Source organism: Ruditapes philippinarum, unplaced genomic scaffold (assembly GCF_026571515.1).
Source record: "Ruditapes philippinarum isolate M1 unplaced genomic scaffold, ASM2657151v2 ctg4583_1_1_1_1, whole genome shotgun sequence".
Classification (NCBI taxonomy): domain Eukaryota; kingdom Metazoa; phylum Mollusca; class Bivalvia; order Venerida; family Veneridae; genus Ruditapes; species Ruditapes philippinarum.
In genome coordinates this window covers 1-72,089 of record NW_026857247.1, presented here as the reverse complement: position 1 = coordinate 72,089, position 72,089 = coordinate 1, and the positions used below count along the sequence as shown (strand labels likewise).

Here is a 72,089-nt window from a genome sequence, read left to right as displayed (position 1 = left end):
ACATCTGCGCAGTCTGATCAGGATCCATCCTGTTCGCTATCAGTTTCTTTACTTGTTATAGGGTCTGTAAGCAAACAGCATGGATCCTGATCAGACTGCATGGATGCGCAGGCTGGTCTGGATCCATGCTGGTCGCAGATGCACTTTGTTGGTTTTGTCGTGACACGGCTCGTATGGCTAAGCTTTTACCATTTCTAACACTGGTATAATCATTTTTCTTACCATCAATTTTCAGTGCAGTCAGTTTTCTTTAACAATTATATTTGTTACAACCAGTTTTTGGTTAGAACCAAACTTGAGTACAAAAATTTTAACTAACCTAATCGCTTCTGATACCTAAAAAGTCAATGTAACAACTATTTAATATTTACATAGCACTTTACATGTATTTCAAGGACTTTCTATACACAATAAATATACACTCTAAATGAACACAATTCAACTGACCGTCTATTTTCTTTCTACAAACAGCTGTTATATTCATTTTTGATATTTAGCACCTTTTTTTTATCTTTAACTCCTCTGAAAATTCAAACCGTGTCCTTATAAAAATAAAGAATTCTTAAGTTTCATTTCAGGATTTGTACTTGACAGTATCACCAAATGTAAACAATATGTCACTCCAGAAAACTTTTGCCTTTTCTATAAATTTTTGCACTATAATTACCGCTAATGTTTTAAATATTGATAAATATAACTGACCCCAACAAGCATGTTTACTGGCACCACAATATTGATGTTTTTGTATTTTTCAAATAATTACATCCTAGTCCTACCCACTCATATGACAAAAATGTTCTAAAAATAGATATTCCAAATAATGTCAAAAGGAGGCAAAAGAAGCTTCAGATGTACTGCCATATTATCATAAATTAGTCAAATTTCAAATCAACTAGGTGCTCTATAACTATAATCAGTTAAGTTTCATTTTACATATATCTAAATGTCTATACTTTTTACAAATAAAATTATCAGCATGTAGCAGTATATAATAAGGCTTTAAGTTTGTATAATAATATTATCACATGTGCCTTTTATTAAGCTGCATGCCTCCAGATGTGCCAAAATATTTTAAGAAAATCAAACTTGTGAGAGAAAAATGTACTAAAATTCTGAGAAAAGTAAAAAGATTCGAGATTCAAGTAATAATTCACATGTTGTGTTTGATTATTATTAATGACTGATTTTGCAGCATTTATCATCATATTTCTGATGACAAACTCAGTAAATGATTAGATCTACTATTGCATATTTTGACCTCTTTCTGGTACTTTACGTGGATTGTAAGTGCCGTTTGCAATCTGTAAATTACTTTGAAAATTCTCTGTTTTCACAACATTATACTTTTTTAATACATTTTTCAAAATGTTCACGAAAATTAACATAAATCTGGGGCATGCTGCTTTATAGTTACCATGGCAACACAAATGACAGCAAAATTAAAAATCACAATTACTAAGAGTTATCAATTTTTTTCCAAAATGAAAAAAAGAACAGACAAAAACTTTATACATGTAGTTACCATGGCAATGCAAACAATAGCAAAATGAAAATCACAATAACTAAAAGTACTCAATTTTCATACATGAAAAAAAAAGTTGAAAAAAAATTCAATCAGTGAAAAAAAGTCAAAAGGTTTTAAAAGATAAGACAAATGGCCATCATACACTACATGTCTTAACTAGCAAAACTTTGTAAAAAAAAAGAAGAAAAATTTTAAGCAAAATTTATTAAAAAACCTCAGTGCTCAAATCAATGCTATTGTCATTCTCAAAAAGATAAATTAACAGTCTTTAACCCTTTCGCTGCCAGAGGGTTATTGTTTTATTTTTAACCTATTTGCCAGAGGGTTTTCTAAGGAATTACTATTATTAATTAATATAATTATTATTATTTGTTATAAGTATTATAATAATTATATATGTTTCCAAATCTGTTAGTATAATAATTATTATTGTCGATGGTATAATTTTCTTTATATTTATTATTATTTTTATTATTATTATCATTAATTTATTATTATTACTATAATTATTATTGAAACGGCTAAAGCCGTCCATATGGCAAATATGCCGAAAATAACAGGGACAGCTTAAGCCGTCCCTATGGCAGTGAAAGGGTTAATCTATGGTGAAATAAAGATTTGAGATTCTATCTTATTGAATTTGTATTTATAATACTAGTTTAGTTTTAATTTAGGAACGATTTTAGTCAGGTCTTCAATTTAGTTTGATTTTCGAATGGATAATTTGGTATAATTATGAGAAAATGGAATGTGTTAATAGGAATGTGTGGAAGCATTGAAGTATAAGTTCAAAATTTAGCAAAAAAATATGTATATATATATACATGTGCATAAATGACCCAAGATTACAGGAATTTGAAAAAAAATGAGCAAATAAATATACACATATGCAATTGTTTAATTCCTGACATAGTTTTCTAAATAAGAAAGAGAAGTTTGCATATTTGCACATATAAAATCAAGAAGTGATGTCTATTTTTTTTCAATTTTTTTTTTTAAAACATCCAATGACTTGGGAAAGCATCATATTTGAAAAAATTTCAATTTGTCTTTTCATACTATAAAATAATACATATTAGGCCACAATCTGAAAAAATATTATTAAAGCTGCATGCCTCCAGATGAGCTAAAATACTTCAAGAAAATAAAACTTGAAAAAAATGCACAAAGATTTTAAGAATAGTATAACAATTCTAGAAATAATTTAAATTTTAGGTGCAATAAATGACTGATTTAACAGTATTCATCACTAACACAGTAAGGGCTATTTTTGTATATTTTGACCTCTTTTTGGTAATAAACCTAGACTGTAAGTGTTGTCTGCAATGTTTAAATTTGACTTAAAAAATATTTTACTTTTAAATACATTTCAAAATTTTCATGAAAATTAGTATGAATCTGAAGGTGTGCTGCTTTAATACTTAAACAGAAACATTGCAGAGAGAGGTTATTTTAAATAGGAAAAACAAAATTAAAAACCAAAATAGAAACACAAAAGAAAATTGGGATTATCTGATTGGAGTAACTTTATTTTTGGTTCTATTCTCACTCATCCTGTGACATTTCAAAAATAATTTCCAAGTAACGTAACTTCATCTTCGTGTATGAATCATACAAAAAAACACTCCTTTTGATAATTACATGTACATGTAATAGTAAATTGTTTACGAAATCAGTGAAGATTTATATCACAATTTTGTTGTTGTTTGTTGGTGAAGATGATGAATTTCTGTTTGTTGCTAATGAACTCTCGCCACGAATGTTTTCAACGATCGGTCCAATAGCTTCCCATACCTTGCATAACTGAAAAAAACAGGAAAGAAAACATTTCCAGTTAATATAGATGAATATATTTGAGCCGCGTCACGACATAACCAACATAGTGGGTTTGCGACCAGCATGGATCCAGACCAGCCTGCCCATCCGCACATTCTGATCAGGATCCATGCTGTTTGCTTACCAACTCTGTTAGAAGTGGAGAAACTGACAGCGAACAGCATGGATCCTGATCAGACTGTGAGGATGCGCAGGCTGGTCTGGAACCATGCTGGTCGCAAACGCACTATGTTGGTTTTGTTGTGACGCGGCTCAATTTTCTTTCAGAAATTATCCTTTCTTTTTATAGAGAAGCATTTGAAAGGACACTTTAGTCACATGAAGGCCTGTTGAATATCATTTTCTGGCTATTGTTAGCTGGTGGAGAGAAAGACTAAATCTCTTGTGCAGATATAAGAAGAATCTTCTACCTCCTTCATATTAACTGTTTACATAATACAATTTTACCCTGAATGTAATTTAAAGTAACATTATGCTCAATTTTTTTGTTATCAAGTTGAATATTATTTGTTATATATTTCAAATAATTGACTTGACCAATAATTGATCATGAAAAACGCTTATGATACAATATTAAAACAACTAATTTTTTATGTGGTCACTGACCATTTGCTATTGGATAAGCATAAAGTCATAAGAAAAAAGTATATGTGTATTTATGTATAAGTTACATAAATACACCATTAACCTACTCTCTCCTGAATTTTTGCAATTTGTGTTTCGAATTTTGATCTTTAAACTGTCAATTTTTCATTTATGGACGGATTGAAATTTAAAGGTTAAATTCTTAATTTGTTGGGTTTTTAGTCATATCAATACAGTAATGGTCATATGACGATTTATACTATAGTTAAAGGGACTCCACTGAGGTTTGTTGACACGACGTAACTAGAAATATTCATTTCTGAGATTTTTATAGTTTCATGTAGTTCAATACCCATCAACTTGTAAGCAAAATTTCAGATCATTTGTTCACTCATTTTTTTCAAGAATATTGTGCAAAACAACCAAAAATGATATCTTAAATTTAAATTGGGCTTATAGAATCTCATTAAACATGGATTTTTAGTTTAATTCTGAGTTATCCTTTATCATCTTTTTCAGCTTTTTGTGCCCCAGCTAATGTATGTTCAAATTTTAAATATTTAGGCTTTTGGACCAAAGTGAACCAAACATTACAAAGCCTAATGACAGTGCATAGTCTAATTATATAACAGTACAGTGTTTAAATAGATAACAGTACATAGTCTAGTTATATAAAAATACAGTGTCCAGTTATCTAACAATACAGTGTCTAATTACATAAAAGTAATATGCAGGCTGGCCAGACTCTATATTGATGCTATAGGCAGCTTGCGTTCTGGGAGTTGAATATTTTTGTACTCACCTCTCCATGTGACACAGATTGAACTTCTGTCATTGAGGCAAGAATATCGTAGAGAATGTCTAAGTTTGCATGTATTAACTGCGTTTCCATTTGAAGACAGTGTAAGCTGTAGTAATTCCTATTTTCCATGTTTGCTATTTGACCTTCTTGTTCCAAAATTTTCTGCTCCAACTGTTCTACCTGGCCAACCTGTATATAAATAATCATATTTTTTTTATCAGAATATATATACAAATGTATGTTGACTTTATTGTAATAGACTGAGCAGTTCATGAAGAAAAAAAACCAGCAATTTTGTCAAATTTACATAAAAAATCAGGGTATAAAGATGTATCTAAAGAATTTTTTTTATAAAATCTATAAACAGTAAAATAATGTTGCTTACATAAACTTATGGTCAGTCCTTAAAAAGTTGTAACAAAGAATGTCTCTATTATTTATCACACATGAATATTGTACGTAAATAGAATAAAATATTCAGTAACAAAATATGAGCCGCGTCCAGCATGGGTTGCGACCAGCATGGACCTAGACCAGCTTGCGCCTCCACGCAGTCTGATCAGGATTCATGCTGTTAACTATCAGTTTCTCTACTTGTAATAGGGTTTGTAAGCGAACCGCATGGATCCTGATCAGACTGCGCGGATGCGCAGGCTGGTCTGGATCCATGCTGGTCGCAAACCCATTATGTTGGTTTTGTCATGGCGCGGCTCATATCATGCTGCTATTCTCAAGTAGAGTTTTAACCATTCAGCACTCATTTCCTGCACATGCGATTAGCTTTTAAGAAAATATACAATTATACAGTATAATTCTTTCATATAGGTAATTTTCAACGATTCTTTTTCAAAATTCAAACAGTAACTATGTAACCTACTGGCAACAGACATATAAATAAACTTTACAAATATTGGTAACGTAAGTTTATAGTAATATTGAAATAACACAGTGTTTAGACACAGACAATCTTACACTAAGTAAGAGAAAGGGACATGAGCCACGCCATGACAAAACCAACATAATGGGTTTGTGACCAGCATGGATCCAGACCAGCCTGCGCATCAGTCTGTTCGCTTACAAGCCCTGTAACAAGAAGAGAAACTGATAGCGAACAGCACGGATCCTGATCAGACTGCGCGGATGCGCAGGCTGGTCTGGATCTATGCTGGTTGCAAACCCATTATGTTGGTTTTGTCATGGCGCGGCTCACATGTTGTACTTGTGAAATATTTCTTTTCATACCACTTTAATGAAAATAAATCTCGTAGTTATAGAAACAAGATTGCATTTGAGAAAAATGCTATGCCACCGCATGGTTCAAATTTTATAGCTGTACATCAAAGGACAACAAAGTAAGTCACATCATCAAAATCTAGGTCAAAGTTCAATTTTACAACTAAAACTGTGCACAAGGTCAAAATGTCATTGCTGTACATCAAAGGACAAGAAAGTAGGTCTCTGTCCCCTTGGGCAAGGCATAATTTTGACCCAAGGGTTTAATAACAATCTTGATACAGGTCCACCAAACAACATTTCAAGTCAAATATCTAAGCTATAGCTTTCTCCCATTCAGAAAATATTTGTTTTATTTTCTGTTTTTACTACGTGTACATAATGAGAATCACTGCCCCCGGGCAGGGCCAATTTTTGACATTTGAAAACTTTGGTAAAGGACCTATAGATGATATTATATATTAAACATCAAAGATTATATATTAAACATCAAAGCTCTTTGCCTTGAACCTTCAGAGAAAAATTTTTTTTTTCACTATATGTACATAATGAAAATCAATGACCCCCGGGGCGGAACCAATTTTGACCCCAGGGCTATAATTTGAACAATCTTGCTAGAGGTTCACTACACAATGTTTCATGCACAATATCTTAACTTTATCCTTTGTAAATTTAGAGAAGATGATTTTTTAAGTTTTAACTATATACATATAGGATAAACCTATGGCTCCCAGGGGCAGGGCTTATTTTGACACAAGAGGTAAAATTTGAACAACTTTGGTAGAGTACCTTTAGATGATATTATTTAACAAATATTAAAGCTCTAAGCCTTGTACCTTCAGACAATAAGATTTTTTTATTTTTTACTATATGTATATATTGAAATCAATGACCCCTGGGGCGGGCTGATTTTGACCCCAGGGCTATAATTTGAACAATCTGGGTAGAGGTCTACCAGACAATGCCTTATGCAAAATATCTAAGCTCTTAGCCTTTTGGGTCTTTACAAGAAGGTGTTCTAAGTTTTTACGATATGTACATATAGCGAAAATCAATGACCCCGGGGCGGGGCCGATTTTGACCCAAGGGCTATAATTTGAACAATCTTGGTAAGGGTCTACCAGATGGTGCCTTATGCAAAATATCTAAGCTCTAGGCCTTTTTGGGTTTTACAAGAAGGTATTTTAAGTTTTTACTATATGTACATAGAGAAAATCAATGACCCCCGGGGCGGGGCCAATTTTGACCCCAGGGCTATAATTTGAACAATCTTGTCAGAGGTCTACCAGACAATGCCTTATGCAAAATATCTAAGCTCTAGGCCTTTTGGGTCTTTACAAGAAGATTTTTTAAATTCATTCTTATTATTCCTTTTGGTTGCCATGGCAACCAGATTTCTGCATGGAATGAAATTCTTTGAACAACTTTGGAAGCCCTTCACCCAAGGAACAATCCTGCAAGTTTGGTTGAAATTGGACAAGTGGTTTTTCACAAGAAGATTTTTTAAGTTCACTATATAATCTATATAACACACACACACATAAACAAACAAACAAACACACACACACACAGGTGAATCGCTATATGCCACCGCATCGCAGATGCTGCGGTGGCATAAAAAACTCAAGTATCCTCTATGTATTTTGTACAGCTTAGCTCATCAATAATGTACAAAGGTTGCCATGAATACTGACAACTATACAAATATGACGTTAATAACTGGAAGAAAAAATGTGATAATATATAATTCACTACTCGTTAGCAAACGCTACAGTTTGGAAGCATTCTTCTTCCCCTTCATTTACATAATTTGAACTGACCTCCAAACTTTTTTCTCAAAACAGAAATAGCCATTTCATTTGCAATATGTCAAGTAAAATTCCAAAACCCTTTTACATAAACCATTATGAAACAAAAATTTAATCTTAGCTGTGGCCAACCATATTAGGAAAAGACATAACAAAGGGGAGCAGTACCTAGTGATTCATGAACTATTTAGGCATCAGGGGTAATGACCTTATTGGGGTCATGGTCATGTTTCCACACATGACACAAGTACTGGTTAGACAAATCTCATCACCATTAAAGCTAACTGGGTTGGGTTTTAGAGGTCATATGGCCATCCTCTAGGTTAACTGGTATAGGAAATACCTCAGGTGCTCCCCTGTGCATTATTTCTGGCACAAACAGGCCATGAGTAGAACCACTAATGCTATGTTAGCTAGCTGAACAGCTTCCTCACATGAAAGAATCCAAAGTTGCTGACATAATTTTTATCTACAGCAATTTTTATACTTATAATTATAGTACAGTTGACTCTCAATAAGTCAAAATTGCTTTTCTCAAAATTCCGCGTTAGTCGAAGAATTTATAAAGTCCCGTCAAATTTCCTTCTTTATCTTTGTATTTTAACTCCGCTTACGTCAAATTTTGACTAACAGAGACTCCTGTTTAGTCGAAAAGAAAATTTGGTCCAGTCAAATAAAGTCAAACATATTTTCATCTCAATTAGTCGAAGTGTGAAAACAGACGACCGACATCAAGGTGAGATGTTGTCACTCGTGATTTACACGTTTCATAGTAATTTTTAATTGGTCATCATGTATTATTAACACGTCGTATAAGAGGATTTAATCCATTTCAGCACTTAATTGGTTTTAACAGTTAGATAACTAAATTAAAATTTAATTACATTTCTTTAAGAAAGGTGACTCGTGCCAGTATGACGGGTGTTAGTCAAATAACAGCCTAGGTATTGATGTGTGTTATCAACGTAAATAACATTTGTATAATTAATGTTCCGTTATTTTGCATACATTAATTTGTACTTTCGTTTTCGTTCGATGATCAATTAAACCAAATATAATTGTGTGTTTATGTTTCACTATTTATATACATGTATTAAATTTTGAATGATATATTTTTGTTCATCTATAATTTGTAGTTGTAAGTGATTTACCGTCATTTCAACGGTTAAATATTGCAGCATTGCCGCTAACAACAATAACAAAACTACTATTTTGCACATTTAATCAGGCACATGTATATACATGTACGACTGTCAACGTAATGGCGGCAGTTCCACGTTACTCGAATTCCGTTTCTCTCGAAGTAAAATGCCCAGTCCCTTGGATTTCGAGTAACCGAGAGTCAACTGTACTTTGCTAAGGGGTTGATTCATACCTCTGAACTTTGAACAGTGGCAGACATTCTTTTCTTTTTATATTGCCCCATTTTCTGTACAGCCCTTTGATGGTCCTGCAAGACCCCTTTTTCATGTCTATCACAGAGGTCCTGAAAAAACAAACAACAAATTATAAGATATGCTTTTGATATTTTCCTCATGTGGTGCTGAAAATGATTCATAATATAACTAGGTTAACAATAAAAAAAATGCCAGTAGCCAAGATTTCAGTATTTCTGACTAAAGATTTTCAAGTAAAAGCTTAAAGCTACTACACGCTACGTTTTTTGAAATGACGGGACTTTTATTTTAGAGAGATTTGTGTACCACTCAATGGGTCTGACCAGTTTAGGTGCACTGATCTTTCTCTCTCAGAATTTAATGAATAATTTGTTCTATTGTGCAAAATGACCCAAAAATGAAGTGTTTAAACCCTTTAACTTAAATCAGGCTAAAAAATTGCAAAAAAAGATAAGTCGATTTTCAAATATTTCTCAGTATTTTTCATTTTACCTTTTACATATTTTCAAGTGTCCAAATTGATACATATATTTTAAAGCAGAACACCTCCAGATTCAGGTTTATTTTCATGAAAATTTTGGAAATGTATTTAAAAGTAATATATTATGAGATGAACAAATAAAGCAATTTACATATTGCAATCGGCACTTACAATCCAAAAAAGTTACCAAAATATGGTCAAAATATGCAAAAACAGCCCTTACTGTGTTAGTAGCGCAGTAGAAATATGGTGATATGGTGATAAAATACAGCAAACCGCATAGAACATTTAAAATGTCACTTGGATCTTGAATGTTTTTACCTTTCATAAAATTTTAGTACATTTTTCTCAATATTTATTTTCTTGAAATATTTTGGCTCATCTGGAGGCATGCAGCTTTAAATTTCAATTTTTTTTAAAATTTCTTAGACTTTTGGTATTCCCTGGAGCTTCTTTAAGTGAAAAAGTTGTGCTGAATAATACAATATAAGCCCATACAAACAAATAACTAAACCAGCCACACTGTCTTCTATCTTGTAATCAACAGTCACAAATATATGAGCCGCGTCACGACAAAACCAACGTAATGCGTTTGCGACCAGCATGGATCCAGACCAACCTTGGGCATACGCGCAGTCTGATCAGGATCCATGCTGTTCGCTTACCAACTCTTTTACAAGTAGAGAAACTGATAGCGAACAGCAAGGATCCTGATCAGACTGCGCAGATGCCCAAGGTTGGTCTGGATCCATGCTGGTCGAAAACGCATTACGTTGGTTTTGTCGTGACGCGGCTCATATATACTTATAATATACATGATTCATAAAACTAATTTAAAATACGTGCATTTTTAAACACATCCTTTCAAAACAACAGGAAACTACGTCAATCAGTCTTACACATACATATTTACATAATAACACAAATATACAACTCTATAAAACACCACAAAGCCAAAGGTCTATGTATTTACCATTACAGGAATATTAGATACGAGGGAGACTGCCAACAATTAACAGAATGTAGCACAATCAATAATATTCTGAATCATATATTAGCAAAAGTCACATTCACCAATATCTCAACATTTCAAACAAGAGCTGTCGGAAGACAACATCGCTCGACTTTTCAAAAAAGTTGTCACAAGAGTGTTTTATTGAGTATAATAATGCTTACATTTATGAATACATTAAATTGTCCCAAAAAGGTACAAGATATTTTATCGAGTAAATCACTGCTTGATTATTATTGATGCAGAAAATAGTCACCAAAAAAGGCGCAAACCCTTCAGTAGTTATGGAGATAACCAGCTTAAAAGGGGCATAAATAAGCAAAAAAGCAATTCAGAGTTTTGAGACTTCTACAAATCATGTTAGATAATCACAGAGAACAAGTGTGTGAAGTTTCAGTAGTTACAGAGAAACCAGCTTACACGTAAAAACTTAACCACAGGGGCGCACACACCGACAAATGGGTGACTGCATTAGCTCGAGTATTCTACGAATAGTCGAGCTAAAAAGGCTTTTGATTTATTTAATATAAATTACTGGTATTTTACATTTAAAGTGTTACCAGATTTTTAAACAGAATATATCTTCCTTTAATGGTTTTTTTTTATAATAAATAAAAAACAGGTGACAACAAAATTGAATTTTACTCTGTTTTCTTCAGAAATATTCATGTAATTGCTTAGCATACATTTCACTTTTTTTTGACATAAACACTTTTAGAACATTTTAAAATTGTTTTTCACTTGAGATTTCATCAAACAGATTTTCAATTAACGGCACAATATTTACTGTTAGTTGGTATGAAAGTATCAACTTCAAAACAATATCTTTTAAGTACTTTATTTGTTATAGCCTTGGTAATGCTCATATGTTGATATGTATTGAAATACACACTGCAGGTGGGGCCTGATAAATACTGATTTTCACTCCACCAATATATGAGCCGCGTCACGACAAAACCAACAGTGTGTTTGTGACCAGCATGGATCCAGACCAGCCTGCGCATCCACGCAGTCTGATCAGGATCCATGCTGTTGGCTATCAGTTTCTCTACTTGTAATAGAGTTGTTAAGTGAACAGCATGGATCCTGATCAGACTGCGCGAATGCGCAGGCTGGTCTGGATCTATGCTGGTCGCAAACGCATTAAGTTGGTTTTGTCGTGACGCAGCTCATATTATGATGACAGAGATGATACTCTCGGTGGATGTTATAAAATAATCACCAGTTACTGTAACTTAAATGGAAAACATCCGCTAATGTTGTTAGATTATCACAAATGGCCACCATGCCGACAGATTCTGTGAGTCATGCTTATTTCTTGGTTTACTTTATGCCTTTCTAGATGCTGAGGAAAATTTAAAAGCATACACCTATATTTCTAGAAATATGTCTCAAAAAGAAACCCCAGGACAAGACTATTCTGCCCCAAGTGGCATGATTTATTGAAGTTTCGAAGAGACAGTCTGTGCAGTAACATCAATAGAAGATACAAATGAATGTAGATTTTAAACTTATATTACTTAAAAAGTTTGATAAAATCATATTTTCAAGCTTCTGGCATTGATAATATTGTTAGATTCAATAAGTTCTATTCATCACAAATCTAAATTAAGAACATTTTACAGTTAAAATAGTCATTATCTCTAAAAGAGTCTATAGTGTATTGCTAAAATTAGCTCACTTTAACCCTATGTTTGTATATAACGCAATTGTTGTCACTTTAAATTGTTATTTCACTAGTGTTATCTTGTTTTTTATTAAATGGCATTATTACACTCCTGCACTGTTGTTTATGTGATTAAACTATACAAATTGTTAGCTTCATCATTTCAGTGCTTTGATAGTGAACTTCCTTTTACAACAAAAGGGACTAAGGGGCGTCTGTGGCCGAGTGGTTAAGGTCGTTGACTTCAAACAACTTGCCCCTCACCGCTGTGGGTTGAATTTCTCGTCTACAGATGGTTCCCTAAATGTACATATATAAATGAATAAGGAAAAGTATATATTATAATACTCACCTTATATGAAATTATTAAATCTAGGAGTAATGACAACTTTTCTACAACTGTTTCGTCCTCTTCAGCAGCCTAAAATTAAAACATTAAAAAAAATATACAGAAATTTAAAGGGACTCGAGGTCAAAAAGCCTAAAAATATAACATTTGAAAGTCTTGCCTTGATCAAGTGAAACACTTAAAATGGAAAAGACTGCAAAGGATAATAGGGAAACAATCTCAGAAAATAAATGAAAAATTGATTTTTTTGTAAGATTACTGCCCAATTTGTGTGAAAGGGTGCATAATAAGAACATTCCTATAAATGTGCTTTTGGAGGGCATTTCTTTTCCAACATGACATTTTCAGTAACCAACAAGAAAGATGGAATGAAATAGAATTTAACAATAACATTACTCATCATTTCAAATATCATCTAGTTAGTTACATTAACAAACTACAGATAAAGGTGAGCATACCCCAACCTGAGCAACTTAAATTTACTTATTGAAAATAAGTAGTCTGAAGCAAAATTTGAACTCAACCTATATTTAATGTTGTTTCATCATGTCTGTGTACCAATAATTATTATAATTAATTGCCCATCTGCCAGAAACCATTTTTCTATTTTTGTAACAGGGACAATGACATTGACCTAAGAATCATTCCTTACATATGATATTGTCCATTTGTATTACAGTGACCTTCACACCAGTAAGTCTGAAAGCAATCGGGTCTTCATATAAGCTTGCCATATACCAAGTTTGATTACAATATCTCATTCCTATCTCTTTTCATTGTCTGGAAACTATTTATCTTTTTTTAATAACAGTGAACTTGACCCAAGTGAGTCCAGAGCAATCCCAATCAGGGATTTCACATGAGGGGGTCTGTACTCTCAGTGCCTGTAAGGGCAAATGGACCCTCATTAAGCAAAGAACACACATTTCCACATAAGGTTGCTCATAAAATATATTGAGTTAGATTACAATAACTCATTGTTTGCTTTTTGGCAACCATTATTAGGAGACTATTAAGTTAGAACATTTGAGCCGCGCCATGACAAAACCAACATAATGGGTTTGCGACCAGCATGGATCCAGACCAGCCTGCGCATCTGCTTACCAACTCTATTACAAGTAGAGAAACGGATAGCGAACAGCATGGATCCTGATCAGACTGCGCGGATGCTCAGGCTGGTCTGGAAACATGCTGGTCGCAAACCTATTATGTTGGTTTTGTCATGGTGCGGCTCATTTTTTTAAAACTCAGATATCTTATGTCGAGCCATATTACTTAATTCATTATTAAGAATATGGACATGTCTTTGAATGTTATATAAATGTCAAATAAGCTAAACATGACAATAATATTATGAAACCAACCTGATAATGGAAACTATATAATAAAATAGACATGTATCTGAACAAAAAAATCCCTTCTGGAACCTATTTGAAAATCAATATTTAATGGTACATATGTACTTGATAACTAACTTGAGACACCAAATATTCCACCAAAACCTGCTAGACAGGAAAGTTTCACTATGTAATATTATTACTGTGAATTCACTTTATTTTGTGGAAATGAAATTTTGGTGATTTGTTATAATTGTGGGTTCTTAAATTTGCGGATTGTTTATTTTCGCAAAGATTAAAATGCAAATTATTCTAACTGCAGACAAAATGAAATTTCTTTGGCTCTAAAAGTTGAGGATTGACCACCCCAAAAATGCCTAAAAATTTAGTGCCCAGCGAATAATGATGATTTTGCAGTATGTAAATGATACTGAATAATGAATTTAAAAGGTAGTCTTCTATTTTTGCACTACAGGCAAAAAATTAATATGAACAATGTCTGCCATCAGTACAAAAGCTCTGTTGGAAGTATAACAAGGCACGTTATACAATGGATAGAGGATTATTTAACTAATGACTGTGGACATTACATTTGATCAAAGTGACAGCAGAAGATAATACAGTTGGTCAGAAATGGCAACAAACATTATGCATGGTCATCTTTGCAAAAGACGTAAAGCTAGGTTCCAACAGTGCTTTTTCAAACTTAATTGGGAAGAAGCCAAAACCTCATGATTTTTGGGGAAATTAACCATTAAAATAGCTAATTTGGAAAGTAAAAAATCTGATGTAGGTTCAGAATTTTGGTAATTATGCATGATTCAAAAGAAACTTTTCAATTGGGAAGTGACCTTTTGAAGGCTTCTGTAATATATCATGAAAAATCACTGTCCATGATCTGAATACATGTATGTACAGTAGCATTAGTTTAAGAAGAGAATTTTTCAGCTTTAAAGCTACATGCCTCCAGATGAGTCAAAATATTTCAATAAATTCAAATTTGAGAAAAATGATCAAAGATGTAAGGAAAAGTAAAAAGTTTCAAGATTAAAGTAATAGTTTACATATTATGTAAGATTAATGACTGATTTTTCAGTATTTACAACTATATTTCTACTGCGTTACTAATGCAAGAAAAAGGCTATTTATGCATATTTTGACCACTTTTTTGGTAATTAACATGGTTTGTAAGTCCCATTGTTAATGTGTAAACTGCTTCCTTTTGGTTACTTCACAATATTACACATTCAAATACATTTTCAAAATTTTCATGAAAATAAGCATGAATCTGGAGGCGTGCTGCTTTACAAAAAGTAAAACTTACCTCTTTTGAGGCCTTATCTCCTAAGGCAGCATACTCCACAGACAGGTGTTTAAATCCCTTTTTTAGGTGAGACCAGGTTTGATTAGAGCCTGTTGCCCAGGATGACACTGGGGTGGCGTCATTACTCATTGCACTGTAAAAATAAAATGGTCATAAAATTTGAAATTAATATCAAACTAAATAAAGGTCCTGAAATATTTAATTGTACTAGTAGTACCAAAAAGTATAATATTATATTGACCAACAAGTGCTCGACTTTCTCAGTGCTTGATAGTAAAACAAGAGCCTGGACAAGTACTTGATGGAAAAAACAAGAGCCTGGACAATGTTGAAAATTAATAAGAGCAAAAAGGCCCATAATTCTGTCAAAATCCATGTAAAAGATCCAGGCCTTGTTCAATGACCGCTTATTATACCCTCAACTAAGTGTGTGCAGTTACAACCCATTCCCTATAGTACTTTGGAGACACGAACTTGCATGCAAAACCTAACCTAAGTGTGTGTGTGTGTGACACTGACAATGACGCCTGGGTGAGTACAATAGTTCTCCCTATTCACCAAACAGTCCAGTTCAAAATATGTATCAAAGTCATTCTTTGTTTTAGGTCTTTCACATAAATTTTCCAAAAATGTTATGCAACACACTCATCATCTTCTTCTGAAATCTGTAATTATTTGCAATATTATACGACCACCCGCATGAGAAAATAACTAATAACATGATTTACTATTTTTATAAATTGACGTATTTGATTTTTAAATACATGTACATGTATCCATTACTATTGCTTCTGAAATTTGCTTATTGATACTTTTTTCATATTTATCTTTAACATTTTTTTATTTTTAACATCAAAGACATCCTTAACATCTTATGATGTCATTTGTTATATAATGTTAAGGGTCGTTTTCTCATGTTGGCATTCATATGCCAGAAAATGCCAATTTCTTAGATGAAAACATGTCCCTGTCAACTGAAAAAATGCCATTGCCTCTGCCTTCAGTTACCTGTAAAATCAGTCACTAAAATAAAAAATATCCAAATTTTGTTTGGCTTTTAGTCACTGGGAAAATGTTAAGGTTGCAATTCTCCATCTGAATTGATTGAGGAAGACCTAAGTTATCACTCTGTGCATTTTCTAACATGGCGTTTCCTTGATTAAAAGTTTTCAAACTGACAGGGGTGAGGGACGTGTGAGCGTAAGTCAGTAACATTTAACATTTGGCCTAAGATGCCCTAACAATTAAATCTAGAACTATCAATAAAGGGGATATATTATTGATTACAAATGGCAATTTTAGCTATATGTCTGTTGATTTGGCCTTTTTAGTTAAGATCATCATTTGCAGTCTAGGTCATAACTCCAGTGTTTAAAATGACAACTTCAAGAATTTTTTAGTCTTAAAAATGATTGTGGGTGTGTGCCTAGTGTAGGGGGGGAAGGGGTGGGATGGTGTCAGAAAATAGTTGAAAACTGAAAGGACATACCTTAATTCCCTGCCAAATTGTAACATATCACTTGCATAACCAGTGGCACGAAGAACCATTCTCTCTGTTATATCTTTTAACTTAGACAGACTATTATATAACATTTTTATATGCTCCTTGCTATTGCTAATCTGTGTTTGAGTATCCATGGGAACCAAATCCTGAAAAACAAATTTGATCAAATAAAGCGCAAAGAGCATTGTTTTGTTTTAAGTTTTAACACTTCTAACATGTAACTCACTAATAAAAAGCCCTTAGTTCAGAAACAGTCATCATATCATATCTGTGCAGTATTAAACAAGCTCTATACTAATGTATCTCATTGTTGTATTATTATATTGAAATCTTGTTACAAATTCAATAAATGTTTTTAAGCAAGTTTAGAGTTAAAAAAAGAAAGAATTACAATAACCCTTGATATTAAAATGACACCATTTGTACAAAATTGCATAAATTATTTTGTACATGATACATCAGTTCAACAATCCAAGTGGGGCCTAGGCAGTTATTGCACATATTGGTTATTTGTTTACTGAGTATTTATACAAGAGGGTTAATGCAGCTTTTTTGTGCATTGACATCTACAGATGCAAGAGGACAAAGTTTAAAGCCCAAGCCCAACAGCATGTGATTTAATAAGTCTGAGGGCAGTCTGAGGGCTTCTGCAGATGTAAATGCATGAAAAAAGGTGTATAAGCACACTTTTTGCATATAAGTATATGTCTAATTAAGTATATGTCTAATTAGTTATCTGTAATTCATATAAAGAAACCATTGCGTGTGTTATGCTTTTCAGATGCCAGTCCGGTGTCATTTGACAGTAATGTTTTGATAATCATTATGAGACTACTGTTGCTTGATAAAAGCACTGTTTGTTGTTTGGATGCGCATCATTATATCATTCAGGCATTTAGTGATAAAATCAGGGCTGTTTAAATATACATTGGTTACTATTTATACTGAAGATATTACCTTTGCTCGGCTTGCTAAATTACTGGTCATAAATTCATCAGGTATTCCTCTAAATGCTTCTCGTATTTTATGCTGCACATCCTGAGAAAATAAACAAATAAAATAAATTATAACTGCATGTATTTAACAAATATTCAGTCATATACTAACAGGTAAGCGTTCCTTAGTTCCTTTTATATATAAAACATATATTAAAAAAAAAAAGAATAGATTTTATGAATTGTTGCTTATCAAAAAGTCATGTAAAAACATGTGCCTTGCCCAAGACTTAAACGAAATGAAAAGATTTAGTGGCAGTAATCACTGAAATCTCTAACTTCTGAGTCAATGGAGTGGATGCTTTTGTATAATTTATACACACGTATTATTTTTTGCATTTACTTATTCATAATATACTGAGTACATAAAGTGCTATATCAAATGCTGTGGGCAACTTGTGAGGTATGATTTTCAATCTACAAAAAGATGAGTTTAAATATCACATAACGATCATTGCTTTTTATTAAATGTCACATTTACAACTTTTCATCAGGAAAGACGTAGTTGTCATATTACTGTGTTCCTAGAAATTTGTTTACCCTTTTTAACTTAGCGCTTTTTGCAGTGTACATTTCCACAATTGGTTGTAGTTAAAAATTTTGTCAATACATAAGCTTTGTCTTGTTCTTTGGGTACAGAGAGAACAAATACAGAAACGTAATTGTGATATAAGTAATAAACATGCTCTTTACCACTGTGTGGCGAGTGACTTAATATTTTCAAAATTCAATGTAGCTATGATTGCATGAAAGTTCGGCTGCACGAAAACACCATCCTTATGAAAAAACAGGAAATATTGTATCACCTTTAATTTAAGTTTCCAAGAATACAGTTTTTGTAAGGCCCTTCCCTACTACAAAACAAGACAATCAATACATGTATATGGGAAGACTCACCCATCCCTACTACAAAACAAGACAATCAATATATGGGAAGACTCCTAGTTCTCAAAGATGAAAACAGTATGGGGAAGAGTTCTTCTTACATTTCCTGTTAATTCTTAGAAAATATCAAGTTATACTAGCTGTTTCATTTTATTTTTTTTGTTTCTTCAATTTAACACAGTTATGGTTACATCCATCTGCCTTTCAAACCAGAATTAATCAATATCTCCACAAATGACTGACCACAAAACCTACATGATTTATAAATAAGAGACCATTATAGACTCAATGCCAAGAATCAGTTTGTGGTGGAGAAATTTTGCCTACAGCAGGATAACACTAAAGACCCCTTTATTTACAAAATCTCATACTCTCCCAACTGAACTAAGCTTACAAGATCACATCTTTTTCCGTGAAATTGTAATATTAAAACCTATTAAAATAAACAACTGATATTTCTTTTATCAAGAGGGCAAATTATATCATAAAATTACAGAAAGTAATTTGAAATATAACAACTTACAGAACCGCTGAAAGACAGAAAGAATTGGACTAGTTTGTCATCGTGCATCTGGGGATGACGTGCAATCAGATTTAAGTACCGTCGTAATGACTTCCTCCTCTGTTCAATAAACTCTCTGTTTGCTGAAATATCAAAATTATACATTTATTAACACAGGCTGGCCTGGCTCAATACTGATGGCATAAGTTAATCATTTTTGGTTCTAGCAGTTTAAGGGTAAATAAATACAATAAAAAAAGGATACATTTTGATGTTATTCTATCAATAGTTGGTTTGACAGTAGATTACAGTACATAAAGATTATGAACAAACAAGCAGTCTAAGACTAAACTATAGACAGAGTTCAAAAGGTACAACTTACAGAGTTCAAAAGGTACTACTAATGTGCTACCAGTTTGTATAAGTCAATCAACAATTTTCAACAAAACAAAATTAAAAACAAAATTAAATATGCACTCAGTAAACCGTTACATAAATTCTTGTTTGTCTAACAATTTACATTGCTTCAATATATTTATTAACTGTCCTAACTACCACACAAAAGCAGTTTAAACAATTCAGACTGAAAAAACTGTACCTTCTAATGTGACGGTCAAAAAAACACTTGTTTAAGTAAACTCTTAGCATCAGGTATGCTGGGGGGTTTTGTGAAATGAGCAGCGCCATGACAAACCAAAGTAATGGGTTTGCGACCAGCATGGATCCAGACCAGCCTACGCATCCATGCAGTCTGATCAGGATCCATGCTGTTCGCTTACCAACTCTATTACAAGTAAAGAAACTGTTAGCAAACAGCATGGATCTTGATCAGACTGCACGGATGCGCAGGCTGGTATGGATCCATGATGGTCGCAAACCCATTATGTTGGTTTTGTCGTGACGCGGCTCAAATGTGCTTTCTTATAATAGAAATCAGTTCTCTTTTTTCTTTAGCACATCTTAAGTCAGTTGTAACCCTTGTTAGCGGAGGCCTGTTACCTTTTATAAGAGTTGATGCACCAGAATTGCAGCAACCATTTATCCCTCCATGATTGTAAGAGGTGACTAATTGTAGTGTTGTCATGTTTATTTGGTTAATGGCCGTGTATGATAGGTTTTTAGCTGAAAACTGCTTATACAAATTCAATAACCAATAACTGAGAATAGTTTTTGACTAAGAAGCTAAAAAGTTTAAAATTAATTTTAAATATTTCCCTTAGTGTTTTATTACAAGGAAGACAATTTGTTTGTATATTAGTTTTACTGAACAATGTATATTTTTTGATCTGATCGAGTATGGTACATTACTGACAGAAAATAGTAAGTTCATGTATATATTAGATATGTATTATAACCATTTTGAAGATAACAAAATCAGAACAAAATGTCATATTTTGTCATAAACATACATGTGACAAATGAAATAGGCCAAATCTGGATTTTCAGCTGGATTTTGAGGCTCAAAACTGGATTTTTGTATTGAGTCGAATTTCAATGCGTGTTTGGCACATTTGGTTCAAAGAATCTATATTACCCTCAAAATCATTAAATAATTATATTTTTTTATGATTTTTTTATGTTGATTTTTTTTTCTAAATATCGGGAATTCAAGCTGTAATATCGGGATCAGTGTCGAAATATCAGGATTTTTTAAAATCCCGCCGGGATGTCACATGTATGCATAAAGAAGCAAAGTTAGTGATAAAAGTCTAAGAATTTAATTTGTACAGTCATTTAAACGTTTAACAAGGTTATCAGGTCGCCGTTTATACAGATAGCATTTTTTCTAACCTAGACACCCCTATCTAATTGTGTTCAAATTACTTGAGTCTTATAATGCACCTCTTAGCTCCAGCAGGTGACCACTGGTGTTGCTTTAAGTTTGTCAGGGACCACTGGTGTTGCTTTAAGTTTGTCAGGGACCACTGGTGTTGCTTTAAGTTTGTCAGGGACCACTGGTGTTGCTTTAAGTTTGTCAGGGACCACTGGTTTTGCTTTAAGTTTTTAACACCAGTGGTTATCCAAAACCAATATTCCTGTCTCAGCACCAATTTATAACCTAAACTGTGTTCAATAAAAATATTAATACGTCAATTTGTGTGTATTTCTTTTGCTTGTATTAGCAAAAAAAAACAACACGTTTTTAGTCATCTTAGGAGCACGGGAATGTTGTTCTTACATAAAGCTTGCTAATATATAAAACATGAGCTCAGATATTTCTATTTTTATTTCTGAATCATAATTGTATAACATTAATGTAGTTTTAGTGCACGTGCCAGCTATCGCAGACCAGGCAAGTCAAGCTTATATCATATCAAAACCATCTGAGAAAAACATTGTTGTGAAAGAATTTGAAAGAAAACATCATTATTTTGAACAGAATTTTATCAAACTTACATATCTTATGTTTTTCTGATACCAGTACAGGTCAAGGTCATACCTGAATTATAAAATATGTCAGTGCTTTCTTAACCTTGTCCTAATAGTTGTGTCTAAATACATGTATTCAAACAATCCATTTTGAAATAACAATGAGTTGTAATTCAAAAAGCATAAAATTAAGTTTTAAGTGAATACAATCAGTTTTCTCGAAGATCTCCCCATGTTTAGAATTGTTTCAGCTATAAAATGTGGAAATTTGAGGGAAAGAAGTTACATCTAGGAATGTGTTTGAAAGACACATATGCCCCAGCTATATATGTTAGGTCACCAAGTGATATGAATAAAAATGTATGACAGGACAGCAATAAGCTAGTATTTCATTGTTTTGTGCAACTAGAACTATCGCTGAATGCGATTCATACCCCCACCAATGTCCTTGACAAAAGACGACTTAGAAACGTGGTTAAGGGAATAACTCAAGTGGCACAAATATATAAAAAGAAATTATCTATGGAGAAAAAAAAGACTTATTGTATAGGTAAAAGTATAAATATTTATTATCAAATCATGTTCGAAACAGTTACGAATAACCTTTCATTTTCCCAATACTAAACTAAGTCTTTTTGTAAGTCAATTTTTGACCTTTAAGTATGTCCTTGACCTTAAGCTGGCACAAGGGTAAGATGGGCTCTGCACAACGCCCAGTTGGGGTGAACATTTGAGTTAAGTTTGAAGAAAATCCTTCCATTAGTAAAGAATTTATAGAGTGGACACAACATATTGTCTAGTATTAATTGTATGTAAATCTAAAGACTTAACAAGAGCTGTCGGTAGGACAGCAACGCTCGACTATTCTTAGTGCTTGATAGTAAAAAAAATGCCTGAAACAGTTACCTCCTCCTGTTTACAGGTTGGGGTCATGATGTTGAACAAGTGTGCAAAGTTTCAAAGCCATATGTCAATGGACTTTGAAAATATTTGAACTATTACAAAAACTTTAACGTAAATTCTAAGTCGAAAAAGGGGCATAATTCTGTCAAAATGCTTGATAGAGTTACCTCCTCCTGTCTACAGGTTGGGGTCATGATGGTGAACAAGTGTGCAAAGTTTCAAAGCCATATGTCAATGGACTTTGAAAATATTTGAACTATTACAAAAACTTTAACGTAAATTCTAAGTCGAAAAAGGGGCATAATTCTGTCAAAATGCTTGATAGAGTTACCTCCTCCTGTCTACAGGTTGGGGTCATGATGGTGAACAAGTGTGCAAAGTTTCAAAGCCATATGTCAATGGACTTTGAAAATATTTGAACTATTACAAAAACTTTAACGTAAATTCTAAGTCGAAAAAGGGGCATAATTCTGTGAAAATGCTTGATAGAGTTTACCTCCTCCTGTCTACAGGTTGGGGTCATGATGGTGAACAAGTGTGCAAAGTTTCAAAGCACTATGTCAATGGACTTGAAAATATTTGAACTATTACAAAAACTTTAACATAAATTCAAAGTCGAAAAAGGGGCATAATTCTGTCAAAATGCTTGATAGAGTTACCTCCTCCTGTCTACAGGTTGGAGTCATGATGGTGAACAAGTGTGCAAAGTTTCAAAGCCATATGTCAATGGACTTTGAAAATATTTGAACTATTACAAAAACTTTAACGTAAATTCTAAGTAAAAAAATGGGCATAATTCTGTCAAAATGCTTGATAGAGTTACCTCCTCCTGTCTACAGGTTGGGGTCATGATGGTGAACAAGTGTGCAAAGTTTCAAAGCCATATGTCAATGGACTTTGAAAATATTTGAACTATTACAAAAACTTTAACATAAGTGGTTACGCCGACGCCGACGCTCGGGTGACTGCAATAGCTCTACTTATTCTTATCGAATAGTCGAGCTAAAAAGGGGCATAACTTTGTCAAAATGCAATACAGAGTTATGAAACTTAACCTGCATATTGTAATTGTGACACCTCATATATCTTTTAAGTTTCAAGCAAATACCTGTGCTAGTTTCAGAAATATTCAAGTACATGTTAAAATTTAAGAACATTTTCTAAGTCAATTTTTGACCTTCAAGTGTGACCTTGACCTGTAGTCGGCACAAAATGGACATGGATTCTGCACATAACCTTGTTGAGATGAACATTTAATAAAGTTTGAAGAAAATTCTTTGTTTGAGTATAGGATTTATAGAGCGGACACAACATATTGCCTAATATTTGATTGTATGTAAATTTGAAGACTCAAAAAAGGGGCATAACTTTGATAAAATGCAATACAGAGTTACGAAACTTGACCAGCATATTTTAATTGTGACCTTTCATATATATATCTTATGTTTCGAGCAAATACCTTTTCTAGATTCAGAAATATTTATATAAATGTAAAAATTTAAGAATATTTTCTAAGTCAATTTTTTACCTTCAAGTGTGACCTTGACCTTAAGCCGACAAAAGGGTGGCATGGGTTCTGCACATCCCCTTGTTGAGGTGAACATTTGAGCCAAGATTAAAGAAAATCTTTCAATTAGTGTAGGACTTACAGAGCGACACGACATACTGTCTAATATTTGATTGTTTGATATTTGACCTTAAATTGTGACCTTGACCTTGAGCTGACACATGGGCAACATGGGTTCTTCACATTTCCTTGTTGACGTGAACATTTGAGCCAAGTTTGATGAAAATCTTTCAATTAGTGAAGGACTTACAGAGCGGGCACGACATATTGTGTAATATTTGATTGTTTGATATTTGACCTTCAATTTTGACCTTGACCTTGAGCTGACACATGGGCAACATGGGTTCTGCACATCCCCTTGTTGAGGTGAACATTTGAGCCAAGTTTAAAGAAAATCTTTCAATAAGTGTAGGAGTTACAGAGTTACACATAAGGCCATAATTTAGAGTGGCACACAAGGCCTTAACTTTAGAGTGACACACAATGCCTTAACTTTAGAGTGACAGAGCACAACTTTCTCATTTTATTCTACTTTAGGGCATATAAAGCATTGATTATCAAACTGCCAGGATAACAAGGACTCATTTTGCTAAATACTTTTGCCAAAACCACCGGATGCATGACATAGTTTAACTGCTGACCTTAGACCTCTGATGTGACCTTGACCTTAAAGCTACAGGTCTAGGTCTTGATATGCACACCATCTTATCATGCTTTTAATTTGTTATATCAAAATCCCTTGATGCATGAAAGATTTATGGGCTGGACAAGATTTTTTAACTGCTGACCTTGACCTTGGAGCTAGTTCATCATGTTACACAATTTTGCCAAGTTACAAGGGTAACACTATACAAACCCCTTTTGCCATTATCATGGAAAGGCTGTAACAAAAACCAAATTATTAATTTCAATACAATTTTGGTGAAAATGTTAACAGGAGACATCTTAAAACCCTTAAATCAATAGACTATGGTACTATGATAATAAAAACAGTACTTACCACAATAAATACTCATTTTTCAATGTTTACAATGAATTTCAAAAATAAAGTGCTACAATAAAATTATACCAACCTCCCATCATTTTCTTTGGTGGTAGTCTTGGAATGGATCGATAAGGAAATCTCATTAAAAGCAGCTCGTGAAATGCTAGAAAGTCATTATATCTACGTAGAGTTGTTGCTTTATATCTCTGAAACAAAAACAAAATAACAGCGTGTGCATTATTATTAGGTTATTAACCAAACTTCTGTACAATACAGATATATACCTGGGTAAAAACCCAAACTTTACGAATCATACTGAACGAAGTCCAGTTTTACCGCTGGGTATAAGTCTAAATACATTTGAGCCGTGTCACGACAAAACCAACATAATGGGTTTGCAACCAGCATGGATCCAGACCAGCCTGCACATCCCCGCATTCTGATCAGGATCCATGCTGTTCGCTTACCAACCCTATTACAAGTAGAGAAACTGATAGCGAACAGCATGGATCCTGATCAGACTGCGCGGATACCTGAAATCTCAACTTTATCATTATATATATATTGTTTTTACTCCCTACTTCATATTTTTGGGGATATCATTCACTACAGTGCTGGAGCAGAACATATAGGCGCTCCTAGAAGATCAAGATCACAAAGTAAAAAATTATCACTTTTTTCACCAATTCTTACATTTTTCATTCATTATCGTATGTAAATCTGTGTGAAGAGATAAATTAGATGTTTTAAAGTTAATTTCATTGGGTAAAAATGTTAGATTTTAGAATTTAATCATTCAAGCACCTTGTCTGGTAATTACTAGAATAGGGTATTTAGTGTGGTGCACCAACATTTTTTTAGTTTTACTCTCATTTTTTAATCCAGCCAACTGCAAGCACTAATCACTAAATAAGAGCCATAAACAAAGTAAACTTGATGACCCCCTCAGGCAGCTAGTTTCCTTCAAATGGCCATACTGTTAACAAAACATGTTTTTCTCTTCCTATCCCATCACTGTTTCATATAATTCGCTAATTGATATATCACAATTTTAGGGAAGGAACTATTTATTTGAAGATTATAATCTCCAGGAGGGCTCTTGTTTTCCTTCATTTGAATTGCTAAACATTTCTTTACATGATATTACATAACCAAACAATAGATACATAGTTATACAGTAAATACTGTGATGTGAAACTAGAAATATTGTATTTTTCTGGGCTCATAAAAAGTTATATTTAAACAATATCAGACCAAAACAAAAGAGCGGGCCTGAGTTACAAATGGGTTTTGTTAATGTAGTTTTTTATTTAAGGGCGGTTGTTTAGCACAGGTAGAACTATTCATTTTTGTTTACCTGACTAGTGACTTCATATTCCACATGTTTTAAGATAAGGCCTTTCTTCTCTGGCAGGAGTTCTACTTTAACCGTGTCAAGTTCAAGTAGTTCACTGTATGTGAATCCGAGAACATTCGGAGATTTTTCTCGTCGCAATCTAACGCTTGCTGACCGCAAATCAGAGAGATCACCTAACGTCGGTTTAGGCAATTCTGTTAAAACAAAACAATAATTTTCCGTAAAAGATTATTCCAATTATCACATTTTGATATGATTAAGGTGAAATTCTAGTAAATCATGCACTTTTGGGAATAGCCCAGTGAAAAATCATGCACTTTTGGGAATAGCCCAGTGAAAAATAATATAAGTAATAATATAAGTATTAAAAATATTTCATTTTAATCACAACAGATTAAATTTTGTTTCAACAAGGGCAATGTCAATAAGACACTCAACTACATAAAACACTTTCTGTTCTTTTGAAAATCTGTGTTAAAGGAACTTCATTGAGGTTCAAAAGCCTAAAAGCATAAAATTTGAATTTCTTACATAGAGCAGCTAAGGCATTAAAAACAGAAAGATATGCTAAAGATAATGAAGAATAATTTACACAGAATTTAATTAAAAATTCTATTTTTGAGCCCATTTAAGACTGAATTGAGTGAAAAGGGTTACAATGTTTTTCAGAATTGGGTTATTTTTTCGAAATAATAATAATTATTCTGGAAAAACAGAGTGAGCAAATGATCTGAATTTTTGCACATAAGTTATTGGTCCCGACCCACATCAAATGGAAAATTAATATTGAAAATTTATTCCAAGTTCTGTCATGCAAAAACCTTCCGTGGAGTTCCTTTAATAGAGTTGGTCTTAATTGTGAGGTGATCATAGGTTGCTTTTCTACTGTGATTATAATTATAACAGAATATACCTTGTCCTGAGAAAGTTTCCAGCAGTTTATCATTGATGTTTTTTCCTTGTTGTGCTAATGCGGTCAATGCTAATGCTTTATATAGGCCATTTCTCGTCAGAAATCCTTGCTTGCTGTCAACAGCTTCCCATATCTGAAACATACAATTATTGTGTTCATGTTTAAGTTTATGTCTCTTTCTGACCCTTGAAATTGACCATGTTTTTTCAAATAGAATGGTCTGGAAACACACTATATAAACCCTTCTCTCTACAATTAAACATGTGTATGTATAACTCAGTATAGTTTGCTATACACAAATTATGTAAGTGTTCAAGAAACAGGCATTTTAACATACAGTATAGTATAAGAGCAAAAAATGAAAATTTTAACAACATGATGTGATTTAAAAATCTTTAAACTTGTGAAAAAAGGATAAATATTTTAGAAAATAATGTTTTTAAAGCCATATTTGTTGAAAAACATAGATTGCTTGTACAGAATATTTGCCGGTAAACGGCGCCATTTTGAAAATGCACCAATTTAAACATCAAATATTTGCAAGAAACATCGTGAAATATTATAATATTTTTACATGATACGATACAATAACATTTTTTCTCTGTAAAATCAATTTCTATTTTGTCATTGAACAATGTATAAATTTTAAAAAAGCTCATGAAACTCAGACCTATTTTCAAATATGAGCAATAGATTTTTACCTTGACACCGGGACAAAAGATTCTTAATTTCACTACAAATCTATAAAATTGTTACTTTTAAAGTAAAATCTGATAATGTTACAATATAGTCAGAGTTAAGCTTTTAATAATTTTTTGATTAATTTAACAAAACATTATCTTATAATTTGATTTTTGAATGGCGATGTACTATGCCAGATCACGGTCTGTAGATAACCCAATCACGTGACTCAACTGAGACAGCTTTTTTCGTAAAATTGGTCTGACTCCAGACCATTCTATTTGAAAGACCATGAAATGACTGATAACAGAGTTTACAAAATGGTTGTAAAAAATTTTTATTCAAAAATCATTATATAAGCAGAAGTTCAAATTTGTCCTCCACTTGTTTATGTACCAATGTACAATGGCGAAATGTTAAATTATCATGCTCAGATGTTATTTCAAAGGATTAATTGTAGAGTTGTCATTAATAGAAACATTATGGATGAAATCGATACAACATGTATATCTTTGATAATTGCCTTGCCTTGAATCAATGACGGCTCTAATTAATTGAACGAAGACAATACTCAGCTTATTCCCATTGTTAGTATAAAGTCCTGAGTATGCAGACTTCTTATTTTTAAATACCATTATGTCCCCAGAATTTATGCTAAGACCAGCCTTAAAAAAATATATGTTTGCAGTTAACGCGACCGACTCATGAAATTTACCCCGACTCAAACATTTTTTTATTGTCTGGGGAAATTTTGTTTATTTTCACAGAAAATTACGATTTGTGCTTTCTTTTTGTTCTTTTAAAGTAAAAGTCCTTTTAGCTTTCTTAAATCCAAAATGGCGTTGCCAATCTAAATGAAAAGTTCATGTAGAAAAAATACAATGTTGTTCTTATAAAATTAGCATTCAGTTATTAATTCATCAATTGTTACCAGATTATCAAAGCATATATTGTTGAGCATTTTGAAATTCCATGTCTAGTTGGGAGTGCAGTTCAATAACAAAAAAAAAATCCATCTACCTGTAACCCACCTTGAAAATTCTGGGTCAGGTTACTGCATACAAACATTTTTTTAAGGATGGCCTTTTTTAATGAAAATTTTGGAATTGTATTGAAAAATTAAACCTCAGTTAATTACCAAAAAGAGCCAAAATAGCCCATGCAGTAACTCAGTAGAAATATGGTGATAATAAAATATTGCGAAATCAGCCATTAATCACATTTTACATGTAAATTATCACTTAAATTTAAATCTTTTTACTTTTTTTTAAAATCTTACTGCATTTTTCTCAAGTTTGAATTTCTTGAAATACATGTAATTTGTCTCATCTGGAGGCATGCAGCTTTTTAAATAAATCTTTGAACAAAAATTTTAAGAAAAATATCAATCATAAAAATAATGAACATAATGACATTCAATAACCAATGTACAAGCCTTTTGACAAGTTACTTTATATAACATACACATGTATATAGTGAGAGAGATCCAGGATGACTCACTTTCTGTTAATAGTGCTTCAATATTCAAACTGGGAAAACAAAAGTTTGTATGTTATGAATGTTGTCACGAACAGGCTCATATAAAGAAATTAAAATATAAGAAATGTCAATAACAACCACCTGTGTTTTTTCAATATAATATGATTAATCAGAGATCACATGTGTTGCCTGATGACAATTCAGCAAATGCATGGAGGGGTGCTTGGAAAGTTCATATACTGTGAGTTCCCTTATGATATGTTGCGGCTACTACTTAAAGTTGCAGCATGTTGCAGCGGAAATGCTAATGATATGTAAATTTAACTTAGTACTGATCATTCCTGCTAAGTTTGGATAAAACTGCACCAGTAATTTTTTAGGAGTAGTCTGGACAAGTTTTATAACAGACAGACAGACAAACAGAGAGCTTGAAACACAGACAGACAGACAGACAAAGAGACATACATTTAAAAAGCAACATTTAAGTACATTTTTAATGCATTGATCTAATGGGTCACTAACCCTTAGCCTGACAGCTGCAACAGAAATTCTACCAGTGCAACCAATATGATCAGTGGTCACCAATGTGCTGAGAGATCATGGCCCACACTGCTTGCTATTCTAACAGTCAATATATACCCTATTTTTAAATTTCCCTCAAATGATAAATGGGTTTAGTCCAGATTGACAGATGGACAAGTCCATTTAAGATATTCAGTGTGGTAATGTTACTGCAAACATTTAAACATTATGATACAAATTTCCAGTGCGCTAAAAATAAATTAGACCTTAATTATTTCTATGTCAAGTGTCACCTTCCTGTAAAAACCTTATTAGTTATAGTGATTTCCTATAATGTTCTGTTATTTCAGTTAATCTAATGTAACAATACTTATTATTAATATATTTATGAACAAAACTAAATCCTTATCTGTGGTAAACATACATATATGGTATATGCACTCTGAAATTTTATCTCTTTATAATCAGGAGTGTAAATATTCAGTCAGTATATATTTTGAAATTTTCCCTAAAAAAGATGGTTTTGTCCAGATTAAAAGATGGTCATGTCCATTTATGATAGCCATTCAGATTGTAAGTGGGTTTTTTTAAAGTGTGACAATAAATAGTCACTGATTTTTACAATGTCTTTCCCTTGCAAAAATCCAGAGTCATTTTGAGGGACAATATTCTATATATTATTCATGTAATTGACAATTCAATATGAAAACATCAATTTAAATGGCTGACTATCATTTTGCCGTGAATTGTCAACTTCTTTGATACATATGAAGGAAAATATCATTATAATACCATTATACTGTAGTACCCGTACCCCACCCACTGTTTTTTCCATTACGTTGTATTTTTTCTGAGGTTTCATATTATTCATGTATAATCAAAAGATAAATAAGGTATTGCATATCAAGTAGTTGGTTACCTTTTATCTGTCTGAAGATTTAAAATAGTTAATACTTATTGTTCTGCTGCATATTTTCAGTAGATATTTTTTACCCTAGTCAGTATTGTATTTACAGCGGCCATATTGTTCCGGTCTCGTTTTTTCTCATCTGACGTTATTTGTTCGTGAGCGCTATTTTTAGCTCAAAAGTTATTCACCCACCAAATTTGAATTGATAAATTCATTTAAAGGTAATTATAGACATTCTTGTTAGCAACTTTATGATAAATTGTCCATTTAATTATTATTCATTTCTGTGTATTTACATGTATAAGATTTTGTATGCATTTGTTGCAACGTTACACAGTTGGAAGCCTGACATTGTTGGAGACCCTTTGGTGCCTCTTCCAACAATGTTGGAACGTCCAACAGCGTTCGTTGGGATGTTGGACTGTTGGAAATTGTAGGGGCTATATATAGGCGTGGTCGGCCATTTTGGGGCACTTCCACATTTTCAACTTTTAAGAGCGCCATATTCTTCAGTATCTTTGAATTTTAATTAAAATCTGGAATCTTATTACTTCGGAAACTCATGTAAAGGTAGATAGCTTGTTTTTTAATGCATATGGTGCTCATTTATTAATTTTAAAGATTAGTTTTGAGTTTTGTAGGCACTTGATATAATACTAAGATAGATATATTTTTTTTAAATTACTTCAGTTCAGAATTTTCTAAAAATGTTATAGATTTAAATACTTAAGCCTGTTGTAGATTCTATATTATAAGTTTCTGCTTAATAGATATTTGTTGGTCACACATAGCCCCCGTGCGGAATTTTGAAAACGTGTATTTCTTTTAACTTCGGGTTTTTTTTCTTATTTATTGTTAACGAGTTGCCATAACTGAATGTGTTATTTCTTTATGATCTTCTTCAGAATAATTGCTTCAATATTGTTAAGGCATCTTTAAAATAAATTTTAAAATTGTCAGAGCATCTTATTTTTTTGTCCAGTCATAATTAATATTTCAATCTTTAGTTTGTGGAAGTCACACCCCTCCCCCCCTTTTTATCCTGAGAATGCTGTAGACCGGGAAGGCATTACAGCTGCGCACTGGCAAGCTAGCAAACGTGCATATATATTTTTAAACGTCATCGCCGTCTGTTAGCTAGCCAAGTAGCCCCCACATCCTACATCTGAACAGCAAGCAAAGCAAGATACCTCACAGCGCTACCAAGTGGCCCAGACTAGAGTACTCAGGCTCGTAACAATACCAATACATTTTAGATTTTTTTCAGTTTTCATGAAAATGATAGAATTATCCAAGAAAATTATCTTAAGGGTATAATATATTGGGAATGACCTTAAAATTGTGGCCAGGGTCGGTAATAATTGCTATGTGAAAAAGCACCTACAAATTATCTGTACCTAAAATATATCTAAGAAATAACTAAATAGAAATTATCAGTTTATATAAACCTTATTTGATATGAAACATGTGTATAGGTTACAGAATGACTCAACAAAGACAATGGTGAATTTAAAGCCTTAAAAGACATCTTATTTAGTTACTGCTAGTCAAGAAAATGTTCTTCCACATGGAAGTTAAAATACAGTACAACTTCTACAGAACAATATCTTGAAGACCGAGATTTTGGTTGCTACTGAAAGACACTGATTTAGAGAGATTATTTTTTATTTTTAAGTTTTATTTTGGGAAGAATTCTACTCTACAAAGGGTCGCTTTACAACAGCTGTACTGTACATGTAAATTATGCTTGATAAGGATATTCTTTTATCATCTTCTTATCAATGCAAAGTCTGTTGAATCATGTACACGTAACTTTTTATCTCTAGATTGTAATATTCTAACCTTCTTTTCAATTATGGGAGATTACTTTACCATAACATTGTTAACACTCAAAACAGTCAAAATTCTTCATACTTTTTATTTCCTTAGTCTAAACCTTTTCTAAATCTTTCGTCCAAAATTTTAAAACATTTTGCAGTAAAATGGTAATGCCTGAATTTTACCATTACAAGTATATCTTCCTCAATATCACTTAAACGCTTCTCTTATCTGAAATTTACAGCTAAAGGAAAGTAGATAAAATCCATTAAAATTTCAATAAAATGCTATCTCTTAATTACAATGACATAACGATCATTTTTTAATGTCAAGCTGACCTTTATTGACTATATATTTCAAAAGATTGACTGTTATAATAGCAATTGACCAGTTGATACTGGAAAATGTTTAATATAAATATAATGAAAAATATAAATTTTCATAAAATATAAAAAGACAGTCTTTTTACAAAATTGGAATGTACAAGTTAATTCTGATGGAAATTTATAGAAATTTCATTGGGTAATGTGAATTATTCAGCGTTCATGCAAAACTAATTATCAAATTGAAAGGAATTGTGGCAAAATGTAAACTTAAATTTCACCTGTTCCTTCACTTTATACCCTTGAAAGGGCATAATTTGTCACTTTAACTAATGATAAGTTGTGTTAAATTCCAACATAACATGTCACATAACAATTAGCTTGATGACTGGAGTTTAACTGATTAGAGCATAATTAAATAATTAATATACTGAGTGTACATAGTTGTATTATAAGATAGCTTATAATATTTAGCATTCATTTTCATAAATTTATACAAACTTCAAATTGAACCAACACTATTTTCAATAAACACATTGTATTGTTATAATGTTAAGGTGTAAGTAATTAACACTCTGTCCCACTTTCAAGTACTTTATGATAATGAGTGCCAGTAACCACTGTATCAGGTCATTTTATATGTGCAGAACAACCATGTAAAGAATGTGATAATTTAGTGTTTTACAACAAATGCTTCTTTAGATATTAAACATATCTTGTATAAATTTTAAAGAGTACATATGTACTTTTAAACCACTATTATACTTGTAATAATTACATGTATGCATTGCTGTTTCATCACACTATGTCTTGTATTATCAGAACAACTTTAATTTTATGTTTTAATATACAGAATTGAAATCAATGAATTCAAATATGAATATTTCATTGTTTTTGAAATGATTAATACAGTTTTTGAAATGTCGGTTCCAGAAGAATTTTAGCGTTCTCCCCAACTACCAACAGTATTTAACCAGCAATCATCTTACTATAGGAGGTATTTTTCTTTAAATTTCAAACTGCTCAATTAATCACACAAAATTTCAGTCACTATTGCCAATAATAAAGATTTAAGATTATGTTTCATACATGAGAAGAGGGTGGAGGTGGCAGTAATATAATGGTAAAGAAGTCAGCCTCTCAACTCAAGGATTCCTATAGTTTATATGAAACCAATACTGTTCAAGAAATCAGAATAAAAATGATTATTTATCTATAATAAATATCATGTTTAAGCTGAAATATGAGTTCTTTTAAATTCAAAAAGGGTCCAACCATCTTTTTATGCAGGAACAAACTGTCACTGAAGTCAGGGTCAAGTCATTATAGGGCAAATAGTCAGGGGACAAATCCTTATATCATCCCACAGGATTAAAATTTGACTTTTAAATCAACAAACCTTAAATTTAATTTTCATCATGCATAGACAAACAGATGTTTAAATTCTTGCTCAATGTGTCCATAACAAGGGTTACAATTGTATACTATGTTAGACTATTTTTAATAAGATAAAAATATTTAATTAATGACTATGGCTTTTCAACTTTCTTTTGGTAATATTTTTACCATTACCTTTGGTAACTTGTTTCTCATTAACCTATTCAACTCTTTGATATGTTTTGGTCTCTGTCAGTCATTGATTAAATTAACAGTCTGTTTTAATGTCCACACTCTTTCTTGATATTTATTGTTGTTGTCACCGTTCTAAGAAGAAAATTCTAATAACTACATTTGTAGTTTAGACAAGAAGAAAAATCTTGTAATATTTTATGTCATCTAAAACAATTTTAATCATGTAGCAGGAGACATCAATCTAGAGTACACATGTTTAGGGTAGTGATCTTGGGTACCACAGTACTTGCTAATAATAAAAATAGTTACTTCTATTAATTCATTTTAACTCAAAGTTTGAGTCAAACAGTTTCAAACGTTGGGGTACATGTACCCACTGTCATTTGAAAATCAGGGGTACATTTCAAAATCTGGGGGTACACAGAAGTTTAAATGTGTTTTTTTTTGTTTGTAAGAACATTTTAGTCAACACGATATTAATGAACAGCTGTTTCACTTAGTATTACTACCAACTAACACAGACACGCACTCTCATGATTTAAGGTACCAATATATATATCAGCCATTACAATCACTGATCTTTTGTTTAGTCCATACGCTTATTACCAATAACCAAAATTTTGTATAACCAAAATTATGTACACTTATTTCAAAAGGTCAATTGTTTATATTTTAATTTCATATGACATTTGTAAAGCTCACAATTGAAGTTAATTGTTCAAAAAATCAAGTGACTAACTTTTTGTTTATCATTTGTGAACTAAAAATACTTTTTGGCAGTTGTAAATATCCAAAACTTTTTTTCTTAAGACAGTACATGTGACGTCTAGACGTGGCTAAAATATTTACAAATCAGACTGAGATGACTTTTTGAAAGCAGACATGCAATTGAGACCGAGTTTAGACTGTTCCTAACAATAGGTAGATGGCAATGACATTTAATTGATATGCATATAAGGCTATCCCAAACATTCATTCTGATGATTTTACTTTGCGTGCATGTACCCCTTGCTTACAACTTTTATGTGTGCACATAGAATTTTGTGTGTGAATTACGCACTGTATTGCGTGAATGGGCATGCTGGTCAAAGATAAAAGTCAACAACATTCAGCTTAATCTGTCATGTAAAGATTGAACTATTGTCATACATATTGTATGTTTGCTTACTAGCACACCTTCAGGTGACTGCATTGTTCTCGGAAACAGCAATATTTTTAAACAGACAAATGGACATTGCATGTCCTGATTTTTCAGTTACAGATGAAATGCTCAACAAATAAAGAGTTTTTACTGAACTGATGGTCTGACTATAAGAGACAATTAATCAGACCTGTCAAACTTTTACTTCACAAGTCTGTGGGGAATCCGGGTCAGCTCGGCCCTAAAACGTACTCGGCCCCCGAGTCAGCTCGGCCCTATTCCAACTCGGCACGGGTCAACTCGGCCCACTTTTCAATTATTAATATTTAGGTTTGTGTTAACACTATTTATTGTAATTATTGTAATTATTTATAATACACGGATTGACAGTTTCGAACTAGCAGCAGACAAGCTTTTCTTATCAGTAGAATTGCGAGTAAAGATAAACGATTGCGTATCTCACTGTATTTCTACATATTTAACTTCTGTTCTGTTCTTTATTACTTTAACTAGATAATGCACAGACAAGGTCTTTCTATTTGATAGAAGAAAAAAAAACGTATGACACGTGTAAATGAATTTCGGCAACAATCAATGCGCTTATACGGAAGATTTAATTAGAAGCTTATGATATTAAGTAAACACGTTTTTGTTTCATTTTTTTTTTAAATATTACTTTACAAACACATTTTATTAGAATCTAGATCTATATAAATTTTATCGAATCTGCAAGACAGATAAATAACTTTTTTTTTCTAAATATACTTTATTTCAGAAGAAGTACAATGTATAATTATATAATAATAAGATATTTCTTATTATTCATTTACCTTAACAACATGCATAGCAAAGTTAATACGTTATACATATTTTTGTGAAGTGGGCCGAGTTGACCCGTGCCGAGTTGACCCGTGCCGAGTTGGTATAGGGCCGAGTTGACTCTTTTCCGTCTGTGGGTGTGTCAGTCTTTCACTTTTACTGACTAGCAACTACTAGAGAACTAGCGGTGATTATCTATTTTCAAATGCAATTGCATGCAAAATTATTTAATAATATTCATAATTTACCTGCATAACTGTAGTTCTTGGTAAACTGGACTGTACCAGTATCTGCACAAACATATCTTGATCAACATGTTCTTGATTTGGACAGACTATATCGTAAACTTCTCTATAAAATGGAGGCACCGACCCTAAAATATCAAAAAGAGATGTTTTAAAGAAGGGATAAAACAGATATAAAGATAATAAAGCATTGTCATTAATCAAAATTCTTATTCATGCTGGAAAACACTTAAAATATACGTGTGACAATTGCACTCACCGAATGATAGGTCGGCCGACATTTTGTTTTGATCATGTGACCTGCCGCCCCCTTCAGGTTGAAGGCCTCTATTTACTTTTCTTTTAGAGGTAAAGGCTCGAGCTCTTAGAGCTTATGTTGTACTGTTGTAAAATTAAACTTATCTTATCTTAACATTAAATGACATTCAAATGAGATAAACGAAGTATTGTAATAAAAACCTTATTTACACATCTACAGTGTATTGACAAAGTTGAGATGATCCAGAGACGCGCAATAAGATGAGTTAAAAGGATTACTCCCCTCACTCTAGTGTCACAGCCATGGAGGAAGAACTGGGCTGGCGATCCCTTGAACATCGCAGATTGGACTGTAGACTGATAATGTTTTATAAGATATACCATAACCTAGTTGCAATTAATCTCCCAACTTATGTTCAAACCCCACATAGATTAACCAGACATATGCATCCCTTATCCCTACGCCAAATACAGGTATCCTCTGACTACCATAAGTACTCTTTCTTCCCTCATAGCATTATACTATGGAATAAACTTCCTAGTAACATTGCCACCCTGCCCAACCTGAGTCAGTTCAAACAGGCAGTGGTGGGTTTGCAGTACTAGTCTTACTCCCAGTGTTTTTAAACTACATTTTATCTCTTATCATATTGTTTCACTATCATTTTAACCATGACTAGAATACATTTTCAGTCTCACCTTCCAAGCATGTCAATGTTTGGACTTTTCTTTTCTAGCTTTTCTTTTCACCTTTTACTAACAATCCGACGTGCACTAAATTCCTGCCTTTAACACTCGTAAGAGGGGTTGGCAGTATCCAGAGATAGATAGATAGTGTACAGTATATCTTACAATGAATCAAAGTGTGTGTTTAAAAACAAAATTAAAGCTCTATACGTATATACTCATCCATTCTCACAAGAGTTAGTATAATAATTTTTTCATATCAAGAAATTGAGAACATTTTTTTGTATTTCTTATGTGAAGAGAATAAAAAAATAGAAATGATTAAAAAATGTTTTGTTCGAGAATAGCCTCAAATGAAAGCTTTAGGTTTTTCCATACATTACATGTACATATCCGTTTATATGCATACAGTATCGACAATAAATAAATTTTGATTTGATTTGAGTACTTCCTAGGTATGTCAGTAGGAAGGTCCGATGACAATGGCTATTAGGATAAATGAGTACATGTGCATTTCATATATAATCTCATAGTGAATGTGGATCTTTTTTAACAAAATAAATGTAGGTTAATCTACTTTTTCAAAACATTTATATCTCATTCATGAATATGAAAGGGATAATGAACTATATTCAAATGAATGACATATTATTGATTCAAAGGCTGCTGGTTTGATTCCATGGCTGGTTAAGTGATACTATTTTATTTGTATTTTTTGTGACATTTGGAAAACTTTGTTAATACACCATATCTAGAAGTTATTTCTGCAAATATATAAATAAGTACAAAAATGTTTGGTCAATCAAGCATTTATTTCTACTAAAATAATCCTTATAATCGAATTTGAATTTGAATATATGGTGAGATGTCAGAAACATGGTCAAAAGTATGAAAAGATGAAATGATATTATATGACGAGACTAAATGTTAAAGGTCCTGTACATAACACATTTTTTATGGATTTATATAAACAAATATGATACTCAAATTAAGATTTATCAATATTGTAAGTTCCAAAAAGCATTATTTACAAAGATATTACCGAAATTAATATTTCATGTAAACAAAGGGAGGTAGGCCTAATTAGAAATTTGTTTTCTATAAATTCTAAGTCAAATTTTCCAATAAGAAATGAATGCATATAATTTAAAATGATTACATTTAATAGATGTATGTACAAATATTTGCAGTACATATTTGACATATTCTTCGATGTTTGAAAATTGTTGTATTAGCATAATTATATACATATATAATTTCACGTAAGAGTGGTATACAACCTCTTTTACAAAACAAACAGGATCTTTAATTAAAAGTTTCCGAAAAGATACCAAGTAAATAAAGGGTACAAAATTAGTTTAAATACATGTGTACATTTATCTTTATCTAAGAACATATGTAAACTTAAACTATCAATGAAACACTGTATTTGTTTTGCAGCTACATGTATGTTTAGATCTATAATCATGACTATTGGGAATGCCTTAATTATTAAGATAGTTGCTTCCAGATGGTTCGGGTCATTTGAAACACTGGTATGTTCAAGAGAAAATAGTAATTACATTTTTTAAATAATAAATAGGGAACAAGAGTCTATCTATCCATACATCTTAACAACTGCCTTCTTGAACTGGTCAATATAAGAATGAGAAACAATGTTACTTAGAAACTGATCCCTGGTGTGATACTGCATAGAAAAAAGAGAACGTGTGGTAGTTCATTTTCATCTTGTATTTTCCAGAGAGAAAGAGGGTGTTATGTATAATAAAATAAGTGTGTATATATATGTTAGGGGTTAGCTAGGCTAGTGGCTAATAGTGTTTGAAGAACATAATTAAGTCCAATGTCTAGTCTGCGATGCTAACGTGAACACCACTGAAAAACTTCCTTCATGTCTGCTACCTTACCAATGCCAATGGGGAAAAATAGGTTTTGCCAAACGCGAGACTCGTTCCCGGACAATTTCTGTTCTTTAAAATATCTGATTACATGTGTATTGTCTCCACACATATTTTAACTGTGGTCATACTAGTATCTGGTCCTTGTTTATTCCTTAATTATTACAATTTTCAAATTAAAGAGAACATAAGTATTTTAAGAGAACAATTTCCTGCTTTAGTAGAGCCTGCGCACGATCACGTAAAAACAACAAGTTTGCTTCTTTAAAAAGAAGCATGCGAGAGGTATTTTTGCTGCTGTGGTAGATTTGTTTAATTCGAAAATATTTGGGGATATTATATGGCATAAAAGACACAATGGATGATTATAAATTACAATTATTAAACAAAATAGAATTTATTATATATATTGCAATGAAAGTTTGTTTTACACTTCATCTTTTTTAATGTTCTAAAAAAATTATATGCCGGAGAAATGGACTTTTTTTCTTGGCGCATTAGGGATACATTTTCTACAAAAAAAAATGTAAAACTATTTAATATATGTTAATCAAACAATTTCAAGTCCAGGGTTTACATAAAAAATGTTAATATCATTTGATTGAAATTAACAGTATACAGTGTTATATACTATTGGAATCAACAGTATATAAAGATGCATGCCTCCAACCACAATTATTATTAATATTAGAAGAAAATAAAACTTGAGGTAAAATTTGTGCCATTTGCGCCAAAAAAATTCACTTTGCGTTATTCAGACATACCGGTTCAATACACGGTTCATTCGGTCATATAATAGTGTTTGTTTGTTTCATTTCACGCCTTTTCCTAACAGTATTTCAGTCATATAGGCGGGTAGTTTCCTCATCATCGTTCCTGGAGAGTTACACCAGTACTAGACAACCTTTCTCCGCGCTAAATTAACCAAAACATCTCCTGGGGATCGAACCCACGCCAGAGAGGTAACTGGATTAGAAGTCATCGACTCTAACCCCTCGACCACGGAGGCGGTATACATAATGCTTGTTGATATTGTAGCTATCATGTTCACTGTTACTATTTATCGGAGCATAAAATAGTAAAACGTTATTCAGAAAACAATACGGTAATCGATTTATAAAGTTTAAAAGATTAAACGGAATGAAACATCCACGTAGTGCTAAGTAACGTAAATGATATTTTCCGATTTTTCTATGTACCGATTTTTTCACTTCGATGTTAATTTTTCGTTTAAGTTAAGTCGTATTTTGAAACGGGGCATGCGCAAAACAATTTTTGTAGACTGCTCCTAATGATTTTACGCTTAAAATGAGATTCATTCACTACAATCAGATACGCAAAAATGGATGCCGCCAGCAATCAGTCTGAACACTATGGAGAGGTCTGATGACCTCTCCAATAATTGTATAGAGGTGTTATACCCAAATCCTAAATTTAGTACTTTACATCCTACAAGCAGCTATTATGCTCTCTAAATCAAAGTGTCATAAATTAGTATTTATAAGTGTTTTCAAATATTATTAGACTCCTTGTGTAACGATAATAAAAAATATAATCTCTTTGACATACTTGAAAATAAATTGCATATTACATTTCAAGATCATGTTTGAAATTGATAAATTTGGGTAGAGATTATCCCACTAGCAATGGTTGCTTTGTTTACATCTGTGTTGCTTCCACAGTTGCATGAAAACGACATACTTTGAAAATATCCTTGTTGCATCAGTTACAGAGCCACAAACTATAGCATAATTTGTTTAAATTTCAATATATTTAGTGATACCGGCATTACACAAACGTGTAATATTTCTATAAAACCCGGTTTGTTTTTGTCAAGTTTGGACTTGAGAAAAGGGCACCTGTTGATAATTTTTATCAAAGTAACATTGTAATGTATATCCCTGAATGCTTGTCAACTTGATTTAGTGTTTGGAACTGAAAGGAATGCCAGGAAAATATAAGGTGAAAACAATTTAATCCTGTTGATATGATTAATAAGACCACCTATAGGCTAAACTTAAAAATCTTGAACATTTAAAGACATATCATATGGCAAATCTCTGTTACTGTTAGTTTCTTTTATTTGTTTTCATGTCTCTTTTTGGTGATAAATACAGTTGTATGTATACATTTGTTTAAACCTGATCGTAGTGACAGTTTATTTGAATCACTTTGGAATCTTTGTTCTGGTACTGAACATTGCACTGTGCAAAAATGCATGGTGTCATAAGACTATAAGAGGAAACAAATGGTATTGACCCCACTCAACCAGAGTAGGTATCAATAGTCACAATATTTCAACGGCAAGACAGACCAATTTTACAAACTGATATTACATAGATATCTGTGAAGAGCAACCATCACTATATACAATAATAAAAAAAAAACAACCTGGCACACTTTTTTGTTGAGGAGGTTGTGTACTTACAATCTTAGGGTTGTGAGGCAGACGCCACCAACAAAAAATGTTATTTTTGATATGAATCGGGGTCACTGTAAAATTAACTAGAAAGCCGCAGCAGTACTTTATTAACAAAAAGCCAATGCTTGTGTTATCATATATGTTGTATATCATACTTTATAAATTAGATATCACTTGACATATATCTGTACGTCAATGCTCCAGAGTGGGTTATGTACAGTATTGGAAGAAGAAGAAGAAGATTTGACTTTATCTATTATTACTATTATAACTATTATTACTATCTACATCTTTTATAACTATTAGTCTATTATTACGTATTTAACATTGACTGAGGCTTTGTTTCTAGTCTCACTTAATTAAACTCTGAGACATACTTAAGCCCAGAAAGTAAGATTGTATTTTATATTCTCACTTACAAAGTGATGAGTGCTTCTAGAAAGCATATAACACCAATTGTCAGAATTATAACCCTTTAAATTATCGTTTTGAATTTTTTCGTTTCTGTATGTATTACTTGCTTATTCTTGAACTAATGCTTTTTTTTCAATTATAAACTGCAGAGTGGCAACTTATGACAATAACAACACATCTGATATACTAAACATATATATAATAATCTCTGAAATTATGAAATGATCCTTGTGGAGTTGAATCTTTTTGAAAAATGTAAACATTACAGCATTATAACTTTAACAAACACTTGAAAATGTTTGTTTTATATGACAAAATGTATGACTACAGGTAAGGTTGAAAAACCCACTATATTTTTCTGTGCGGAAACAAAACCAACACATTCCACTTACAATGCCCTACTGGTAGCTAAAAAGGTATCATAAATCATCCCCCACTCCATATTTTCAAAGGGTTGGGGAGCCACTGGCCCAGGTTGCAATTGCAAATGGTTATAATCTTTAACACATTAGAATAAAATTTTGCTACTGTACTCCTGTACTGAAAAAAAAATCTCTTATTTCAGAGCAAGTATGGAGATGATTATGAGTCTGATGATCTTGAGACAACAGATACGCTAGTATGTATTCTTCTAGTATTAAATTACTCTAATTAATGCCATCATATATATTGTTTAGTCATGCATTGCATATATGTGATTTTACTATTTACAAAAGAGAGGCAAATTTGAACACATCCAAGGATGAGTCGGCAAAAGAAATATGTGTCCACTCTTATCATTTATATGAAAATTTACAAATAAATTCAATAAGAAAGATCATTAAGGCCTTAGGGATAACACATCTGTGCTAACAAACTGCATTTAGTGGTTAGTATTATGCATTTTTTCCAAGCAGATTATCACAAATACAATTTGATATCATATTTTGAGCATAAAATGATGTTTTGTATAGAACTTGTTTGATAATTGTATTATAAATATTAAATTTGAAAGGAGTAAAATTGAAAAAGAAAAAAAAAACATGTTTTTTTGAAGTTTTGTCTTTTTTCTATCTTTCATATATAAAGGTACATGCATTTACTTTGTTCATGTACATTTTTGTATTTATAAATAATAAAAAGCTGGTATTGTCAACTATCACATTTATCCAGGAATCAACTGTTTCTGCTTCCTAAAGAACAAGTGATTGGAAAGACTGTCAAGATTTTGATAAGTAAATAAGTGTTTAACTTTATGCTTTGTCAAATTCTAGATGCATTATTTTAATAGTAAATCCTAAAGCTTTCTAACCAAACAGCCTCTTAATCCTATAAAGTTATTGTGAAGTATTCTTTCCTTGCTGAAATGATTCCTGGTACAATGTAAAGGCATTATTGAAGGACATGTCACAGTTTTCAATCTGTACACAGCTGAATTTTTAGTATGCATGTTTCCGGTTTTGAATCTGTCATTTGATAGTGAACAAGATCTGAATTGAAAAATACTGATATATTGCAGTCAACAGTATAAAGTATAAGAATCTTACCCTGGCTGCTGGTACTGACTGGAATATCTAGCCAGTGTTTGAGTCTTTTACTTGCATATTACATATAAATCGTGTTTCGGATAGAAATACAAAAACTGATGGTTTTTATTAATCACTTTTTTCTTATGGTTGCATATGAATTTACAACTTAGTCTATTAAGGTGAAATTATGTCATTATGAAATGCTGTGAAATGACACAATTTCTTTTTACACCATTCCACTTAATAAATGTTAAATACTGCTTGTGTCCTAAGAAATGTTTATAATTTTCATAATCTCATGAAATGGCTGAATGGAACCAAGACCATGTTTTGCACTCATTAACTTACTTTTCATTTATCTACAGGAATCTTTCTTTCCAAAATTAATAATCAGCTATTATAATCACTTCCGTTTCTTTGCTTTATATGCTTGATATAGTTGTAATGTTAAAGCAACACCTCTAACTTTTGTATTAAATAGAGTCGCTATAATCTATGCTTGTTTGTGTTATGACCATTACCCAACTAAATATCTTAGATGGACTTGTCCAGCTTATCAATCTTGACCAGATTATTCATCATTTTACAGAAATTTTCAAGAAACAACTTACTGAATGTCAACCAGTGCAGACCATGATCAGACAGCATGGATGTGTCAGCAGATCATTGTCTGCACTGGTAGCTAGGGTTGATTCTGTAGCCACCAACAGTATAAGGATAATTTAACCCTTGACATATGAAATTTCCCAAATGGACTAATCCATCTTCCATATTGGGACAGTCCATTGTCAATAATAAGGATATCATGATGAAAAATTGAAAGTTTGTCTGCCTTGGTCGGACTGCATTATACTGATGGTAAATGCTACAAAGTTTCAATTTCAGTATCAAAAGGGTTATATGGTCATGTAATTAATATAACTGCCAAAAATACCACCTTTGTTGTAAAAATATATTCATTTAGTTATTTTTTCTTTATTTAGCTATTCTTTCATCCTGTACATATAGCTTTGCATCCACTTATTATTAATATATATTCACATCATGATTTTTCATGCAAGAGAATTTTTGTGATTTTGCAAATAAGATCAAGGCCTCTATGTACATTTATTTATTTTTTATTTTTTTTTTTTGGATATTTTAGTTCTGCATCACAAAAATTTATTTTTTAGATTTAAATCTTATTGGAGCAAAAAATGGTTTTCTCTTTATTAATTATTGAAGAAATTGTAATGTTGAGTTTTGGTCAGTCTTTCCAAATACTGCTGTCTTGTATAAAATTAATGTTTTGCTGTATTTCAGCTGTTATTTTAAGTCACATTGTAACTGTTATGGTGATATGGCGACTTTCCACCTTTAGTGGTGGCGTAAAACCTTAATAGTCCCTTAATGTATTATTTCAGGAATGAGCCAGCACCTGAATATGAGCCGCGCCATGACAAAACCAACATAATGGGTTTGCGACCAGCATGGATCCAGACCAGCCTGCGCATCCGCGCAGTCTGATCAGGATCCATGCTGTTTGCTTACAAACCCTATAACAAGTAGAGACACTGATAGCGAACAGTATGGATCCTGATCAGACTGCGCGGATGAGCAGCCTGGTCTGAATCCATGCTGGTCGCAAACCAATTATGTTGGTTTTGTCATGACGCAGCTCATATAACCAGAGACCTTCTTTAGGCAAACTGAATACCTTCTCGGCATGAACCTAGTCTTGTGTGACCCCAAAGTAGTAAAAATAACTTATCTTCATCACGGTGGATCATGAAATCAAAGTCCTATGTCTTGCAAGCCTACACAGTTTAATGTATACCATGTCTTGCGATTATAAGCACCTGTTACTTCAATTAGTTTCTTGGAAGCTCGTATATTTTTATTGTACCTTTCTTGCAAAAACAAGAAAGAGAGTTGTTTATCCACGTGGTTCATAGGGGCCAGCCACTTAGTTTTTTTCTACAATACAAGATGTTTGCTTGGTGTTACCTTGTAACTTGTTTTGTAATATTTATTTCAGGTTAGGACTTCTTGCAATTGTTTACCTAAATCAAGAACTGTTCTATGTTTGTTCCGAAATACAATTTCAATGTATATACAGAACTTGTCTGAACAACTAGGCTTTGTGTACTAGTGTTGTAACAAAGATTTTGTATATTTTCAGATTGGAAGAAACAGAGTCCCTTCATCTCCAGTTAAAAAGAATTCAAGACCAGGTAAAAGAATCCTTTATACTTTCATTTGTGTGACTCTTACCTTATTATCAATTAAAGACGTTAAAATTAATATTTCCTCAGTCTAAGTAAAATGATGAAAATCAGAAAAGAAAGAAATTACATGAAAGTAAATTTGTTAAATATGTATTTGAAATTTCAAGAGGTCATGCATGTAATGCAATGTTGTGTTTTGTATATTTTGCATGGCATCAAATGGTTGCAATAAACTACTCAATCTTAAAAAAAAATGTGAAAAAAATATCTGCAAGCAATAAGGACATTTTTAGGTTCTGCTTCCAAACTACAGAGATTATTAGTCCCCTACCGGTTTACCGGAGGGGACTTTAGGTTTACCCTCCGTCCGTCTGTCCGTCCGTCAGTCCGTCCGTCCACAAAACTGGATCCCGCGATAACACAAAAAGTACTGAAAATATTTTAATGAAACTTGGTATATGGATAGATGGCAGTATGGAGATTATGCACGTCTTTTTCTTTTCTTCCTATGTTGAAAATTCTGGTTGCTATGGCAACAAATAGACTGAAAATATGGCAAATTTTACACATAACCTGGATCCCGCGATAACGCAAAAAGTACTGAAATTTTTTTTATGAAACTTGACATATGGATAGATGGCAGTATGGAGATTATGCACATCTTTTTCTTTTTTTCCTATGCTGAAAATTCTGGTTGCTATGGCAACAAATAGACTGAAAATATGGCAGATTTTACACATAACCTGGATCCAGTGATAACGCAAAAAGTATTGAAAATATTTTTATGAAACTTGACATATGGGTAGATGGCAGTATGGAAATTATGCACATCCTTTTCTTACCTTCCTGTGTTGAAAATTCTGGTTGCTATGGCAACAAATAGACTGAATTTCAAGATTTCTGATTCTAGTTTTTAAGTTTTTTCACTATAAGTTCTTTATTTCTTAAGGTATTTTCTTCAAACTTTAAAAATAAGTTGCTAGTCATCAACCACATCATATGTGACAAAGTTTACAACTCTAGCACAAACTTTATCAGAATTACCTCCCTTGAACTTAAAATTTTCATGAAAAAAAAACATTGTTTTTTTTTAAAAACTTCTTTTTTTCTGAATGTATCTACTTCAAACTTCATATAAATGTTTCTTATTATCACTCAACATTTGTGAGTGTTCAATACTCTAGCAAGACTATTTCCAGAATTATGCCCCTTTTGAACTTAGACTTTTTTTTGAGAAATTGGTAATTTTTACTCCAACTTCTTCAATCATGATAGAATTTTCTTCAAACTCCCACATCATTATAATATGACAAGGTTTATAAATCTAGCATCCATATTTCCAGAATTATCTCCTCCTTAAACTTTTAATTTTTCCTATTTGTTCTTTTAACTTTCATTTACTTCAATTTCAAAATAAATATTCAATATGCATACCTTCATTACTAATTGTTCTTTGTTACACTCACATCATGTATGACATCGTTATCTCCTTTTTTTTTAAATTTTGCTTTTAAAATGTTATATTTTGATAACAGAGATGTTTAAAAAATAACTTTAGACTGTCCTTCAGTCCGTCTCTCTGTCTGTTCACTGTGATCACTTTTAAAGAACTTTTTCAACAAATTTACTTAAAATAGAAACATAAGTGAATGGCCAATGGCCCTTCAGAATGTTGCTTGGGCTCTTACCGGTAGGGGACTTATGGATTGCTTGCAATACTATGATAATTGCTTGTTATTCATAAACTACAGAAGTCATTATTCATAAACTACAGAAGTAATTATTCATAAACTACTGAAGTAATTATTCATCATTTTAGAATTTGAACACAATATTTGAATTGGAATCATTGAATCAAAACTATATCATGCTTGAATGTGTTGTGCAGAATTGCATGCTGTTTGTGATTATTTCAAGAACTGTGATAAACATGATCTTTTATTCAACACGCAAGGTTCCAGACTGTAAAGCTTCATGAATATTTAATGAAATTAATGGCCTTGATCTTGATTATATTTAGTTGTCAGTCTATCTTCAACTCTTGATGTGAGTAATTACAGATAATTTGCTGTCAATTTTATTGATTATCAGGCAGACAATTATCATTTTATCACCCAATACTATTACATTTATTCTGAATTTTATTGCATTGTTATTACCTAATGTCAGATGTTCTAGTTAAATGTGAAACTGTTGATGGAATTATTTTCATACATGGATTGGTTAGACCTGCCATTCAGAACTTACTGAAATGGAAGATATTTCATATTCTGGTTAGAGTAATTGATATTTAAAGCGTGCATCAAAATTATTGGAGATTTTCCCCTAAAATGTAATATCCTCAAACATATTAGTGTTAGTATGCCCTCTTTCTCATGTTTGGTATCATTTTTGTATAAAAAAAATTGTATTTGCCCTCAAAATGTTGCATTGATTTTAACTGTTGTCATAGTTATTCAAAGACATGTTGTTTTTTTTCAGTATCAGGAAGTGCCAAAAAAAGAACTCCAAGAAGACCAGGTAGGGGTTTTTATTGTGCATTGATGATCAATCTAAACATATTTAATAAATCAATATTTTATTATAAATTCACTCATCTTCCATAGTCTCCATATTTGTTATGTATTTTTAAAACAGCTAGTAATCCAGTTTGTTAAAATGAGGTTTTTCTTCTTAACCCTTATTGGGTCTTTATAAATTTAGAAGTTATCCAGAACTCAATTTTTCCCACCCATATTCTATGTTAATATAATTGACAAAATATGACATAAGCAATATCAGCAGCTGATGGAATTGTGGAAGACTTATATTTTATCTTAAGCATAAAATATATAGGGAATGATCCCTAAATGACAGCCAGGGGAGGTAATACTTGTTACAATGTATATGAAAAGCGTCTATAGCTTCATTTTTACACTACCATTCACAATACTGTAGAGTGATCAACATGTTGGACTTATGATTGATATATTTACCAAGTTATAATTGTTGAAGTTTTTTTTGTACACCTGGATAGGATAGGAAAACCCCACATTTGTCATTTTTGAACACCTGCATAAGTTGGAAAATAACCCACATTTGTCATTTTTGAACACCTGCATAAGTTTTTGCATAACCCACATTTGCCAAGTTTTGGCATATACATTGTATCTTTCACTAGAAGTAGTGAAATATGAATATTTATTTAATTATGATAGATGTATATTGTTAGACTGTCAATAGGCTAAAAAAATTATGACTATTTATAGTATTTATAAATATGTGAAACAAAGATACCTTCCAATAAATACATGAATTATACCTGTATATTTCTTTCAGCAGTATGTGAGATAATTTGAGCCTCGTCATGACAAAGCCAACATAGTGCGTTTGCGACCAGCATGGATCCAGACCAGCCTGCGCATCTGTGCAGTCTGATCAGGATCCATTCTGTTCGCTTACCAAGCCTATTACAAGTAGAGAAACTGATAGCAAACAGCATGGATCCTGATCAGACGGATGCGCAGGCTGGTCTGGATCCATGCTGGTCGCAAACGCACTATGTTGGTTTCGTCATGACGCGGCTCATTTGAAGTTTTAACATTAAGGAATGATTCATTGCTAAATCTGCTCCATTTTTTGATAAGATAAAAATGTAAACAAACAGAGCTAACTTGTGATTTTCTTATATATAGTCACCCCTGGTAAAAAGAAGAAGCGCCCACAGAGTGCCCCAGCAGCCCGCACAGGTCATGACCTGTGGATGAATGCAGTTAAACAGAGACTTACAGGTAAAAACAAAATTAAGTAATAATTAGATGAGACAGGCAATAGTTTGTGAGGTAGAACATATGTGTATGTTTACATATTACACACAGTTGATACAAAATGTTGGGGACATCACCAACCCAATGTAATGTCAGTGGATGGAGTCATGTAAAAAATGACAGGTCAAACAATGTTGTTGCAGTTTTTTACTCTATTTTATTTAATGATATCTTGTGGTAAATGAAATAGACACAGCTGTGCAATATCGTTTTTCGGGAGTCTTAAAAAACAGCACGGTCATGTGATAAAATATTTTATCACATACCCATGCCGATTTTGCGACAGAATGACACCTCTTGTAAGATGCTCTATGCATCTCATGCAACTATGGTTTTTGTTTTGTTGTTTTTTTTCAAAGGGCTATATTGCCATAAATACAGTATACTGAGCTTATACAGAATATTTATATTAAATGTTGACCTAGAAATATTTAATTTGTTTTCCATTTGCTGTGATCATAGATTGTGGACATCTTTTCTGTCTGCAGACAATTTTAATCTTTGCATAAAACTTTATAATCATTTCATGATTTTTATGTTTATAAGCTCATTTCAAAATCTTTGCATATTTTACAATGACCACCAAGCTCGTGATCGATGAAACATCGCTCTCACATCAGATATGATGTGACACGGACCTGTTATTGCTACTTCTGTAAAACAGGAAATTCTATGTAAGGTCTTTTGTATGGTAAAGCTTACAAAAGGAAGAGATTAATGAAAAATGGAAAAGGTATTTTACAGTATAAGTTAGTTTCACAGTTTAAGTTGATTATTTTAAAATATTTTATTTTCTGTGACTGTTGATTTTATTTTCTTTGGCTGTCAATCTTCACATGTGTTTTGTTGAAGTATGATATACGTTTGTATATAGACAGAAAAAAGAAGAACAGAAATTGCCAGATGAAATTAAAAATGGCATATTTTGTTGTCTGAAAACACTGCTGGATCAGAATATATTTCCACTTTTAGAAACACTTATCAAATTGTTCACATTTTTCTCATTTTAAACACAAATTACAAATGTAATTGAACACCTGTAAGTACATGTATAATAAAGAGTACCAATTTAACCAATACCCTGCTCTTAAAATATCTTATATAAACTAAATCAGCTTTCAATATAGACAAGACCATTTATCATTTTTAGGGAAAATTTCAAAATCTGTAATCACTGAATAAAGAACAGTGCAGACTATTATTAGATTACACTGATATTGGTTTGCACTGTTTGCATGGGTAGATTTTATAGCTTCCTGCAGTAAAAAGGTTAAAAAGGGGACTTACAACCTGCCTAGAATTTGTTTGAATTTTAGTTGATCTTTTAACATTATATGCATGTTTTCACTCTTTCATTCAGGTTTTTTTTACTGCTGAGTATTTCTTATCTCATTACACTTATCATTGTATTCCAAAGACATATGAGCTGCGCCATGACAAAACCAACATAATGAGTTTGCGACCAGCATGGATCCAGACCAGCCTGCGCATCCGTGCAGTCTGATCAGGATCCATGCTGTTCCCTATCAGTTTCTCTACTTGCTATAGGGTTTGTAAGCGAACAGCATGGATCCTGATCAGACTGCGAGGATGCGCAGACTGGTCTGGATCCATGCTGGCTGCAAACGCACTATGTTGGTTTTGACATGGGGCAGCTCATATTTTTTAAAGTCTGTGAGATTTTAACTTTAACTAACAGGATATGACCATTGAATCCTATATTTAAGCTGTAAGATGTTAAATATCTTTCACAAACTTATTCAATTTTTTAATCTAATATAACTAAAACATTCATCATTTTTAGAGAAAATTACAAAATATGTACTGACTGAATAGCGAACAGTGCAGACCATGATAAGAATGACATGTACTGGTATATGCCGGCTGATCTTGGTCTACATAGTCACTGGTACAAAGAAAGTTTCAGTGGCCACTCACAGGCTAAGCCTTAAGGGATTATTTACCAGATTTTTTTTTCTGAACTTGATGCTACTTATGAATTCATTGTAAAAATTATTTTGAGATGAAGATGTATCTAATGCAGTAATAGTTCTGAGTACAATATAGAATCTTTAAAACTTCTAATATGATTTACATTCACAGTACATTAAGTGTTTTAAATGAGAAAGGATGCTTACTATTATTACAGTTGGATTAGCTTCAAACAGACACCCTACAAGCCCTCGTCACAAAACAGTCAGTGAATATTGGATTGATACTCTTAGGAAGACTGGAACAGGTTAGACAATTTCCAGATCAGTTTTTGTTTTGTTTTTTGTGTGTTTTTTTTTTGTCTCATCTTTACATTACATTTTCATTAATACAATAAAAGAATATTGGATTATAATACAGCTGTGTTAATAGTTTTGACATAAGCCTTTATATAATGAAGCAGTGCGAATAGTTTTGACTTTAGCTTTTTGTGACGATTTTTTTTTTAATTATGTACAAAAGGTTTGTGAAAACAGTTTGTTGTACTTTTGTTTATGAAATGACTGTGGATACATTTACAGAAAAGAACATTATTAAATTTAACAAAATAGATACAAATTTGTCCTGTGAGTTTGAGTTAAGACACTTTTTTTGTTGAAGATTTGTGTAAATTCATAACATTTCATTCAGTATAATACCTTTTACATAGAATACAAAGAGGCTTGCCAGTCTCATCAATATTGTACAAGTGCCTGGCTTTTGGTCATAATATTTGGAAATGCGGTAACAATTATCTTTGTTTCTGTAAGGCACTTTCTTTCATGATAAAAAGATGACTATTGTCTTTTGTCTGATTCATGATGTTCTTGTATTTTATCTGACAGGTTTCACGACAGAAAGCACCGGAATGAACACATTTAGTGGTAAGCGACCAAGAGATAAAGACATGCCGTACCTGAGTACACCGGCATACCTGAGACAGATGGCCGGAACAGAGAGACAACATAAGGCAAATGATCCCATGAGTAAGTTAGCATTTTGAATTTGTATGTGACTAATTTCATATGAAAAGTTTATATCATGATTGTATTCTCATAATCTTCTTCCACTAGTCAAGAGTTTAATTGATTTTCTTGAAATGTAAGTACTGGCAACACTAAACTTAACCGCCTCCGTGGTCGAGGGTTTAGAGTCGATGAGTTACCTCATCTGGCGTGGGTTCGATCCCCGGGAGATGCTTTGGTAGTTTAGCACGGAGGAAGGTAGTCTAGTACTGGTGTAACTCTCCAGGAACGATGGTTAGGAAACTACCCGCCTATATGACTGAAATACTGTTGGAAAAGGCGTAAAATGAAACAAACAAACAAACAAACAAAATATAATTTCAACTTATGTTTTTCTTTTTTACACTAATATATTTTAATGCATCCTTAACAATCCAGGGAGCATAATTATAGTCCCTAGTTTGTCCTTTCTTTCTTCTTTCCCCCCAGTTGAAATTTTATACTCTTCTTTGAAGAGCATAATAGGACTCTCTCCAACGCCTATAACTGTAATACATTGATTTTTAAGAAAAATTTTACTTTTGTTAATTAACATCAGAAAAAATTTTACATTATCAAGTCTTCTTTTGACTATCAAGCAAATAAGAATAGTCACGTTGCCTGTCCTACCGACAGCTCTTGTTTTCCTTGCTGCATTGTTTCTTTTACTTGCCAGTTATTCATTATTAATTCTGCATGAATTAAATGCTTGACTCATTTGAAACAGGTAAAGCATCACCAGGGACACCGGCCTACAAATCTCAGGAGGAATATTATGAACAGATTCTTGAGTACAAGAAACAAGTTGGGGCATTAAATCAAGATGCCAATAACATGAAGGCTAAAATACGTAGACTAGAAGAAGATAATCTGAAGAAAGAAAAGGAGATAGATTCTTTACTGAACCCACAAAAGGTAAATATTAAAATATTGAAACACTTACATCTAGGACAGAGTGTTTAAGGTTTTCAAGTTTAAGAGTAACAATTTCAAACAATCTTGCTCTGTTATATAAATTCATAAAGTTTGTTTTCATATTACATGTACAGTCAAACGTGTATAAAGCGACCCCGCAAGGGAAACACCCAAAATGGTCGCTTAATGAAACGGTCTCTTAAGACAGTCAGCATGATATTAAAGTCAAAATTTATAAATGACATCTTTCTTATGCGATGAGAATGTTTTTCAACTTCGTTTTTATATACATGTTGAATAATAAGTACGCTTCGATAATCTAAATGAATGCAAATGTAAAAAATAATTTTCTGATATTTATTGACATCCATTACGTACATGTTTGACCTTTTTCCAGAATATTTTAACTTCGCCGTTGTTTGTCCTTGATTTCAACACGAAAACCCTATTAGTGAAGATATTTTCTGTTGTGCATTTTTTCATTTGAAATAAACAAACTACATGGAATTGTTACAATTAATTTAATTCCTGATCAAGTTCAAGGTCAATTCATTGCAGTCTAAATGTCAACAAGCGAAGCGTATACACCATCTCAGTAGGGGCGAAGCGTTGCATTGTTTATCCCATATTATTGGATAATACACGTCACGCGTAAACTTAACTTCATTTGCATACGCTAAAACGGTTTGGGAAATAGAGTTTTTCGCACGTTTATTTGTTGTGTTTTGATTGTTGACACTTGAGACATTAGGAGGTGGGGTTCTCTAAAAACACAGTTACTTGACAGGTTAAAGTGGTCGTTTAATGAAAAGATTTATCTCAATTAGGTGACTAATTAGCGGTCGCTGGTCGCGTTGAACAAAAGTCGCTTAATACATTAAAGATATAGAGAGAAAATGATCGGGGGAATTTAAAGTGGTCGTTTAAGACAAAAGTCGCTTAATACACGTGGTCGCATGGGCAAGTTAGACTGTAACTGGCCTTTGAATAAAAAAAAGGCTGACTTGTACATAAGTTAATTTTTAAGAAAAAAAATTGGGATGGGGGGAGGGGCATTCTAATTTTAAGAAAAAAAGTTTGTAAAATTAAATTGACATTTTTTTTCTATGCAATAGTTAATTCAGCCAAGATATATACAGCCAAGATCAACTATTTTACTTGAATTGACTGTGTTATTAATTATTTGCCCATTAATAAATCTCAGAGTGAATAGCTGTGAAGGACATTAATGGATTTTGAGTTAAAAGGTCAAGTTGTTTACTTGAAGAGAATGCTTTTTTTCTCCTTTGTTTTACTTTGATGACATGTATAAATCTTCAGAGTGAAGAGCTGTGCAGGACATTAAAAGGTCAAGTTGTTTACTAGAAGAAAAAAATTTGTTTTTTTGTTGTTGTTTTTTTACTTTGATGACATTTATAAATCTTCAGAGCGAAGAGCTGCGAAGGACATTAGCCGACAAAAGACCGGATTCCGGTTCAGTTATACACAGTCTAAAACAGAAAATCCTGAAACTTGAAACACAGATGAGGGACAAGGAAACAGCGTACATGTAAGGAAACTCTTTCAGGCCTTGTGATGATAATAAACTAGGGCTGGGAACGAATAAGGAATTTGATGTTCGAATATTCGTTTTCCATATTCGAATATATTCCAATATTCGTTTTTACAACATTTGTTCAAATATTTCTCTTTGACGTATACGTATCCGAAATTGATTGAGTCGAATACTATACTACTTTAATATGCTTGTTATAATCGACGATTAAAAATATCTTTATTACTACGTTAAAGTTTTGTTGTTAATGTTTACTTTTGAAATAAATTCATAATTTGATTGCCTTCTGTTCAGATAATCCGACTGCTGATCATTTGTCTTACTAACGGGAAGTAACTCGCGTGACTTGGTTGACAGTAATATTAATCAACGTAGCATCTTGGCCCAAAACCACATAATTTATATTGGAATTTAACTTGAATTAAATAAAAAAAATTATTTATGTATAATTTTAGTTAAGGTTTAAAATATTCTTCAGATAAATTTAGTAATAACGCAGTAAATATCACATGGAGTCTAATTTCTACGGGATAAATATATTCTTACGGAATATAGACACTGACCAAGCAAAGATTAATGCGTGTCGATTTTTTCGTCTTCACAAAATTTAAGACAATTATTGATTAATCGGAAAGATTATTGCACAGGAAACAATAAATAAGATAATTAAAATCAGTAAGAATTACATTATAATCTGTTAAACAGGTATTTAAAATTGCAAACTGTGAAACGGGTGTCCTTTTGATCAACTAGACCCCAAAGTTTTCACAGTTAATTGGCGATAATCGTTGACACGCGTCATACAAACGTGTGAACACCTGGTCAAGTAAAGGTCAATGGTTAAATTTACGATCTTAATTAAAATTTGAAAATAATAACAAAAAAAAAACATTCTTTTTTTTTCGAATATTCATATTCGTTTTACGATGTTCGAATATTCGGTAGTGTTTCTAATATTCGAATATAATTCCCAGCCCTATAATAAACAATCTCCTAAGCAGTGGTCTCCCCTGTATCTGTACAGAGTCTCTGCCACCACACATTTCTTAACAATATTTTGTTTAAATATATTTTTTTTAACTTTTGAATTTATTTTTCATTATTTTGTATACTTTTGATAATTTTTTGATAAACTACAACAAACATAGGTGTGAAAAGTTAAAATAAAAGCATAAAGAGAAAAAATGACGTTAGATTTTCTAAGTAACAGTCAATATTTTTCATTTGAATTTCGATGTTACATCATGTGGTTAATCCATTAATACAACTTAATGGTGGCCAGGGTAAAATGTCAGGTGTTTAACGTGAAGTTTAAACAGATACTTGGACTTTGTTCATTGATGTAAAGAAGCTGTTTGGCTAGTTTCTGGGAATGGTGGTTCTTCAAATGTAAATATTTGTATGTGAAAGTCAAACTTTTGAAGGGTATCTTATTTCTATATCATGCTACGGAATTTATTAGGAAAATATAAGATATGAATATTTTCAATCTTAATTCATAAACTTAATTAATTCAAATGGACTTTTGTGTTAAAATTATTTTTGTAAGAAATTGTTGCTTTAAAGCTGCCAAAAGATTAAGCTATGCCGTTGGTTAAGAATAAGTCAAGTGAGCTGTTTTATTTTAGAAACTTACCTGTAACTCACTAAAAGACTTTGAAATTAGAGAAGTACAAAATGCATAGGGCTTGCAAATTCCACAATAATTCAAAACAGCTACAATGTTTTAACCAGTGTTGGAAAGAAACTGTTATAACATGTCAGCTTCGTGTTTGAAAGAAACTTTAACTAGACATACTGAAATGATCTGTCATATGTTAATAGTGATGTATATTTTATAGAAAACTGCAAAGTGATTTAAAGACCACAAAGGTTGACGAGATGAAACAACAAATGGAGGTGTTTTATAATGAGATAATACGGTTACAACACTCGAAAGATACAGGGATGAATAAAACTGACAGGTAAATAAGCTGTTTACCATATTTCCTATTTTAAATGCCCCTGATTCATTTCTATCAAATATATAAGATATGCTTGACTGTTGTTTTTCCATGGAATTCAGATGGCAGTGTTCATTACCATATTTTGGAATCAATTTTTTGTGTCGCCTCTACAGAGTAGTGGCGACATATAGGGATCACTTCTCCGTCGTCTGTCTGTCTGTCCGTCACAAAACTTGTCCGGACTACTCCTCATAAGCTACTTGTGCAATTTCATCCAAACTTTACAGGAATGATCAGTACCAAGTCTAGTTGTGCATATTGTCAGCATTTTCTGGTTCAATGATTTTTGTCAGAGTTATGGCCCTTTAATAATTTTTATTTTTAAAGTTTGCCCGGACTACTTCTCTTATACCACTAATGCAATTTCATTGAAACTTTACAGGATTGATCTGTAGCTCAAGTCGTTGCACATATTGCACGGGTTTTCCGGTTGAATGATTTTTGGCCGAGTTATTGCCCTTTGTTTAAAACTACTGGTGCAATTTTATCCAACCTTTACAGGAATGATCAGTATCAAGTCTAGTTGTGCACTGTCCGTCTGTCTGTCTGTCTGTCACAAAACTTGTCCCAACATGAAATTGGCCATCATGAGGCGACACATGTGATCACTGATCGCTCTTGTTTGTGTTTTTGGAAGTCATGACTTCAAAGATTTGTCAATATTGTCCTTGTTGCACAGTCATTGATTTATATTTTATTCTTTCACTGATATATTTTCATTTACTTTTTGAATTTTATTAATTTCTATATTTTCGAAAATTTTAATATTCCTATGCCAACAGAAACGAACAAAAAATTTCTAAGTCATGCACCATTAAAACCTTGCATTAAAAATCAATTATTGGAAATAGAAAATAATGGTCTTTAAAGAAAAGTGCTCTCTTAAAATACTAACAAGCTCTCATAAAATAAGTAGTTTTTCTCCTATATATATTGGTCAAACAGTAAAATAGTATGATGATGTACTGTCTCCAGTTTTCCCACATACAGATTTTATTTTGATGATATTTACAGATTTTGACATAACTTCAGTCTAAAAAAACAAGCAACATAAAAGTATGAGAGCATCATGAAATTGGTCTTTCATTTTCCTTATTTCACCCATCCTTTTGTCTATTCTTAAAGATAAAATTTCATTTCAGGCCCACAGGTCGTGAAGGGAGTGTTAAGGTCAAGGCATTAAATGAAACTATTTTAAGACTGAATAAAACTAATGAACATTTACAATCGGAGAACCGAAGTTTGAAGGACGATCTCAAAAACGCTCTCGAGAACACAGGAGGTAGACCCCAAAATAGTAAGTTGTTAACAAGTCTTTTGAGAACGTGATATTACTATATAGATGGGATTGAAGATTTCATTTTCGTTCGTAAGAAACTATAAATTGAAATTATCAAGAAGGCTATCTTAAATGCCATAAACGTGTTGTTAAGAATGATATTTTAAAACAAAGGAATAATAATTGTATTTTTTTTAATTAATTATCAAGAATGCTACCTTAAATGTCAAATATTTCTCGACATCGATAATTATTATTAGATATTAACATAGTATTTTTGTAAATGAAAGCATTCTCTTTGTTAACTCTTACATTATCCAGGCTCTTGTTTTACTATTAAACATTGAGAATTTTCGAGCATGATGTCCTACAGACAACTCTTGTTTATCAAATTATTTTTTGCACTTTTTGCCAGCTGTTTACAATCTTTTTTAAGTTATTGAGCATTTGTTTTTTAGGCTGAAGTTTTATGGACATTAGTTTTATGTGACCAGTTTAGTTAAAACATCTTTATTCATGCTCAATTATAAAACATGTTTTTCGGACTGATATAATGTTATCAAAAGAATAATGAAGATAATTATCAAAGGGTTATGTACTACAAATATTGGAAGTATGACATGCAAAACAGATAATTGAGCCGCGTCACGACAAAACCAACATAGTGCATTTGCGACCAGCATAGATCCAGACCAGCCTGCGCAACCGTGCAGTCTGATCAGGATCCATGCTGTTCGCTATCAGTTTCTGTACTTGTAATAGGGTTGGTAAGCGAACAGCATGGATCCTGATCAGACTGCACATATGCCCAGGCTGGTCTGGATCCATGCTGGTCGCAAACGCACTATGTTGGTTTTGTCATGACGTGGCTCATATGTTGACAGAAACTGTCAAATATTTTTATAAAACATTATCAATGGAAATTGTTGTTTGAGGCATGATCTAACCTTATTTCCTTATATAACATTTAGATCTGGTTTGTATCAGGACAGGGAGTCTAAAAAAGTTCAACTTTTTTCAGGCTTTTGTAACAATCAAGCAAAAATTAAACATAAAATTAGACTTAAGAAATATAATTAATTTTTTTTATACATGTATTAGGCAATACTGTTTTTCTCCAGAATTAAGAATATTTGGGGGTTTTCCTAGCAAATAATGTAGGTACAAACAAACTTTTACAGTAACAGCTTCGAAAATATAAGCGAAACAGGTTGACTAATCTATTGTGACCGGTAGTGCACCATGAAGCTATAACGGTAAAAGTTAGTTTGTACCTACAGTTTAGCTGAGGAAAAAACCCACTTTGCCGAATTCCGTATAACGTCTATTTAGTTTGATACATTATGAGTATTATTTATAGCAATACTTATCTGTACAGGTAAAACAAACAGCCCGAGGAAGAATTATACGATACCAGGACTAAAAAGTTAGTTATCACACACTTACACCGTGTAATATCTGTGGTATATTGCATGTTTGGCAAGGTGTTGGTTTCAGCAATAATATTCAGGCTATATTTGATGATTTTTTGTCATATAACCAACCATTCATGATATATCTATTTAATGTTTTTTGGTCATATAACCATTCATGATATATCTAAATATAATACATGATATAATAATATGGCATGTTACATATAACATAATATTATAAATTTTGTTATTTTCAAGTTACAGTGTATATCTTTGTTTTTACTTTTAAATGTACTTTTAATAACAGAAGTTGTTGCGGTCAGCTTTATTATTTAACAGAAGTTGTTGAGGTCAGCTAACTATAATACTAGTATTAATCTTTTTTTAAGCCCTTAACGTCCTGAACTTCTGAAATGGTCTAGTCCAGCTTTCATTTTTGGAAATGACCATTATCAATTTTAGGTATATCAAAATGAAAATTTGAGCCGCGTCACGACAAAACCAACATAGTGCGTTTGCTACCAGCATGGATCCAGACCAGCCTGCGCATCTGAGCAGTCTGATCAGGATCCATGCTGTTCGCTATCAGTTTCTCTACTTGTAATAGGGTTGGTAAGCGAACAGCATGGATCCTGATCAGACTGCGCTGATGCGCAGGCTGGTCTGCATCCATGCTGGTCGCAAACCCATTATGTTGGTTTTGTCGTGACGCGGCTCATTAAAGTTAGTCAGCCAACAGTATAGAGCCTGGTACGGTACAGGCTGGCTAGGCTGTATATTGGTGGCAATGTCTAATCACTTACAACTTACGCAAGGTAAAAATTAAATTGCTATTATTCAATGATAGAGGCAATGACTTGGAGAGAATAGACTAAATAAATTGTGATAATAATATCAATGAAACTATGTATATTTGCTAGATATAGATACAGTCGAGTGGTTATAACGAACTCAATGGGACATTAAAATATAGTTCGTTATATCCGAAGTTCGCTAAAAGCGAAGTAACAACAACTTGCTGACTTGTTTGGATGGGGAAATTTGCGTGACAAAAGCCATTCTTTTCACTGGTTACCGGCTTAACCGGTATTTTACTGCAGCAGTTATTGAATGGTTATTTAATGCGGGGCATTTTATTTTACAATATATAATGTACATGGTACATGTATTTATTCATGTAGTACTTGTCTATAAAGTATTGCTATTGCTATTTGTTTATTATTGTTTGGTTAATATTGCAAACAAAAACAATCGAATATTTGGTAATTATCGGGTATTTACAGTAATCAATTGAGGGTGCGAAATACAAATTTTCCGTAACAAATTATGTTGTGAGAACATTTTATTAAAATCTTTATTCCCTGAAGCCATAACTAACCTTTGCAATCTTTCGATTGTATAATTATCGGATAGCGTCATTCATGAAGAAGAACATGTACTTGTACTGATCCTAATCGAGCGCATCCCGATATTTCAATTATAAAAGTTTGTTATAACCGAGAAAATTTACATGTTTTCCGTCATTTAGGGCTTGAAAAAATGGTTCGTTATAGCCGAAAATTCGTTATAAGCGAGTACGTATTAAGCGATGTGATTTAATATAAAATAAAGAAGGAATCGGCAGGGGATGACAGATTTAATTCGCTATTAACGATAATTCGTTATAAGCGAGTTCGTTGTAAGTGGAGTCGACTGTACATATACTGTTTTTTTTTTATTCTTATATATATTAATATTTATAAAAATGCAAAAAAAAAATCATGAATTTTTATTGTAACTTGTATAACTTTTATATATAAATATATATATATATTTTTACTTTTCATAAGCTTTTTTCATACATTATGCTTTGTTTATTAATTTATTTTCCATTTAATATTGTTTTTGCTCATGAGATGTAGAGAATTAATCTGAAATTTAATCATGCTCAGATAAATAATTTCAGTAACAGGAATCGTGTTCTGATACATATAGTAATGAGCATTTTCATCACTGCCATTTATTTTGTTAATAGAAAGATTTGCCTGGTAAATTATTGTTATGAAAGCATCAAAATGGCAGCGGAAATAATTTTGATTATTTATACATTTGCTTGTTTAAGGATTGCTTTTGATCTTTTGTTTACCATTGCTTTGAAAACAATCCCTTACAATCCTTTACCCTATTTTACAGTTTGTTCATTGCCATAGTTAATTGTGTTCCAAAAACTGAATAATAATTAAGTTATTTACATACCTGTAATTGTGAAAATTTATTAGCTTTTAGTATCATTTTGAATCTTTAAGGATTGTTTTTTTTTCTAAAAGATGTTAATTCTGTTTATGTTGAGTTTCTCAAATTAACTCTATGTTTCATAGAATTATAAAAAGGTATATAAATGCATACTTAGCTCTTCTGTTGCAAAGAAATAGTTCAGTTATTTATAATGGTGGTTGTTGTTGTGCTAAACCTTTAATATACCCTGCGATTCCAACATTTAAAAGGTATCAACAAAAAAACTTATACTTTCTAATCATGACAAATACAGATGTTACACAAAGGGCCTTAATTCTAGAAGTGATTTTTTTCCGATTTTCAAATAAGAACAAAATTGCTAAGTAAGTAAAATAATAAAAAAAAACTATGAACAATATCAATGTGACACTTAAAATATTGATTATTATGACAATGCACATTTGTATGGCAAGGGACATATCCTGAGTACAATATTAATTAGGAGTTTTGTCCCTTTTAAGCGTAAATACTTATATAAATTGGTCAGTGTGATCAGGATCCATGCTGTTCGCTTACCAACTCTATTACAAGTTGAGAAACTGATAGCGAACAGCTTGGATCCTGATCAAACTGTGCAGATGCGCAGACTGGTCTTGACTCATTCTGGTCGCAAACGCACTATGTTGGTTTTGTCATGATGCAGCTCATATTTTCTAAATGCTAACATATTGAGTATCTGAAGTTGGCATTAACACCTTTGCAAATAATAAAAGCCATACATAAATGGCATTTCCTCTAAAACTAGAAAATGTGACATGAATGTCAAAGATTTAACGTCACATAGCACTAAATCTTTTAAAGCATTAAATGTTTGTAACTCTGGTGCAGGTTGGAATATTTCGGCTGTCAACTTATGTTTTAGATAATGCAAGAACGGGCATCTGTGGTCTTTTTCCTTTAAAAGCTAGTAAATCACTGAAATTATGACATAAACAGTGAGGATTTAATTCAAATCCAAAACAAAGTATAATTATGAGTGTATGTGGTTTAAAAAATTTCGAAGTACCAATAGTTTAAAATCAATATTAGATCCCTTAATTTTTTAATGTGTAAAAAAGATTTATTTATTATTGGCCTTCTCAGATGATAAAACACATATGAGGTGCATGCTAGGAGGCCAATATTCTTATATCAGCAAAGCTAGGCTATATTTATTCCATGTAATGAAAAGAAACAAATAACTCAAAAAAAAAAGAAAAAAAATGAAGAAGGAAAAATACCAGAAAATATTATGCTAAGATTATATATATTTTTTTAAATAAAATTCCCTTGGATATTAATTTTTTGAATTGCCATTTCCATTTTTTGTAATATCTTAGTCACTAATTTAGAATAGACATTTTTTTAGAAGAAATGTTTTCTGGAAAATGTTGTGGGCCTTTAAAGATGTTCCATGTTGTTTCACCAGATGTTTAAAGTTTTTCTTGTTTCTATTTTTAGAAGATTATGAGGATATGGGCAGGAAGGAACTGTTGCAGTGTGTCACTCAATTAGAAAAGGTAATGTTTATGTGATATCAATTTCGGTACAATGATATATTGATAGTTTTATACAATTCATTTGGTACAAAAATTATTCAATTTCATTATACTGTATAAGTGGATATTTCCCTGTGTTGAAGAGTTAGCAAATTAAAACTTCCAGACATTTCATGTGAGGAAATATAAGCGAACTGTGCAAGGGTAAAATTTAATGACAGGTTGGTTGATATTATGCTAGAGGAAATTTTAGTGATGTTTGTCAATTCTTGAAATTCACTAATATTTTCGCAGTCTCAAACTTAACCACTCATACAGTATTTAGTTTGAGACTTTTCTATTTCATTATTTTTGTTTCATTATTTTTGACATAAATATGAAATAATTGTGTTATGATTGGTATAGTGATAGATTAATTGTTTTACAAGGTGTATTTAGTTAAGAAAATATTGAATTTTGTTTCACACCTTGTAAAATGTAGCCAATGAACTTCCAAGGTTTGCATCTTGTGATCTCCCATGAAATCACAATTGAATTTAGTCTAGCTAACTTAGCTTCATTTTCAGCATAAAATCCTAATTGTACATAAAATAACAAATTTCCGTCAAAATATATAATCAGTTCAATAAAAACAAACGCTTTTCTTAAGCTTTCGACTTTTAGTCTTCTTCAGAGAAAATTAACATTATAAAATAACAAATGACGCAACGTCCGTTTAACTATACGCTAAACAGAACGTGATGATAACATGGGAATAAAAACTATGTCAAATAAATACAGAACTTTTCATGAATATAAATACAGCAATATACAATAAATTACACATATAATATGGATCTGTACAGGAAATACAAAAATTCTCATAATTAATAATAATAAAAAGAACCTTGATATGAGAAAAAACATAACTACATGTATATGTATACTGGCTCAAAATATAAAAATTTTAGTGGTCTAAAAAAAATGTTTATTACAATACTGATATTATTGGACTCATTTATAGCGGCAAAATTTGTTTAAGACGAGCTAGAGCCTTGTCCATTATATACAAGTTTTATACATGTATTTGCTTCTCCTATTAATTAATTGTATTTTAATGGTTCAGAGATTTTTAAGGAATTGTATAATATTTGGTTGTGAGATTAATTAATTGTATTTTATTTGAAACATAAATTAATTAATTGCATGTTATTTGAAACAGAAATTAATTAATTGTATTTTATTTAAAACAGAGATTAATTAATTGTATTTTATTTGAAACAGAAATTAATTAATTGTATTTTATTTGAAACAGAGATTAATTAATTGTATAATATTTGGTTCAGAGGTTTATTAATTGTATTTAATTTGAAACAGAGATTAGAGAAATCAGAGAGACATATGGATGGTTCTTCTATTATATCATATGAAAGCAAGGCAAACCATGTTCAAGGTATGATATTGTTCACTATTTATTATTGTTACATTACCAAGTTATTGTTATATAACCAAATGTGTTTAGCCTTTGCCACCAGCATAGAGCCTGGCCGGCCTGCATCATGAAGTCTGACTTGGTTCTATACTGTTGGAGTCAGAGACCCAAAAATTGTTGAAGCACCATACTAAATATTGTATTGCAGTATATACCGGACAAGGGACTTGAATGGTTCAATGTTAAAATCAGCTATTTCATCTCATCACACAGATTTATATACAATTATGAATGAACAAGAACCGGTTGAACCGGGTGATGCTCCCCGAGAAGGTTCTGGACACAGGAAAGTATAAAAAAAATGAACAAAGGGCAATAACTCCAAAATTACACCAGGCTTTGTTTAGGTTCTTGAAGCGTTGCAGTTCTATCCAATTATATCTAGCTACCTACAAAGTTTCATGTTGATATCTCTAATAGTTTTAAAGTAATGTCCAGGACAAAAGTCAAAAAGTAAAAATAAACAAAGGGCAATTACTTCAAAATAAGGCAAGGCAGAGTAATGATTCTTAAGCACTGCACTTCCACCCAATGAGACCTATCTATCTACAAAGTTCCATGTTGATATCTCTTATAATTTTAGAATAATGTCCCAGACAAAGTTCAAAGTGTCAAAATGAACAAAGGGCAATAACTACAAAAGAAGGCAAGACAGTGTTACAGTTCTTGTGCACTGCAAACTTACTCAATGAGATCTATCTACCTACAAAGTTTCATGTTGATATCTCTTATACATTAAGAAATATGTTCTGGACAAAGTTCAAAGTGTAAAAAATAAACAAAGGGGGGTAATTCAAAAATTAGGCAAGGCAGAGTTAAGGTTCTTGTTCACTGCACACCTACTCAATGAGATCTATATACCTACAAAGTTTCATGTTGATACCTCTTATACTTTTAGAGTTATGTCCCGGACAAAGTTCAAAGTGTAAAATAAACAAGGGGGATAATTCAAAAATTAGACAAGGCAGAGTTACGGTTCTTGTGCACTGCATACCTACTCAATGAGAACTATCTACCTACAAAGTTTCATGTTGATACCTCTTATACTTTTAGAGTTATGTCCCGGACAAATTTCAAAGTGTAAAATAAACAAAGGGGGATAATTCAAAAATTAGGCAAGGCAGAGTTACAGTTCTTGTGCACTGCACACCTACTCAATGAGATCTATCTACCTACAAAGTTTCATGTTGATACCTCTTATACTTTTAGAGTTATGTCCTGGACAAAGTTCAAAGTGTAAAATAAACAAAGGGGGATAATTCAAAAATTAGGCAAGGCAGAGTTACGGTTCTTGTGCACTGCACTTCTACTCAATGAGATCTATCTACCTACAAAGTTTCATGTTGATACCTCTTGTTGTTTCAAAGTTATGTCCTGGACAAGAAAAGGGGACGGACGGACGGACGGAAAGACGGACGGACGGACGGACAAGGCGGCGACTATATGCTCCCCCGAAATTTTTTCGGGGAGCATAAAAATGTAAGAATCGCTGAAAAAATCGATAGTTTTTCTATTTGTGATCTATTTTTTTTCAAACCGTCTAGAGGTACTGCTGCAACACTGTAGTTTAGTTAAATCCTTACTTTTGGCTGATTAACTTGATAAATGGATAATAAAAGTTCCAAAACTGAAAACTAGTAAAGTCCATTTTAAAAATTATGCATGTTAAGGGTTATAAATGTTTGATTGAAAACTATCATAAAAAAGCAAAAAACTGCAAAGCAAATAAAAAAACATGTTGAAAAAAAAACTGCAAAATTATAATCAGCAAATGAAAAAATGGCATCAGTTATTTTCCGATGAAGATACCATGGAAACACTAGCACCTTTTATACTGAATTATCAATTCCTTTATTAATAAAGGCTAAAGGCTATGTACTGTACTTGGGGAACTGTTAGTGTAAGTTTACATAAATTAGAAGACTTTTATTTCAGTGTTAACTATGTGAACATGTGAATCCTTCAGCACATGTTATGATACTTATTTCATTAATGTTTAAAGGCACGTTATGGTTCAAAAACAAGAAAATTTTTATGCCTTTAAGAATGGGTACACACTGAGTTTTATAATGTTAAAATAATTGTTTTAAAGCATAAAAGATGCTATTCCCCTGAAGAAAGTAGTGCTGAATGTTAAATGTAGCAAAATGTAAACAAAGTAGTATTTTGATTTCCGTACAAAATGATAAATCAATTTAATTGTACTTACTGGTATTTCCGAAAAAGCAACAGAAGCAAAAACATGATTGAATTCAGTTATATTTTAATTTCTAACAGGTCACAAAAAATGAAAAAAAATTGAGAAATAAATGTCAAACTAATTCTTGGGCATGATGGGCCTTAAGTGATAAAAATGATATTTGTTCATACAAACATTTACATAGCCTCGAGATCAGTTCTAAATTATTGTATGAAGTAATTTATTTTTATTTCAATTACTAATTACTAATTACTCTGTTGGAAAAGGCAAAAAGAAAAAAAATAGTATGTTTACTGACAGTAACAGTTTGACACTTTGAACATGGCCATATAAGGTAATTCTGGTTTTATAAAATAGAAATTACAATACAGACTGGGTACTAGCTAGCATTTACAAACAGTGGTTGTGTTTGATATTTTGTTGTGTATTTCATTTTGGGTGAGGGAGGGATGGTAAGTGGGGGAGGGAGATTGGCTTAAACACACAAGTTTTACTGTAAAAAAACAAGCACCATTAGTTGTTTCAGCATCAGTTTTTTTACCATTCATCAAAAAATATGCATTAATGCATTGATGTGATGTAATTTTTTGCTGTTTTTTAATTTTTTTCTGGCATTCACCTGGCTATATAATATCATGTGATAAAAGAATCTTAAATTTTGGTTTTTATTTATTTGCTTATAAGACAAACATAAATCACTTCCCAGAAACATGACAGTCCTTACCATTTATAATGTTCTTTTTATACCATCTTTGTAGACTTATTAAATGAGCCGCGCCATGACAAAACCAACATAGTGCGTTTGCGACCAGCATGGATCCAGACCAGCCTGTGCATCCACGCAGTCTGATCAGGATCCATGCTGTTAGCTATCAGTTTCTCTTCTTGTAATAGAGTTTGTAAGCAAACAGCATTGATCCTGATCAGACTGCGCGGATGTGCAGGCTGGTCTGGATCCATGCTGGTCGCAAACGCACAATGTTGGTTTTGTAGTGACGCGGCTCAAATATAGGTATAACGAAATGAACACCTGTGTAATATATTTTATGTCACAATGTATTATAACAGGTAAAATTGCATTGGATGGAAGTCTCGAAGACAGATTAGACCAGCTTGACAAACGTGAGTCAGAGTTACTGGAACTGTTAGAGAAGAAAAATGACAAAATTAAACAGCTTACTGCAGAAAAAAATAGATGGAAGAAACGTTGTGAGGAAATGGAGTATGTACTGATACTTAATTATATTGACTTTGCTTGTTTCTATAAATAGTAACTCAATTCCATTATTTCAACTGATTATGTGTGTCACAGGACCTATTATGTGATTACCTAATATGTGGTATTTAAAGTTAAGATATTTTTTGAATTGGTGAAATCCATGGGATTGTTAATAAGATTCTTACTTAGGTCAAATCCTTTCCCTCATATAACACCTAGGGGCGTCTGTGGCCGAGTGGTTAAGGTCGTTGACTTCAAACCACTTGCCCCTCACCGCTGTGGGTTTGATTCCCAACAGGGACTTTGGATTCTTTCATGTGAGGAAGCTATCCAGCTAGTTTATGGAACGTCGGTGGTTCTACTCAGGTGCCCGTTCGTGCCTGAAATAAAGCACGGAAGAGCACCTGAGGTCTTCCTCTACCAGTAAAGCTGGAACGTCGCAATATGACCTATACTGTGTCGATGTGATGTAAAACCCAAAACAAACAAATCATATAACCCCATTTTAGCATTTATAATGTATAAGTCCTTGAAAAGCAAGACTTAGGAGAAATTGAATATAATCCCACTTTTTTCAGAATTTTGTTTTGTGTATACAGAAAAGTGTAAGTTAAGCTTAAATAGTATGACATAACCAAATATTGATGTTTCTATTATTGTAGGAAAATGGTAGGTTCAGGAACGGCAGACTATGATTATAGAATGGACGAAAGAACAGAAAAAGGGTCCAGATCAAGGTATTTATAATGCTCAGCTTCATTTTAAAAAATTCTAGCTAGCATTGTCATAAATGGCATAATGCAAAAACTTTATTGAAGCCCATTATTTATACATTTAAGTACAAATTTAAGTATAATTTATATCAACACTTGGTATACTTGCTTATCTTGTCAAGGTTCAGTTGTAAGACAAGGGGAATTAAACCGAAAGCTATATATTTGGAGTTATGCCCCTTTTTAACTGAGGTTTTTTGTTATTGTCAGATTAACAGATAATACTTTACACTGCATGGGGTGCTCTTGTTTTCAAAAAATGTTCTAACTACTAGTATTCATGAGAAGAAAAAGAAGCAAAGTTCTTATCAATACAGAAGTATGATGATGTGTTATTAAAGTGATAAACTTAAATATTTTTAGTAAATAAGTTAAAGAGTCAGTCTAGGATAAGAATAAGAAAATAGATAGTTGTGTTTGTTAAAACTATGACACATCAGTTTTCATAGTATGTAAATTTTGTTTATGTTGTTTTATAGTACATACAGTAAATATAAGATCTTTTATGTTTTCGCTAGGAAAGCATCAAGGTCGTATCAAATAATTATATTCATGGGTTTTGAACCTTCACATTTAAGGTTCCATGATAACTGCCGTATGAACACATCTGCAGATGTTTCTAAATTCAAAATTTTACCATTTCATGTTTAAATGTTGAATTCTGCTTAAGCCGGTGCTAGGGGGCGTGGGTGGTAGTTTGCACTTGACAGTACCGTCCATAAACATGCTCAATCAAACCGAGCCTGCAACGTTTTTAATTTGTTGTGTTGGGCTTTCTTCAGGGATTCTTATTTTCTCTATTTATTTGAACTCCTCTCCATTTCTAAACACCTATTCTCTCTTGAAGAACATTTTCATGAATGATCAGGACCTGTTTTTTTAAAACCAAATGTATTTGTATACTCTACAGTAGACCGCCAAGTGCTCGAACAACCAGTACACGAGGTCAGAGGCCAACTAGTGCACGTTCTGATGACCGACCACCTACTGCAAGAGATCGGACACCCAGAGGGCGCCCTGACCGTCCAGACAGTGGAAGATCAGAAAAACGCCCTGTGAGTGCTAAGAGAAGACCGTCACTGGAGAGTAGCGTGTCCGTTGCAAGACGACAGAAGATTCGAGACTTCCAGGAAAATCGTTCAGCTAAAACGATACAGAGACACTGGAAGTCACATAGGCAAGATCAACAGGTACAAATTGTAATCACATGTTAATATTGTTGTTGTATAAGTCATCTCTGATAATAGAAAACAGGTTGATAATGCCGTATCCTAGGTGCTATACATGTTAAAAGTTAAATGTTTTTGCTCAAAATATTTACGTAATAAAGTTTGCTGGGTACATCCATATTTTATTTGAATATTAAGCAATTTAAGACATTTAAAGTGCAAATGAGTTTGGTAGGGAAATCTGCTTGATGGTTACTATTACTGACTTGAAATATTTACCAACCTGTTAAATCAATTCTTAAATGTTCAGTGACCAGAGCAACAGATAAGCTTTAAAAGTGAATTGGGTATTACTCCATCATTTCCTTTGTAATTGGGTATTGGCTCCATTTAATTGGGTATTCCAAAACTCGATACCCTATGATTTCAATATCAATTGGGTATTCAATTATGAAGATATGAATTTTATGGTTTCAATATCAATAAAATTTAAACTGTTTTAAAAAGAAAATAGGATTAACAATTTACTTAGAACTTTTCATAATTGTTTATTTTTTATATCATAAAATGCTCATGTTATATTTCATAATATTTTTTAACAAGTTCGTTTTTCTGACTGATTTTTGATTATTTTACGATTGTTATGTTTCAAATCATTTTCCCTTTTGTACGACGCCATATTGCTTTGATACAGGTGGGGCCTACTTATTAACGGTCTCCGCAAAATCAACGGTCTCTGCCCGTCTGTAAAGACTGTCGACCTGAGTAGACAAATCGACGGTGTCATGCTTTATTGATATGACTTAGTCGGTCTTTGGAGACCGTGACCGTCGAAGACCGGAGACCGTTGATTAGTGAGCATTGATTCGGGAATATTGATTATTCAGATAGCATGCATATCGATATAATTTGTCCAAAACTAGGAGCGTACGACAGATTAATTTTGCGGTGATGAAAATGACAATACGCACGGGTTTTTAAGTTAATTGCGTATTTTATTTTTTTTTATGGGTTTTGATACGCATTCTTAAAAAATCAATTGCGTATTTTATAAAATTAATTGAATAAATACACAAATACGCACCTTATCTGTTGCTCTGGTGACCTTTTTAAATAAATAAACAGTGTAGTTGGTTCTATACAGATGATTTACAAGTAAAAAACTCATCTGTTGATGATGACCCATTAAGCCATGCAATTTTTGGATTTCAAAGTTTTAATGTTTTACCAGCACCACTTCCAGTTTAGAAGTTAGTCTTCACTTATTATTTTCAGTTTGACCTTTGACCCTTTACAGCTGGCTGTTTATAAAAA

At 32.3% G+C, this 72,089-nt stretch overlaps 2 protein-coding genes across 4 annotated transcripts; one reads left to right on the top strand and one right to left on the bottom strand.

Moving 5' to 3' along the window:
• Positions 1-3,033: 3,033 nt before the first annotated feature.
• On the bottom strand, positions 3,034-37,157 carry LOC132749174 (sorting nexin-8-like). The gene is made up of 13 exons (XM_060738882.1): positions 37,106-37,157; positions 36,850-36,974; positions 27,337-27,469; positions 26,424-26,617; positions 25,155-25,272; positions 19,263-19,384; positions 17,817-17,897; positions 16,845-17,005; positions 15,356-15,488; positions 12,698-12,766; positions 9,165-9,275; positions 4,749-4,937; positions 3,034-3,328 (listed from the first exon to the last, which is right to left on the bottom strand). The coding sequence occupies exons 1-13, from the start codon at positions 37,125-37,127 to the stop codon at positions 3,209-3,211; spliced, it is 1,578 nt and encodes a 525-aa protein (XP_060594865.1). The 5' UTR covers positions 37,128-37,157; the 3' UTR covers positions 3,034-3,208.
• Positions 37,158-41,322: 4,165 nt separating this feature from the next.
• LOC132749173 (IQ domain-containing protein E-like) lies at positions 41,323-70,796 on the top strand (the record flags this gene model as incomplete). Of its 3 annotated transcripts, XM_060738881.1 has the most annotated exon segments (18): positions 41,323-41,651; positions 43,091-43,144; positions 43,678-43,739; positions 46,195-46,246; positions 48,722-48,760; positions 49,915-50,010; positions 52,196-52,285; positions 52,863-53,003; positions 53,749-53,936; positions 55,364-55,485; positions 57,333-57,455; positions 58,640-58,794; positions 60,155-60,202; positions 63,906-63,964; positions 65,300-65,375; positions 68,683-68,836; positions 69,496-69,570; positions 70,517-70,796. In XM_060738881.1, coding segments are annotated over 13 exon segments (1,539 nt in total), but the record flags the coding sequence as incomplete, so codon positions are not given.
• Between the last annotated feature and the right edge of the window lie 1,293 nt (positions 70,797-72,089).

Bases quoted from the DNA above. Each gene is read 5' to 3' on its own strand.
- LOC132749174 (XM_060738882.1), bottom strand. From the start codon at position 37,127: ATGTCGGCCGACCTATCATTCG. The intron at 9,276-12,697 runs GTGAGTATTATA...TTGTTTTTTCAG, and splicing joins ATTTAATAATTTCATATAAG to GACCTCTGTGATAGACATGA. The intron at 3,329-4,748 runs GTGAGTACAAAA...TGTTTTTTTCAG, and splicing joins AATCTGTGTCACATGGAGAG to TTATGCAAGGTATGGGAAGC.